Source organism: Hemitrygon akajei, chromosome 14 (genome assembly GCF_048418815.1).
Source record: "Hemitrygon akajei chromosome 14, sHemAka1.3, whole genome shotgun sequence".
Taxonomy (NCBI): Eukaryota; Metazoa; Chordata; class Chondrichthyes; order Myliobatiformes; family Dasyatidae; genus Hemitrygon; species Hemitrygon akajei.
The window spans coordinates 87,618,452-87,678,137 of record NC_133137.1 but is presented as its reverse complement, the minus strand read 5'-3'; the positions used below and the strand labels follow the sequence as shown (position 1 = coordinate 87,678,137).

General features: G+C 40.6%; 2 protein-coding genes across 3 annotated transcripts; one reads left to right on the top strand and one right to left on the bottom strand.

The window, feature by feature from the left end:
- Positions 1–520: 520 nt before the first annotated feature.
- On the bottom strand, positions 521–40,192 carry kin (Kin17 DNA and RNA binding protein). The gene is made up of 13 exons (XM_073066525.1): positions 39,872–40,192; positions 31,377–31,471; positions 25,510–25,553; positions 22,928–23,050; positions 21,074–21,255; positions 20,311–20,359; positions 18,561–18,618; positions 13,549–13,666; positions 12,476–12,526; positions 10,534–10,602; positions 4,202–4,301; positions 4,009–4,109; positions 521–931 (listed from the first exon to the last, which is right to left on the bottom strand). The coding sequence occupies exons 1-13, from the start codon at positions 39,983–39,985 to the stop codon at positions 869–871; spliced, it is 1,167 nt and encodes a 388-aa protein (XP_072922626.1). The 5' UTR covers positions 39,986–40,192; the 3' UTR covers positions 521–868.
- Positions 40,193–40,374: 182 nt separating this feature from the next.
- atp5f1c (ATP synthase F1 subunit gamma) lies at positions 40,375–58,597 on the top strand. Of its 2 annotated transcripts, XM_073066526.1 has the most exons (9): positions 40,375–40,497; positions 43,992–44,026; positions 45,289–45,420; positions 47,699–47,903; positions 48,834–48,977; positions 52,186–52,250; positions 54,157–54,312; positions 56,206–56,302; positions 58,455–58,597. In XM_073066526.1, the coding sequence occupies exons 1-9, from the start codon at positions 40,457–40,459 to the stop codon at positions 58,456–58,458; spliced, it is 879 nt and encodes a 292-aa protein (XP_072922627.1). In that variant the 5' UTR covers positions 40,375–40,456; the 3' UTR covers positions 58,459–58,597. The 2 variants fall into 2 exon arrangements, with proteins under 2 accessions (XP_072922627.1, XP_072922628.1); XM_073066527.1 differs by lacking the exon at positions 58,455–58,597 and having other exon boundaries at positions 56,206–56,306.
- The last annotated feature ends 1,089 nt before the right edge of the window (positions 58,598–59,686 follow it).

Here is a 59,686-nt window from a genome sequence, read left to right as displayed (position 1 = left end):
AGAATGTTTATTCAAGTAATCACTTAACTGACAAAAACACTACTTTTTCCTAAAATTGTCCAAAAACAGAGCAGTCTAGATTTATTTTTTCTTAAGCAGTGGTTTAAAAACTGGTTTGTAGAGAATCTGGAAAAATGCCAGGAACTATTGAGCAATTAACTGTGTTGAGTACACTGTCAATTAACGCTTCAGAAATGTCTTTTAAAAAGCTTGTGTGAATAAGATCTAGAACCAAGTGGATGGTTTTAGCTAAGTAATTATTTCTCGAAGTTCAGGTAAACTTCATTTAGTAAAGGAATTTAGTTCACAGTGATAAGTTCGAAGAGGTTCAGTAAGGTTTATTCTTGAAGTCTGCTTTATATTACATCCTGTATTATTTTTTTCTATAAAAAAAATGCTTTCTGCACCCATTTCATTAATGGATCAATTTAATCAAATTTAGCCTCAGTTGCTTTCAGCAATTATTTCATCAGGAAAAAATCCTCTGTGTTTCATTTTATAACCATAAGGAAAACAATCATTTATTTGAGAATCATATTTTATTTTTATTCTGATTCAAATATGAATTAATGCATTTTGACTGACATTGGGTCTAAAACTCTCAAATAGCTAACTCTTATTTGTTAATTATATTAAGCAAAGTCTTTGCGACAGCTCCCTTAACATAGCAGAGAAAATAATGAAATGCATTATATTAAAGAGTTTGAATTGGGAAGGACAGTAAAGCAGAGATAAAAAAATCAAAAATGGTTAATGAATAAATTCTAGAACTCTGACACAGTAGAGTCTGCACTAGAAAAAAAAAATCATTGGACATCAACATGATGCTTTGAACTGTCAAAATATCAAACCCAGTTTTGATGAGAGTTTAAGCCAATTTTGAAATATCTTCATACTGTACACCTTCAACCTTCCGTCCCTGCAGCGGTCCCTATAAGAAAACAATGGTAGAATTCAGGTTAAATCCTATACAATCTGGAGAATTCATCCATCATTCCAGCAATAACTTTCCAGAACCATAGTGTAGACAATTTCAGGAATTTATATCCCTTCAGCATAATTTGCCGACTATTATTTATTTAGAGATACAGCTTAGAACAGGCCCTCATATCGACAGTGATGAAATGCTTTGACAGTTTGGTTATCACTAGACTGAACTCCTGCTTCAGCAAGGACCTGGACCCCATTTGCCTATCACCACAATAGGTCAACAGCAAACGCAATCTCACATGTCACATTGTATTCATCGACTATAGCTTAGCATTTAATACCATCATTCCCACAATCCTGATTGAGAAGTTGAAGAACCTGGGCCTCTGTACCTCCCTCTGCAATCGGATCCTCAACTTCCTAGCCAGAAGACCACAGTCAGTGTGGATTGCTGATAACATATCCTCCTCGCTGACTATCCACACAGGTGAACCCCAGGGGTGTGTGCTTAGCCCACTGATCAACTCTCTGTATACACATGACTTTGTGGCTAGTCATAGCTCAAATACCATCCACAAATTCCCTGACAATACAACCATTGTTGGTAGAATCTCAGGTGGTGATGGGAGGGCGTACAGGAGTGAGATATGCCAACTAGTGGAATGGTGCCGCAGCAACAAGCTGGCACAACATCAGTAAGACAAAGTAGCTGATTGTGGACTTCAGGAAGGGTAAGACAAAAGGCGGCAAGAATGTAGTCATAAAGAAGGCAAGACAGCGGCTATACTTTATTAGGAGTTTGAAAAGATTTGGCATAGACACAGAAGAAACATAGAAAACCTACAGCACAATACAGGCCCTTTGGCCCACAAAGTTGTGCCAAACATGTCCCTACCTTAGAAATTACTAGACTTCCCTCTATTTTTCTAAGGTCCAAGTACTTACCTAAAAGTCTCTTAAAAGACCCTATCGTATCTGCCTCCACCACCGTTGCCCGCAGCCCATTTCACGCACTTACCACTCTGAGTAAAAAACTTACCCCTGACATCATCTCTGGACCTACTCCCCAGCACCTTAAACCTGTGTCATCTTGTGGCAACCATTTCAGCCCTGGGAAAAAGCCTCTGACTATCCACATGATCAATGCCTCTCATCATCTTATACACCTCTATCACATCACCTCTCATCCTCCGTCGCTCCAAGGAGAAAAGGCTGAGTTCACTCAACCTGTTTTCATGAGGCATACTCCCCAATCCAGGCAACATCCTTGTAAATCTCCTCCGCACCCTTTCGATGTTTTCCACATCCTTCCTGTAATGAGGCGACCAGAACTGAGCACAGTACTCCAAGTGGGGTCTGACCAGGGTCCTATAGAGCTGCAACATTGCCTCTCGGCTCCTAAATTCAATTCCATGATTGATGAAGGCCAATACACCATTTGCCTTCTGAACCACAGAGTCAACCTGTGCAGCTGCTTTGAGTGTCCTATGGATTCGGACCCCAAAATCCCTCTGATCCTCCACGTTGCCAAGAGTCTAACCATTAATACTATATTCTGCCATCATATTTGACCTACCAAAATGAACCACTTCACACTTATCTGGGTTGAACACCACCTGCCACTTCTCAGCCCTATTTTGCATCTTATCAATGTCCCGCTGTAACCTCTGACAGCTCTCCACACTATCCACAACACCTCCAAGTTTGTCATCAGCAAACTTACTAACCCGGTATGGAGGGACTACTGCACTGGATCGAAAGAAGCTTCAGAAGGTTGTAAATCTAGTCAGCTCCATCTTGGGCACTAGCCTACAAAGTACCCAGGACTTCTTTAGGGAGTGGTGTCTCAGAAAGGCAGCATCCATTATTAAGGACATCCAGCACCCAGGGCATGCACTTTTCTCACTGTTACAATCAGGTAGAAGATACAGAAGCCTGAAAGCACACACTCAGTGATTCAGGAACAGCTTCTTCCCCTTTGCCATCTGATTCCTGAATGGACATTGAAGCTTTGGACACTACCTCACTTTTTAAAAAAATATACAGTATTTCTGTATTTGCACATTTTTAAAAAAATTATTAAATCTATGTAATTGATTTATTTATTTCTTATGCTTTATTTTATTTATTATGATTACTTTCCATCTCTGCTAGATTATGTATTGCATTGAACTGCTGCTGCTAAGTTAACAAATTTCACGTCACATGCCGGTGATAATAAACCTGATTCTGGTGCAGTGAGCCGCCCCGCCTAGCAACCCACCTATTAAACGTTAGCCTAAACAAAGGACAATTTACAATGACCAATTAAACTATTAACTGGCATATCTTTGGACTGTGGGAGGAAACTGGAGGGCCTGGAGGAAATCCACAGGTTCACAGGGAGAACATGCAAACTTCTTACAGAATCCACTGAAATTGAAATCCGAACTCTATCGCCCTAAGCTATAGTAGCATCATGCTAACCACTTCGCTCCCATGGCACTCACTGTAGAAAATCCCACAGTAAAATTTTAGTGTGTTTTGTCATACTTTTAGAAGATGTCATAATAACAACTGACATTTTTAACAGTATTAAAAATGGTGGCATGGTAGGCTAGCAGTTAGTGCAGGTAGCTGTAAATTTGGGCTTCGATTCCCACTGCTTCTTGTAAGGAGTTTGTATCTTCACCCCATGACTATGTGGGTTTCTCCTGGCTGCACTGGTTTCCCGCCACATTCCCAAAACGTATGGTTAGGGTTAGTGAGTTGTGGGCATGCTATGTTTGCATCAGAAGCGTGACAACACTCGCAGGCTCCCAGAACAATCCTCACTGATGTGATTTGCCACAAACGACACATTTCAGTGTATGTTTTAATGTACATGTGACAAATAAAAGCTAAGCTTTAAAATAGATCTTTATCTAATATTTCAATCCAACTGTTAATCCTAACTGGTTTAAAACTACAATTTTAAAAAACTTTTCTACAATGTTTTAGCTGTGAGAAACCAATACATTACTGTAATTTTATAAATTATTCAACAGGACAAAAGAGGTGGAATTAATCTTTTCCCATCAAAGGAAAATGTGAACTTACAGAATCTATGATTATTGTAGCACTGAAGCTTTGTTCGTGTATTGAGTCCAGAATGGCCTCATTGCCTCGATAACCACCATTCACAACCAGCAGCTTCTTACCTAAGAAAGCAGGAATGAGTAGATACTTCCAGTAATGTCATTACAGAGAATCACACACAAACAACAATAACACTCAGTGAGTTTAGCTTTACCAGGGGCTGGGATGACCGTCTCCAAATGAGTCTGATCAACTTTTAGTTTATCTCCAGAATCAATCATTTTGATAATTGCTGTGTACTTTTCTTGAACTTCCTGAAAAATGAATCATACTCCATTAACAAAATTTTTCCATTTCACTCCACCCACAAACAATTGCTATTCATAGGGGACCTCTCAGGACTTCACAACATTCCAGAGTGTAGTCACTCTTAAAGTATTTACTATCTAAAAGCCCCCATCCACCCAGCTAGTACGAGTTGTGGGAACTTAAGAGTCATACAGCACTACAACACAGAATCAGGCCATTGATATCATCTAGTCAATGCTGAACTATTACTCTGCCTAGTTCCATCAATCCACACTTGGATCATAGCCTCCCATAACTCTCCCATTCATGTACATCAACATTTTTTTTAAATGATGATATCGAATCTGGATCCAATACTTCCTCTGGCAGCTCATTCTCCACACTCGCACCAACTTCTGAGTGAAGAAGTTCCCTCATCTTAACCTATGACTCCATTTTACTGGAAAATGCCTACTTGCATTTACCCTATCAATACCTCTCAATTTTTTAATGTCTCTATCAAATCTCTTGTCATTATCCTAAAATATAGGGAATAAAGTCCTGAACGGGAAGGGTAAGGGTTAGGGTTAGGGTTAGGGTTAGGGTTAGGGTTAGGGTTAGGGTTAGGGTTAGGGTTAGGGTTAGGGTTAGGGTTAGGGTTAGGGTTAGGGTTAGGGTTAGGGTTAGAACTCAGGTCCTCAAGTCCTGGCATCATCCTTGTAAATTTTCTCTGTACACTTTCAATCTTATTGTATCTTTCCTTGTAAGTAGCTGACCAGAGTTTGTTCTAGATAGAAGTCAACTAAAAATGTGGCCTAGGCCACCAAGAGAAGTCCTGTTCATCTCTGAAAACTGCCACAGGATCTTTACAGCCAAAGAGCAGACAGGGCTTCATTTAATATACTACTACATAGGGAGAACTTCTGAAAGTGTAGTGCTCGAATGTCAGGGAAGAAACTGTGCCCTTTACTTTGAAACTTAAATTTATGGGTACTGAGCCAGGATGCATTCAACTTCAAGCAAGCATTTTAAAAGGTAATAATTTCACGCCTTTATCACTACAAGACTTTTGTAGATGAATGGAAATATTTTATGGGAGCAGTTTAAATCTTGCATATTAAAAGTACAGTGAAAAGAGCTTTAACCGGCAACCAATCAGTGCTTGGGATTCATTAGTAAGAGCAACTTGCCCGACGCCGGCCCCCTAGGTCTAAGTCAACGTAGTAATTGTAACAGCAAAAGGAAGGAAGACATGGGCAAGTGCAACTGCCATCATTGCAGCAGTCATCATCTGAGTGGACATAGAGTGATGATCTTGAGGCTTTAGCTCTTCAAGACTTCCATGAAGTGAGACTTCATTCAGAGAAGGCAAAGAAAAGCTCAAGTTTTCTCATTCTCTTCTTTGTATCTGCTCAGCTAGAACAATGGGGATAACAGGCAAGATAATGAAATGCTCCTCTTGCGGGTTGTGGGAAGACAGGGAGACTTCCAGTGTCCCTGAGAAATGCAATTTCAAGAAGTGCATCCAGCTGCAACTTCTAACAAATCGTGTTAAAGAGTTGGAGCTGGAACTGGGCGAACTCCGGATCATTCAGGAAGCTAAGGAGGTGATAGACAGGTAGACAGGACATCTAGAGAGGCAGTGACACCCAAGATGCAGGTCACAGGAAACTGGATGGCTTTTAGGAAGGGGAAAGGGGTTAAGGAGCCAGTGCAGAGTACCGTTGTGGCTATCCCCTCAACAGCAGGTATATCACTTTGGATGCTGTCAGGTGGGGGGGGGTGACTTAACAGAGGAAAGCCAAAGATGGGAAAAGAGGCACACTGTGCTGATAAGGGATTCATTAGTTATGGGAATGAACAGGAGGTTCTGTGGGCGAGAATGAGATTCCCGGATGGTATGTTGCTTCACTGTTTCGGGATATCTCAGATAGAGTCCTCAGCAGTCTTAACTGGGAGGGTGAACAGCGAGAGGTTGTCCATGTAGCTGACATGGGTAGGATGAGTGACAAGTTTCTGCATAGAGAGTTCAGGAAATTAGGTGTTGTAGTGATGTGCTACACACAGCGCTGAAATAACGACACGCAGTCGGTAAGTCGTTTTGAGACTAGTTTATTCAAACTTCGCGGCGCTGGCATTTAATCATTTAATCCCTAGCGCCCGCCCTCTCCGGGCGGAAATGACATCAGAGGTGCATTACCAAAGTCTCTCCCCGCGCGCTGGCTATTTGTGAGCCGGTTTGCCTGCGCAGAAAGTGGGTCGCCACATAACACCACCCCCCCCCCCCCCCAGAATTGGCAATACACCCCCCCCAACGCCCACAGTCTGGATCAGCCTCTGTTTGGGAGGTCTGCCTCTGCGCCGCGGTGCCTGAACCTCAACCGGCTGCGCCAAGTCCACATGGGCTGGTTTGAATCGGTCCACCGTGAAAACCTCCTCTTTCCCCCCAATGTCCAGAACGTACGTGGACCCGTTGTTGTTGATCACCTTGAACGGCCGCTGTAGCGGTGCCCAGTGTCTGCCCCTTCGTACAAACACAAACTTACAGTTCTGCAGGTCTTTGGGTACATGGGTCGGGGTCCGTCCGTGCTGTGAAGTCGGTACGGGGGCCAGGTTGCCCTGCCTCTCGCTTAGTCTGTCCAGGACTGCTGTGGGTTCTTCCTCTTGCCCCCTTGGGGCTGGTATGAACTCTCCTGGGACGGCCAGGGGTGCGCCATATACCAACTCGGCCGACGAGGCATGCAGACCCTCTTTGGGCGCTGTGCGAATTCCAAGCAGGACCCAAGGAAGCTCGTCCACCCAGTTAGGTCCTCTCAGGCGGGCCATGAGAGCCAACTTCAAGTGACAGTGGAAGCGTTCCACTAGCCCATTCGACTGTGGGTGGTAGGCAGTTATGTGGTGTAACTGTGTTCCCAACAGGCTGGCCACAGCTGACCACAGGCTGGAGGTGAACTGGGCGCCTCTGTTGGAGGTAATGTGGGCCAGTACCCCGAAGCGTGCTACCCAGGTTGCAATCAGTGCTTGGGCGCAGGAATCGGCAGATATGTCAGTGAGCAGGACCGTCTCTGGCCACCTCGTGAACCGGTCTACCATAGTTAGGAGGTACCGCGCTCCTCGGGTCACTGGTAGGGGGCCCACGATATCCACATGAATGTGGTCAAACCTCCGGTGGGTGGGTTCGAACTGCTGCGGCGGGGCTTTAGTGTGCCGCTGCACCTTGGCTGTTTGGAACTGCGCGCACGTTCTGGCCCATTGCTTGCGAAGTCCGTGCCACGCGAACTTGCTGGAGACCAGCCGGACGGTTGTCCTGATAGATGGGTGTGCCAAACCGTGTATGGGGTCGAAAACTCGCCGCCTCCAGGCTGCCAGGACAATGGGGTGAGGTTGGCCGGTAGCCACGTCACACAGGAGGGTCCTCTCACCTGGGCCTACGAGAAAGTCTTGCAGCTGCAAACCCGACACTGCGGTCCTGTAGCTGGGCATCTCGTCGTCTGCCTGCTGCGCCTCCGCCAGTGCTGCACATTCCATCCACAGGGACAGGGCCTGGATAGCTGGTCTGGAGAGTGCATCCGCCACGACGTTGTCCTTTCCCGAGACACGCTGGATGTCTGTCGTGTACTCAGAGACGTAGGACAGATGTTGCTGCTGGCGAGCCGACCAGGGATCGGACACCTTCGTGAACGCGAAGGTCAACGGTTTGTGGTCCATGAACGCGGTGAAATACTTTCTACGAAGTACCTGAAATGCCGAATTGTCAGATACAGTGCCAACAGCTCCCGGTCGAAAGCACTGTACATGAGTTTGGGTGGTCGTAGGTGCTTGCTGAAGAACGCCAGGGGTTGCCAGCGCCCCTCGATGAGTTGCTCCAGCACCCCACTGACTGCTGTGTCGGATGCGTCCACTGTGAAGGCAGTCAGAACGTCCGTTCTGGGGTGCACCAGCATCGCGGCATCTGCCAAGGCTTCCTTGGCTTTAACGAAAGCGGCCGTGGCCTCCTCGTCCCAAGTAATGTCCTTGCTTTACCCGACATCAGGGTGTACAAAGGGCGCATGATACGGGCTGCTGAGGGGAGGAAACGGTGGTAGAAGTTCACCATACCAACAAACTCCTGCAGGCCTTTGACCGTGTTGGGCCGGGCAAAGTGGCGGATCGCGTCTACCTTGGCGGGCAGAGGTGTTGCCCTGTCTTTGGTAATCCTGTGGCCCAGAAAGCAGATGGTATCGAGACCGAACTGGCATTTGGCCGGGTTGATCGTGAGGCCGAAATCACGCAGGCGGGAGTAGAGCTGGCCCAGGTGGGACAGATGTTCCTGACGACTACTGCCGGCTATAAGGATGTCGTCTAAATAGATGAATGCAAAGTCCAGGTCGCGTCCCACCGCATCCATTAGCCGCTGGAACGTCTGTGCGGCATTCTTCAGGCCGAACGGCATTCGGAGGAACTCGAACAGGCCAAACGGGGTGATGAGTGCTGTTTTGGGGATGTCTTCAGGGTGCACCCGGATTTGATGGTACCCCCAGACGAGGTCTACTTTGGAAAAGATTCTTGCCCCATGCAGGTTTGCTGCTAAGTCCTGTATGTGCGGCACGGGGTAGCGGTCTGGAGTGGTAGCCTCGTTCAGTCTGCGGTAGTCACCGCATGGTCTCCAACCCCTAGCTGCTTTTGGCACCATGTGCAGGGGGAAGGCCCATGGGCTGTCAGACCTCAGTACGATCCCCAATTCCTCCATCCTCTTGAATTCCTCCTTCGCCAGGTGGAGCTTTTCTGGGGGGGAGCCTTCGTGCGCTGGCGTGGAGGGGTGGTCCCTGGGTCGGGATGTGGTGCTGTACCCTGTGTCTGGGCATGGCTGCCGTGAACTGCAGTGCCAGAATCGATGGAAAGTCCACTAGGATTCTGGTGAATTCGTTGTCTGACAGTGTGATGGAGTCCAGGTGTGGGGCCGGCAACTTGGCTTCACCCAGGGAGAACATCTGGAAAGTCTTGGCATGCACCAGTCTTTTCCCTTGCAAGTCGACCAGCAGGCTGTGAGCTCGCAAGAAGTCCGCCCCCAGGAGTGGTTGGGCCACCGCAGCCAGTGTGAAGTCCCACGTGAACCGGCTGGCACCGAACTGCAGCTGCACTGTGCGGGTGCCATAGGTCCGTATCGTGCTGCCGTTTGCGGCCCTCAGGGTGGGTCCTGGCTTCATGTTGCGGGTGTCGTACCCCGTCACAGGCGGCGTCCCGACTGTTTGTCCCAAACGTACAAGAGGCTGTTCTGGTGGCCAGCCGCCATAGTCATTAGCGGCAGCTGGCCCTGGCCCTTGCAGGGCGGGCAACAATGACGGGCTTCTGTGCCCCACCGCTGGTGGTAGAAACACCACTGTTCACTGTCCTCCTCACTCCTGCCTCTGTGTTGTGTGCGCCTCCCGCTGGGCCTGGTCTGGTCTGCTGTTGGGCGCGTGGCCTGGTAATCTGACCGATGGACACCACGCTCTCCCTCTTCGCTTTCCACAGCACGTCTGCCTGGGCCGCCACCTTCCAGGGGTCGCTGAAATCTGCGTCGGCCAGCAGCAGATGTATGTCCACAGGCAGTTGCTCTAGGAACGCTTGCTCGAACATGAGGCAGGGCTTGTGTCCGTCAGCCAGGGCCAGCATCTCATTCATCAATGCTGATGGCAGTCTGTCTCCCAAACTGTCCAGGTGAAGCAGGCGGGCACCCCGCTCATGCTGCAAGAGGCCAAAGGTCCCAATGAGCAGCGCTTTGAATGCTTCATATTTGTCTTCTTCCGGGGGCGACTGTATGAAATCCGCAACCTGGGCAGCCTTCTCCTGGTCAAGGGTGCTCACCACGTGATAGTAGCGCGTGGAATCAGAAGATATCTGCCGAATCTGGAACTGGGCTTCTGCTTGGCTAAGCCACACGTGTGGTCGCAGCGTCCAGAAAGTCGGCAGTTGTAGCGAAACTGCGTGAACAGATGAAGAGTCGGTCATCTTTGGTCCAAATCCCGTTTGTCATCAATGTAGCGATGTGCTACACACAGTGCTGAAATAACGACACGCAGTCAGTAAGTCGTTTCGAGACTAGTTTATTCAAACTTCGCGGCGCTGGCATTTAATCCCTAGTGCCCGCCCTCTCCGGGCGGAAATGACATCAGAGGTGCATTACCATAGTCTCTCCCCGCGCGCTGGCTATTTGTGAGCCGGTTCGCCTGCACAGAAAGTGGGTCGCCACAGTGTCACTTTAAAGGGCAAGATACTTAATGTAAAAAAAGATGTTACCTTTATCACTGCTTTCTTCTTATAATATTTTTCCCCAAGTTTCTTAGTTATTAATTTAACGACAATTCCCTAGTAAAACAGAAAAGGAAACTATTATTTATCAAATTAAACAGCTGCTTGGTCACGTAACAATTTTGTTATATAATCAAACCATATACGTAACACATACTTCTTTTTGGAAAAGATCGAACACACATTTAATTCTAATTTCCCAAACACGAATGATTTAATACATCATTTTCTCAATATTTTATACTGTAGATGCTGGAAATCTTTAATTCTACCTCTTTTATTGAAGAGATATTAGGTTTATTTGTCACATGTACATCAGAACATAGAGTAAAGTGCATTAAATCAAATCAGGAAGATTCTGCTGGTCAACTTGCAAGTGTCACCATGATTCTGGCGCCAACATAGCATGACCACAACTTACTAACCCTAATGGCATTTCGTTTTAAACCACTTCAGATTACACTGCATCGTGTTTTTTCATCTCTGTATTTATCATTACCTTGTGTAATACTTATTGTGAACTTCACACAAGCAAGAAGTTCATTGCACCCTGCTGTATATGACAATAAGCTAATTGGAATATAAACAGAAAATGATGTGGAATGATGGTCACATAGTTTGGAGAACAGTTTTGTTGAAAAATCATTTACATGTCTCGCCACAGCTGGTGCCTGCAGACTTATCATTATTTCCTTATTTTTTTGACAGACCACAAGATTAATGATATTTGTTTTCTCCAGAAAGTACTTCTCCAATTAGGTTTAGTATTATTATTTTACAGCGTTATTCAGCATGTTTGAGTTAAAGGCCTTAATCTTGACTGGTTATCATAAATCAGCTCTCATTTATGTGTGTGTGGTACACACTAGGGTTGGAAAGGTGAGATAATTGATGGGAATATGACGAAAACACAGTGTGATTAATGCAAGATTAGTATAAATGGGTGCTCAATGTTCAGCATGGACTTAGTGGACTGAATGTCTTTTTCTGTGCTGCTGCTCAAGGGTCATTCTCAACTCACGTGAAGAGATGGATCAATGATTTCCAATAGCAATTAAAATTCAGGCAAAAACCCATGGATAAATGACCACACACTTCCCTACAGAAGATAAAGCACCTCCAGTAATAGTTCTGTGAAATATAAGTTACTTATTGTTGCATGGAGCTTGGGGGTAAGCTATTACTTCAACCAGTTAGATGAGCAAGTCAAGGAAAAAAAAAATTAATTCTGCCTTAGGCAACTTTCAATAGCAAATGGAAGAACACTCATTAGTGATTCAACTAGGGGCTACTTTTTTTTTATTGTGACTGTGTTAAATTCAATTTTTAAACATGTTCTTGTATTTTTTTGTGAGCATCCCAATCTTTGCACTCCAGGTAGCTGCTCTCAATCTCTCCCGACTCTGAACTTGCAGCACTCTATTCTTCGAGGACCAACTCCAACGCTGCCTTCAAACCTATGCAAGCTCTCTAACACATTCACATACCTCCCTCTGGACGAGGATTCCATCACATAACAGGCCACCGTTTTCCAGGAAATTACTGCCATTAATTTATCTGGAGATCTACATCTTCCAATCTCAGTCCCCCCCATCATATTACAGCTTACTTTATCCCTTCCTCAAGTTGTATAACTAGCATGTTATATAACTCTTCTCTCCATAGATGCTGCATGGCCTGCTACTGACGATTTTAATGATTTCTGTTGTCTCCCCCGCCCCCCCCATTTTAACAGTTGCTAGATTAATCCTAGCTAAGAGGACAAAACTTCACAGCTTTATTCCACCCATTCAGAAAATTCACTGGGCCATAGAAGAAACCAAACTGTCTTACAAGCAATAATACCACACACCAGCCATGGCAAACAAATTATATTATTAGTTGACTAATCAAATCTGTAGCCAGACAGCAAAGAAATTTTTGAACTTACAGTGTGAAGCCAATGATCTCTTCTCAGACTTCGCTTTTTCTGTTCTTCAAACTAAAACACACATATTCAAAATTAAGACTGCTAATTCAAGGTAATCTTATTATGTAGAAGTCACAATATAATAACCAGTACCATAAACCAGTAAGATACTCTTCTTCAGCAGAATCTAATATTAGCATTATAGAGACAGGCAAACAGCATAGACACTGGCCTTTCAAGTACACGCTGAACTTTAAACAGCCATTTACACTCATCCGAGATTTGTCTCTTTTTTAAAAAAAATCATTCCTGATTCATCAATTTCCCTACCATTCACTGACACACCTGATGCAATTGAGGTGTGAATTAAAGGTTTAAGAGCTAAAGATTAGCTATGTTGCATGTATACTTAAACATGCGTTGAAATGTGTTGTGTTGGTCATTGACACAAAGAGTCTGAGGATATGCTAGGAACAACCCCGAGTGCACCATGCTTCTAGTGCCAATGTAGTAGCATGCCCCTAATTAATATCTTTGGGAAGTGGGGGGGGGGGGGGGGAGAAACAGGAGCTCTGGAGGAAATTCACACGGTCATGAGGATAATTTACAAACTCCTTACAGTCAGCAGTGGGAAATGAACCCTAATCACTGGTGCTGCAAAGCGCTACATTAGCCAATATGCTACCATGCCACCCCATAATTAACCCAGCAACCTGCATTTCTCTGGGATGTAGGAGGAAATGCATATAGACTCATGGAGAACACGCTAACTCCACACAGCCGCACCATTCCCCTCACACTTAACCCCACGTTCAAGTTTGGTGTCATTTCCAAATAAGAAATGTCAACCTGCACGCCCATAAGCTAAATGTTAATACCTCAAATAAAGCAGAACTCCTGGTGCTCACCCCAGTGTCATTTCACCTGCTCATCTGCACTTCATAATTCTTTCCTGATCCATAATCCCCAGAAATATTCAAGCCACCATTCTGTGCATTTGCAACTGATAATGACGTGTAACAGAGCCACACAATTTATTCTTTCCGACTACAAAAAATAGCAGGGATAAAGTGAAACTGACTGCAATAGTCTACCTCCATTATTTCATCCAATGCAGATTTTTTCTTCTTGTCTTTTGTTTCTGAAGAAGTGGGACCCGATTCCTTTCGTTTTACTGATGCTATTGTTTGCAATGGATTTGGCGTCAAAACACTGAAAGACATGCAATGCGTGGCTTGGTTATTTTTGTTTCCATTCAGTTAGCTCCACCATAATCCCCTGTGGTCTGGTAATTTGTTTGTAGGCTGCTGAAATTTTAATGCAATATAATGGCAAGAGATCACTCAGCTAACGTTTTCTTAACAGACTGGATTGAACCTTCTGAATAGAGAACATGCAGCTACTGAGAACACAGCCATGCCACTCAGCCTGTGCAGTCAAGTCCACCCTGAAAAACAGGGAGAAGCATGCACAGTCAGTGATAGACAGCAGTCAATACCTACTTTAAAAGAGCTCTTCAACCACAACTCCATTCTAAAGGGAACACCATTGGATCCAACAGTTTAATTCTTAGATTAGACTGTTTAATTGCTATTTTCTTTGCAGTTTGACAATTAAGCATGTGTTTATATAAGTAATTCTTATAGGTATTACAGTTTAATATGCCACCAGTGGCTGTACAAAGTATAATTCTGGAAAGCTCTGGAAGCTTCTTTGTTCTGCATTAAATGAATAAATACTTTCTCATTGATAAATTTGGTACAGCAATACTGAATAAGTGATTTCTAATTGTTTGATTCTTCTCTATTGATTTGATTGGAATTTTTTTCTTATCTCTGTGGTATAAAGTGCTGTTCTATGCTAGGCACTATCTTTGTTCCTTTGTCTCTCCTGTTACGTATTCAGGCAACAATAAATATATGTGAGTTAGGCAAGGGTTTTTATAACAAATAACCCGTTTATTAAACACTGAAAACAAACCCCCAAAAGTAAACAAATCACTAACATAACCGGAAATCAGCTGCTGTTGTTATGCCGTTGGCCCCCTCCTTTGTGAAAATCGCAAGAACTCTAGTTAAGTGGGGTCAACTGACCCAAGAGAGAGAGACGTGCGGAAGACCACGTTCTCCCAAGAAGCAGAATAAAGGTGACTTTGACTATTGTCTCATGGAGACCACGTGAAAAGCCCTCGGGCAAAGTGGGCTGGTTGAGAGAGAGATCGCAATACCTGCAACTTGATTGACACCTGCGATCCCGTGAAGAAGTATAAAGGCGGGTCTGAGGGGAGGACCCTCAGACGCACCCAGTAGACACCAAGGAAACACGACATCGATTCCCGTGGGAGCGGGACGTCATTTTGAAGGAAGCCACGTGCGTTAGATTCCGAATTTGAATCTGTGGCTAAAACCAACGAAAGACTGCTTTTAAATAACTACGGGGAAGTCTGCTCCCCTGATTCCAAGGATTTGTTCTACCAAGACGACGGGCAAGTGTATATCTTTTCTAAATCATCTCTTTCTCTCTACAACGTAAAACAAACCCCAGCAGGTTCCCAGAAGGAAAAGCCTGCAAACTTCTGAGTGACTCTTTATACTTCCGTTGGACTCAGTATTACCCCCTAGACAATTGTAGAGCTTATTTCTGATTGATTATGGTTACACCGGTGTTTTAGATTGAGTTTTGACGACGTGTATGATCTGAATGTTTTGTATTAACCATACGTTTGTGCCCTTGTTGAATAAAACGTTTGAAAATAGTAGCATCCGACTCAGCTGACCCATCTATCTTTGCTGGTAAGTTACCTGGTTACGGGGTTTTCGTAACACTGTGCAGCAGCTTAAACAGTTCTTAAAGCGATGCAGCTCAAACAGTTCTTAAAGCGATGTTGCAAACACAGTTCTTTAAAGTGGTATTGCCAAAAGCTCAAAATGCTCACAGTCCATTTAAGGAGGAGAGACTTTTTAAGACGATTTAAATTCTCTTTCACGTCGTTTTTCTTCAGTCCCCGAAGTCGAACTTTTCCCACGAAGAATTTTATGAAACAAAACGGCTCAAAGGCACTGACCTTTCCTTTACCGCACTATTCTCAATCCCTTCTGGAATCCCAGGGATTAACACAAGAATAGTCAACGAAATCCTTCTGAATAAGGATCAAACAAGTTCGAACCTGTTTCACCGTCGAAATTTGATTCTCCTCGATCTTTAACTCCCGAACTCCGATCTTCACTCTCCATTGATTCTTAACTAGCAGTATTGTAAAGAAACTGCTGGCAATGACCTTTTAAACTTTAGGCATTAGATAAAACTTCATCTTTCAACTAAACTGCGTCATCACATTAAATCACACAGTGGCATGAAGTCAACATGGCAAATCCAGCCACGAACTGCCCCAACTCACAGGGAGGGGTCCTCCTCTTATACCCTGTAAAAAAACCTGTCACATGATCTCTACTGGCGGGAAAATGACGTCACTCCACCATCACAAGACCATTACCTCAAGTCCAGTATAGCTTCAACCCCAGTCACGTGACAAGGGTACCACTGTCACGTGTCACGAGTACGTAACACTCTCATCTCGTAGATTATCACTGAATGTTTAAATTTCTCTTTCTTCTATCAACTCTTAATAAAATGATTGTGAAGCAACACATTTTGTTCCTCCTTCCTAACTTGTAAAAGAACACTGGATTAAAATACCAGAATCCAACAGACTGCATTCCACAAGAACTTAGTTGGTCCAGTCTTGTCACCTACCTTGTTTGACAAGTTGGAAAGTCCATATCCCTACTAAAAACAATAATAAATCCAGGCAAATACAATGCACCCCTGTGCAAGTTGTAAACATTTTTATGATAGGAAGCTTCAGTCACAAATTGAAAACCTTACCATCCAAATCTGGGGAGAGAAGAATAAACTAGAGAACTTCAGAAATGTTAAAAGTATGAACACCTTTAAGAAAGGCTATAAATAAGACTGTGGTAACAACAGAGATACTTCCTCAACCTGTCTCTCTCCATTAGAAGAAGTACTTCTGAATCCATCCACCTGGAGGTTTAGCAGTTATGATTTTCACCACAAGATCACCAAGAGAACTGTAAACAACAGCAAACCATAATACATAGGAGCAGAATTAGGGATTTGGACCACTGAGTGTGCTCTGCTGTTCAATCAGGGCTGATTTATTTTCCCTCTTACTAATCAAGAACCTATCAACCTCCACTTTAAATATATCCAATACCATGGACTCCACAGCTGTCTGTGGCAATGAATTCCACAGATTCACAACCCTCTGACCGAATAAATTCTTCCTCAACTCTATTCTACAGGGATGTCCTTCTATTCTAAGTCTATGTTCTCTGGTCCTCAACTCATCCATTATTGGAAATATATTCTCCACGTTGACTCTATTTGGGCCTTTCAGTATTCTGTAGGTAGTATAATACATAATACATGTTTTTTTTCCCAATTTCACTAGTCTTGGATTCTATTACTTAGGAAGGACTAAGAAACAACCTCTTCTAGTTCAGCTGCCCATAGAAGTTCAACTCCATTTCATATTTGCTTCATCAAAATCTGATGTCAAACAAAGCTGCAACTGCCTTTACTTTTCACCATCTTGCCATAATGTTGCGCCGTTACAGCCTATGTTAATTACACTCCAAAACTAGAGCAACTGTATGCAGATAACGCTTATGTTTACATGCTTGGACACAGGTCTAAGCCACTGATGACCCATTCATGGAAGTGTATGCATGGAAGGGCTTACAATCAATGTGTGCAGGTCAAAACTCTCCACCAAGTTGTGGACCATGATATCTTCTAACAATTAGAATTTACAGTCAGACCATGAAAGGATGAGCAAAGCAACAGTGTTCTTTCACAAGACAAAAACCTTAACATGAGGTCAAACCACAATGGACAGGCCATGTTATTTAAATGCCCAATATCTGACTTCTGAAGCAGTTATATTATTCTGGAATTTACAAGCAGATAAGAGGAAGAGATTCAATAATGCGTCTCCTTGAAGAATGACTTGAAGGAGGTTGAGTCAACTCGGCCTTTTTTCCTTGGAGCGACGGAGGATGAGAGGTGACCTGATAGAGGTGTATAAGATGATGAGAGGCATTGTTCGTGTGAATAGTCAGAGGCTTTTTCCCCAGGGCTGAAATGGTTAGCATGAGAGGGCACAGTTTCAAGGTGCTTGGAAGTTAGGTACAGAGGAAATATCAGGGGTAAGTTGTTTTGTTGTTGTGTTTTTTTTTTTAAAAACGCAGAGTGTGGTGAGTGTGTGGAATGGGCTGCTGGTGATGGTGGTGGAGGCAGATACAATAGGATCTTTTAAGAGACTCCCGGACAAGTACAAGAAGCTCAGAAAAATAGAGGGCTATGGGTAACCCGAGGTAATTTCTCGGGACAGTTTTGTAGGCCGAAGGGCCTAAATTGTGCTGTAGGTTTTCTACGTTTCTATGTTATGTTTCTATTCTAACTACCCTGATGACTATGATTGTCTCATCTCAACCACTTAAAGTAGAGAAATAAGTGTGTGCTGTCAATAAATAGAACTTCCATCTGTGCAGTGATAGAAGGCATCACCTCAAACAACCCACCCTCCTGTTTCATCCAGCATCTCCTGTCCTCAGCATAGAGGAGTCAATGATTCCTGAAATAGCTGCATCAGTCACCAGAGAACCCAGAAAATTGGAGGGGACAGCAGGTTACTCTCGACCGTAACAAAAATGCCCAAAAGAAAATTATGTGCATTAATAGTGCTACTGCAGAGCCCATGGCAGCACATCAGTGCATATTAAAATGCAAAGAGAGCTAATTATGGGAGAAAAGAGTGGTATTTTAACAACAGAAAAGTACACAGAGTGATTAAATAAGGTGAATTTAAAACAAGTAACTCTACATACCGAACCTTTGAAAGTTACTTTTCCTTTTTCAAATGATTTCCATTTTCAGTAACAATGAACTGTTAGCAGCTTACTCACACTCAGCATAGAATTTCATAAAAGTTAATTAGAAAAACGGCACTATTTCCTGTCATATTAGAAGATGCATACTTAAACATTCAAATAAATCATTATTAATAAAGTAGGTTCCTTACCTAGATTTACCTGCTGTTGTTGACGACGCACTTTGTCCTTTGTTTAAATTAAAGGCAACTAATCAAAATAGAAGAAATTGCATTTATATCCATGACTTCAAAATGCTCGTACATTAAATTGTTTTGCGTTTGCTATGGCAAATCCACTGTACTGATTGATCATGCAAGTTGCAGACTTGCATGATCAATTCCACCCATCAAATCACTATCCACATAAATAAAAGCCAAATAATTATCCAAAAATGATCAACTCTCCTGAAGAGAATATCAACACTGCTGACAGACTTCAGGCAAGCAGGACCTTCGAAGTCAAATCCTAATGGTTCAAAATTCCCACTTTAACATGCAAACATAAACTGGGTGGGAATGAAGCAACTGATTTACAGCATATCAATTGAAAAAAAATCATTAAAGTTCAGGGAGTTAAAATATATTTCAGTCCAGGAATAAAGAGAGTTATCACTCAAATAAAATAAATTTTGTGTAACTTAATTGTATGACAAATTGATAATGAGTAAAAGGGAACAATATTACTAAGCAGAAGCTATAATTTCTACTTTATAATCTCAAATTTGACATAAAACTAGCCCTTTTAAAAGCATTTCAACACAAAACATTTATGGATAGGTCACATACCATGACCTTTAATTCCTAACAAGCTAGTCACACAAGAGCACTTTTAACACAGCAACATATCCTCAAGTGCTGGAAAGTATTGTTGTCAAACAAAACATAATTAGCAAGTCTCTGATAAATTAAAATGCTTTTTTGAAACACATCGGATAATAAAGTACCTTTAGCCTCAACTCTATAATACAAAGATTGGAAAAGAACAAATTTAATTCAATTATGGGATTTTCAAACTGACCATATTTCAGAAATAACATCAGGCCACACAAGGAGTTAAGTCAGGTGACCAAAAGGTGATCACCAATCCAAAAGAACAACTTAAAACAAAAACAGGCAAGAGAATTCCAAGGCTTATAGAATATAAAATGCCTTGCTTGAAATGCATACTGCAGAGGATGAGAGGAACCAATTTAGAAATGATGATCTCTAAAGAGATGAGGAGGTATTTCTTTAGGCAGAGGGTGGTGAATCTGTGGTATTCACTGCCACAGACAGCTGTGGAGGCCAAGTCATTCAGTATAACTAAAGCAGGGGTTGATAGGTTCTGGATTAGTAAAGGTGTCAAAGGTTATAGGGAGAAGAGGGTTGAGAGGGATAATAAATCAGCCATGATGGAATGGCAGAGCAGGCCTGGTGGGGCAAATGGCTGAATTCTGCTATTAGGTCTTATCGAAATTCAGTAACTTTTCCAATGGTACGATGAGAGAAGTCACATGTAATTGCTAAAATGTTTATAAAAGTTTCAGATGCAACTTTCACTTCACTAAAACAAAAAGGAAGCGTGAAGAATTCAGAAATGCATTACGAAATCAAAATGCCCTCATGTTTGGTTCATGCAATCAATATAATCTCAATTGCCAAAATAAACCTCAATGAATACCAATGTTGGGTCACACTGATTCAAGTGGCTTGGGTTCTTGCATGAATTTGCATTGGAAAGAGTATGCTCGGTAGAATACAAGCAGAAAACAAAGTTGTCACAAAACTCTTCCCACTCACAGTAATAAAAGGAATTTAAATGTCAAATGGTAAAAATCCAGGATTAGAAAGGTAAGCAGTGATGCCTTAGAGAAGTTATGGAAGTTACAAATATCCTTACAGTACATTCCTCAAAGCATACCTTTCTCTTCCTCGTTTTCTCTCTTCAGTTCTGTAAAAACTGGGATATCCTATACAATTAAAAGAAAATAGATACAGTATTTTTAACAAAAATAGCACACTGACAATGACCAAGACAATTCACAGGAGTGAGGAAGTCAGGAAGGTGTATGAATTGTCATTCAGAGTCAATCCATTCCATTTGGGTCAGAGACAATGGTTCCCACATTATAAACACAGATATTTCACAATACATGCCAGTGATAATAAACCTGATTCTGATTCAATTCTGCAGATCATTGAAATCTAAAGCAACACACAGAAAATGCTGGAGGAATCGTTGATGTTTCTAGTGGAGACTCTTTGTCGTTGAGATTATATTGAATATCCCATTATAAATAGGCTGCATCTTAAAACATACAGAAACCCAGCCTGTGTTCTTGTATTTTTATAAATGGTTGAGGAATGAGATGGAAGGAATCATGGGACACCTTTGAGATGATCGTACTGGGTCAAATGAAGCCATTACAGATAATGTAGAGGGAACTTACACACTTGTAAAATGAGATAGATCACCAACGTAAAAGTAAATAACTACTCTTGCATGTCATAATCTAAGGAGACAAGGAGTAAAAGAAAACCACTGTCGTGTTCTCTTGTGACATTGACCAAATTGGGTAGGGACAGCAATCTGAAAGGTTCCAATGGAGAATGGGGGACATAATTACGAAGGTTTATAACAGTACCAAAAATGCTCTTTTTGTGCAAATTATTAAAATTTTCACCTCTTCTTTTCCTTCCTTTCCTCTTCTAACTAGCTCTTCAATAAACTTGGCGTTTCTTTCCTCATCATCCAACTCTTGCTTCTTCTTTTTCTCCAATTCCTGTTGTCTACAGATGGTTTCTGGATCACGATCAATGTACTGAATGTACCAACCCTTTGGTGTTTCATCCACTTTGCAGTAACCTGAATGAAAGGGTACACAGTGAGCTTCATTTGGTGTATTATTGTCACATGTACCAAAATACAGTGAAAAACTTGTCTTGCAGTCTCTTCATACAAAGGAAGTCATTACACAGCATTCTGGACAATTTGTGAAGGTTCATGAAAATGGAAGAAAACAGGAATAGACCACTCAGCCTGCCTCAGCATTTATGGCAGATCTGTCCTAGGCCTCCTTTCCACTATGTCACTTTTCCATAGGCTTCAATTTGTAGATCTTTCAAAAAAAGGAACTTACTTTTTCTTTAAATACTGCCAATAATCTAGCCTCCATAACCTTCGACGGCAGAGAATTCCAGAGATTCTCCATGCTCTGAAAAATTCATACACACTTCAGTTTTATGTGACTGCTCCTTAGTCTTGTAACTATGTCCCCTCATTCCCACCAGTGAACACATCACAACATCTACCCAGTCGAGCCCCATCAGGACCCTATGTTTCAATAAGATCACCCCTCATTCTTCCTAACTCCAAAGAATATCATTCTAATTTCTTTAGTTGCTCATGATTGTATTAACCTCCCATCCTAGGATTTGGCTCAGCAAATTTTCAGACAGCCTACAATGCTAATAATATTAACAAATAAGAGAAAATCTGCAGAGGCTGGAAATCCAAGCAAAACACGCATGCAAAATGCTGGAGAAACTCAGGTCAGGCAGCATCTATGGAAAGGCATATAGACGACATTTCGGGTCCAAAGCATCGAATATACCCTTTTCCATACATGCTGTCTGGCCTGCTGAGTTCCTCCAGCACTCTGTGTGTGAGTACTAATATATTGCTTCTTTAATAGAGCTACTAAAATTGGTATCTAGGTGTGGTCTCACCAAAACCCTATATTAAAATGACAATTTTTAAACTTCAGCCTCTTACAAAAGAGGCCAATATGTCATTCGTCTTCTCAATCATGTGTTGTACTTGACTGTCAGATCTTTGCATTTCCTGCACAACATCCAGACACCCCCCCCCCATACCTTCCTCACTTCCATTCCTTCTCCACTTAGATAAAAGTCTGCTTTTTCAGTGGATGTCTTCACACTTTCCCACAGTAAACTCTCATTGCCAAGCTGTCACTTGTTCAGTCAACCTGCCTTTATGCAGCAGCCGAGTCCTAATACAGCATCATTCTCTTCCATCTATTTTTGTATGATCAGCAAACTTGGATACCTTGAACTCTGCCCCCTCCTCCAGGTCATTTATATTGTAAATATTTGAGTGACAAGAACTGATCCTTGGTCCACTTAACTAGTTACATGCTTCCAGCCTGCAAAGGAGTGCTTATTCGAACTCTTGTCTTCAATATGATAACCACTCTTCAATCCAAAACAACGCACTGAAGTGTTTGAATTTCAAAATGCTGACCTGATCTGAAGTTTGATGTGAAAATTATAATGTGATACTGACTCATTTTTTACTAAATGCTCAAAAGAATGAATCTGCAAGAAAACATTTTAGACCAGCTTATATGTGTAGCTGTTTGGTGATATTAGAGCTTGGCAACTTTTTATGTCAATGTGGGAGGAAGGAATACCTTAAAATTTCCTCCTTGTTAATCAAAACAAATAGAGTGAACTATTTAAAATAGGAAGATTAAAGAGGAAAAACTAATAACAATAATTGTGCAATAATTACTCACCTTCTCTGCCGAGCCACTTGGTGAAGTCGGTCAACGTTTCCCACATTGTTGCATTCATGTGAACATGTTCTCGGTGGCTGATGTATTCATTGTAGATAACATTGTTATGAACGCGCTTTGTTCCTATAAAAATAAAGCATACGATGGTATATTGCAGTATTAAATTATTTTGATTGATCCTGCTAACATATGTAATAAAAATATAGCAAGCACATTTACATGCTGTGTCCCCCATGATGTCACTGCAGTGGATATTGGATTCCTCAGCTTTCCCAGTTATTCATAAAATGTTGTTACGAAGGATGAACAACTCTGATGGGCAGAAGGGTGCAGAGTTGCCCATGCCGCCGCCCCCCCCCCCCTTTGGAGAATCACAAATCGCTACTATTTCGATGCTGCTACCAAGGAAGTAAGAGAGACAAAGGAAAGCTGCCAGGGCAGTTGTTATTGATAACAGCTCATGAAAGTTAATGAGAGAGAGACACAGCTAAGGTGGAATGTCTCCTACTGACAAAAGCCATTGATTTACTGCTATTGTCTTTTGAAGAAGGATTGTTTACTTGGTACTGTTCTATTCATTGAAACCCCTCAGGGAGCAACCAGAGTGGGCTGGTTTGATGGGTTACATCATCCCAACCTAATTGACACCTGAGACCCCGTGAGTGGGGATAAAAGTGAGGTCTGGGGTAACACCCCTCAGACGCACCAGGAGAAACGCTAGTGAGCATCAGAAACCCACAAGACAGGGTGGGAGATCGGAGACCGAACGAAGGGTCGGTAACTTTTAACTCACAGTGTTTTGTAGCGAGACCGGTGGGGGCTTGTGTGTGTGTCCACCCTTGCCTGGGTGACGAGTCCACCACGGAAGAACGGTCTAGCTAAAGGACGGAGGGGTCATACGTGAATGGCCACAACAACAACGCATTGACGGATCAAAATCATAAAGGAAGGTTGGCAAGATAATAGCTGTTACTGTTCACATGTTTTCTCTCTCTCTCTCTCTCCAACAATTGCAACACAGCAACCAACAACTACCACAGCCTGCATGAACAGAACTGAACTTTATATTTCCATCTGACAATTCATTATCCCCTAGACAACGATAAAGCTTGTTTCATTAGTGATTATTATACCCGCACTTTTAGGTTTAGTATTGCTAATGTATATTCTCTGTATATTCGCATTGATATTATTTTGTATATTTTTACTAATAAATACTGTTGAAAATAGTATCACCAGACTCCAACGGACACTTCTATCTTTGCTGGTAAGACACCCAGTTACGGGTTACGAAACAATGTGAAGAATGCAAACACACTTGAGCAGACAGAGGCAGACGCCAATGGCACCAGCCTTCACCAGAGGGAATCAATCCAGATAACTGTTGATCTTTTACGGTCAACCCAACAAAATAATGTGGTGCAATCTAGGAACACTCAAGACATCATAAATATTATATAGTTGCTTGCATTGTTCTCCAAAGAATTGTACTTCAAAGAATAAAGCATACAATCTGTCACAAATACAATCTTTTACTGAGTACAGGTTCCCCCCCACAATCCGAAGGTAGAGCGTTCCTATGAAACCGTTTGTAAACCGAAATGTCGTAAAGCGAAGAGGCAATTACCATTAATTTATATGGGAAAAATTTTTGAGCGTTCCCAGACCCAAAAAAATAACCTACCAAATCAAACCAAATAACACATAAAACCTAAAATAACACTAACATATAGTAAAAGCAGGAATGATATGATAAATATACACCCTATATAAAGCAGAAATATTGTATGTACGGTGTAGTTTACTTATCAAAATCGGGAAGACAGCAAGCCAAAATCGATTTGGAGAAAAAAATCAGCGTGTACATGCATACGCATGTACACGCATACGCAAACAACTGCCCGCACAAGGTTTCACGGTCACTGTAGTCTTTCTCGGGGTAAACACATGTATAAAGCGGGCGTCTTTTTTTCATAAAAGCGAAAATCCTCTTTAATTAGCGAAAACAGGTACTAATGTAGGTCTTTCGTAACAGCGAGTTGTCATAAAGCAAACGTTCGAAAAACGGGGGACACCTGTATGCTTTTTATGTATTAGTTGGCACCATAGAGTCCAATTCCATAATGATAACAGATCCCTTTCCCTCTAAACTGTTAACCAAGAAAGAAGACCATCAGAAATGCAAAGTGAATGTTTCAGTGTTTCAGTTCAACGTTCCTGTGACTTTATTTGAACTGAAACACTACAACATTCACTTAGCATTTCTGATAGCCATGTTTCTCAGTAAACAGCCTAAAGAGAAAATGAGGGTAAGAAATCTGCTCTCATTGCGGAATGAGGACCAATGGTGCCAATACATAAAAAGCATGCTAAATAAAGGGATGTATTTGTAACAGGCTGTACGCTTTACTCTTGGAAGTGCAATACTTTGAAGAGTAATGCAAGTAACAATATTTCAAAAGAGTTGAGCCAACAGCAAATTGTTTTATACATCAGTAGTTTACATTTTTTTTTAAATTGGAGCTGCTTTGTTCAGCTAGATCTAATGACATTTTGCATTATAAAAGTATACGACAACTTACCAAAACGTCTTCTAAGCAGCTCAAGAAATTCATTGCGAAACTCCCTGAAGAGGGAGACAAAAACAAAATTAAATTGGGCACTTCACAGAAATGTAACTCTTTAGAATATCACCACGGTACCATAAAAAATTAGAATAATTCAAAACAAAAGCCATTAGGGGCATATTGCAAACAAATGTTAAACAATTTATTTTAAAAATCTCAAGTTTTTCTGTATTTAATGCACAATTACTTTCTTTCCACTTTCCCTTCCTCCATTGGAGTTGCCACACTATCTAACAAGCACTCTTTCAAAGAAACATTCTAGATGTGGCATATCAGCACAAACTGATCACACTCGCCACTGACACAAGATGTTTCTGTAATCTTGTGCAATTTCTTTAGGTAGGAATTTGCTGTATTTTTTCTATATCCTGAGTGGTGAGATTACGTGCTCCACAATACAAAGGAATAACATGATGACCTGTTAATGGCAATTCCAGTAAAAAGGAAAGCAAGAGGCTGCAAAGAGTGGAGTCAGGTCCACACAGGCACAGCTATTCATTTGAAAGCATTTACAGTAGCTGCTGTCTCAAGAAGGCAGCATCTTTCAAGGACTCGCACATTCCAGGTCATGTCCTCTTCCTGCTGCTACCATTGGGCAGGAGGTACAGAACCCTGAAGTCCCACACTCACAGCTTCAGGAACAACTACTTTCCCACAACTGTCAGGCACTTGAACTGACCTGCACAACCCTAAACCTACCTCAGTAATAGAAAGCTGTAAGTTACCTCTTCCACTATAATGGACATTTTACTGATTTGTTCTATTGCTTACCTGTTTCTTTCTTCACTGTCTTGCATATATTATGTATAATTAAAGTACAACTTAAGTGCTGTGTTTTATTGTCTCAATCTATGTGCCTGCTGTTGCAAGCACGTTTTTTTTTATTGTACTTTTACCTCACCATACTTGCTCAAATAAACTCGACATGAGATGGAGGGACAAAGGAAAAATGTGCTTATCCGTCTCCATAGATGCTGCCTGACTTGATTGAGTTCCAGCAGCATTTTGTGCATATCCTGTTCATAAAACTGCTGAGAAAGCTGGCTTAGATGTAGGATATTTAGCACCTGGGGTCAAAGGCTTAGTCTTAGAAGCCAGAAGAAACATTTTTACCTAGACGGTGGTGAGTCTTGGGAATACTCTACCCAAGGGTTATGAAAACTCCCCCTGCAGAGGTTATTCAGGGAAAAGATTGATAGATCTTTGGATATTAAGGGAATCAAGGAAATGGGATAAATGCAGGAAGGTGGCACTGAAGTAAAAGATGAAGCAGGATCTCGGCATGGTTGAAGGGCAGTATTGCAATGTTTCACAATGGGATTAAGTGAAGGCATGGCGGGCTAGTTAGCCTCTAACGTTGTAATATTCCTCTAGAATAATAAACACAAATGCAAAAAACACATTATTAACCGAAGTGGTCCTTGCTCCTGTCATGTTTCCATAAGATCATAAGATATAGGAGCAGAATTTGGCCATTTGGCCCAGAGTCTGCTCTGGCTAATCCAATTTTCCTCTCAGCCCCAATTTCCTGCCTTCTCCCTATACCCCTTCAAGCCCTGACCAACCAAGATTCTATCAACTTCTGCCTTGAATATACATAATGACTTGGCCTCCACTGCTGCCTGTGGCCAAGAATTCCACAGATTCACCACTCTCTGGCTAAAGAAATTCTTCATCATCTCTGTTCTAAAAGGTCACCCCTCTGTTCTGAGATTGTGCCCTCTGGTCTTAGACTCTCCCACCATAGGAAACATCCTCTCCACATCCAAGCTATCAAGGCCTTTCACCATTCGATAAGCTTCAACGAGGTCAAACCCCATTTGTCTGAATTCCAGTAAATACAGGCTCAGAGCCATCAAACGCTCTTCACATGTCAAGCCATGCGATCCTGGAATCATTTTCGTGAGCCTCCTTTGAACCCTCTCCAGTTTCAACACATTCTTTTTAAGGGGCACAAAAGTGCTCACAATACTCCAAATGAGGCCTCTCCAATGCTTTATAAAGTCTTAACACTACATCCTTGCTTTTATATTCTATTCCTCTTGAAATGAATGCTAACATTGCATTTGCCTTCCTCACCACAGATTCACTGTCAATTAACCTTTAGGGAATCCTGCACAAGGACTCCCAAGTCCCTTTGCATCTCAGATTTTTGTATTTTCACTCCGTTTAGAAAATAGTCAACCCTTTCATTTCTTCTACCAAAGTGCATGACCGTACACTTCCCAACACTGTATTCCACCTGCCATTTCTTTGCCCATTCTCCTAATCGAAATCATTCTGCAGCCTACTTCCTCAAAACTTCCTCAGAACTACCTGCCCCTACACCTATCTTCACAGGGTCCGAAAACTTTGCAACAAAACCATCAATTCCATTATCCAAATCACTGATATATAATGTAACAACAACTAGTCCCAAAACAGACCCCTGTGGAACACCACTGGTCACTGACAGCCAACTACAAAACACTCCTTTTATCCCACTCTTTACCTCCTGCCAATCAGCCACTGTTTTATACATGCTAGATTCTTTCCTGCAATACCATGTTTGTTAAGCAGCCCCATATATGGCACCTTGTCAAAGGCCTTCTGAAAATCCAAGTACAAAACATCAACTGATTCTCCTTTGTCTATCCAGCTTGTTACTTCTTCAAAGAATTCCAGCAGATTTAGATTCTCCCTTGAGGAAACCATGCTGACTGTGGCCTATTTTATCATTTGCCTCCAAGTACCCTGAGACCTTATCCTTATTAACCAACTCCAACATCTTTCCAACTACTGAGCTTAGACTAACTGGCCTGTAGTTTCCTTTCTTCTGCCTCTCTCCCTTCTTGAAGAGTGGAATAACATTTGCAATTTTCCAGTCTTCCAGAACCATTCCAGAATCTAGTGATTCTTAGAAGATCATTACTAATGCCTCCATAATCTCTTCAACCACCTCTTTCAAAACTCTGGGGTTTACACCATCTGGTCCTGGCGACTTATCGACCTTCAGCCCTTTCAGTTTCCCAAGAACCTTCTCCCTAGTAATGGTAACCTCACACACTTCATGCCCCCCGACACCTGGAACTTCCACCACACTGCTAGTGTCTTCCACAATGAAGACTGATGCAAAATACTTATTCAGTTCATCCGCTATTTCATTGTCCCCCATTACTACCTCTCCAGAATTGTTTTCCAGTGATCCAATATCCACTCTCACCTCTTTTACACTTTAATCATCTGAGGAAACTTTTGGTATCCTCTTTAATATTATTGGCTAGCCTACTTTCATATTCCATCTTTACCTTCTTAATGACCTTTTTAGTTGCCTTCCAGTGGTTTTTAAAAGCTGCCCAATCCTCTAACCCCACAAATTTTTGCTCTGTTATATGCCCTCTCTTCAGCTTTTATGTTGGCATTAACTTCTCTTGTTCGCCACGGTTGTGTCATCTTTCTTTTAGAATAGTTCTTCCTCTTTGACATATCCAGTGCCCACCAAATTGCTTCCAGAAATTCCAGCCATTGCTGCTAGTGTTCTTTTCCAATCAATTCTGGCCAACTCTTCTTTCATGTCTCTGTATTTTCCTTTACTCCACTGTAATACTGATGTATCTGACTTTAGCTCCTTCTCAAATTTCAGGGTGAATTCAATCATATTATGATCACTTGTTCCCAAGGGTTCTTTTACCTGAAGCCCTCTAATCAATTCTGGTTCATTGCACAACAGCCAATCCAGAATAGCTGATCCTCTGGTGGGTTCAACCACGAACTGCTCTAAAAAGCCATTTTGTTGCCATTCTAGAAATTTCCCCTCCTGGAATCCAGCACAAACTTGATTTTCCCTATCTATGTGCATATTGACATCCCTTATGACTTGTCTAGAACACAGAACATTACAGCACAGAAACAGGCCTCTTGGCCGTTCTTGGCTGTGCCGAACCATTTTTCTGCCTAGTCTCACTGACCTGCACCTGGCCCATATCCCTGCATACACTTACGTTTCCATAGCACTCACATCATCCTCCTCTTTTGTTTCCTTTTTCTTCTTTCTAGGATGTGCATCTTGATCCTGGGAAGGTGTCATTGCCCTTTTGGCATGCATTTTCTATCTCCCATTGTAACTTGCTAGCCACATATTTACTACTGTTTGGGGGTCTGTATACAACTCTCAACAGGGTCTTTTTTTTTGCAGTTCCTTAGTTCTATCCACAATGTGTCAAAACCTTCTGACCCTATGTCACCTCTTCCTAATGATTTGATTTCATTTTTTGCCAACAGAACAACGATAGCCCCTCTAGCTTCTTGCCTATCCTTTCGATACATGCATCCTTGGACATTAAGCTCCCAGCTATGATTTTTCAGCCATGATTCAGTGATGCCTACAACATCACATCTGCCAATCTGTAATTGCGCAGCAAGTTCAAGTTTTGCAAGAGCTTTCACAACACTTCATCTTTCAACCCTGCCATGTGTTGTTAGTTCCTACAAATAGCTATTTAGCTTTATTTTAAATACAGCGGCACAAGTTGCTCGGATGAAAGTTTCTCAGAATTAAGCAACCACTATTCTAAACATATGGCTACAGGTTTTGCATTGTTCAAAAAAAAACACACTAACAAAATTAAAATAAAATCAGGTAATTTACTGCTAAATAAAATGTATACTCGCTTTCAAATAATCCTAATGATGTCAGAAAAATCCAATTGATTCCTTTGTTGGATTAACTATTCAGGCAAAATTTGTACATGCAAGAGATTCCGCAGATCCTGGAAATCTTGAGCAACATACATAAAACGTTAGAGGAACTCAGCAAGTCTACTGCTGATGAAGGGTCTTGGTCCCAAAACTTCCAGCTGCTTATTCCTCTCTGTAGATGCTAACTGACTTGCTGAGTCGCTCCAGCATTGTGTATGTTACACAATTAATGTTGCTTTCCTTTAAAAAAATTGTAACTTGATAAACCATTAAACCTTTGAAGACAGCTAATTACTAAAAATTACAAAGGCCAAAAAAAGAGTAATTTTCAGTTGTCCTTTTTAAGAAATGTTAAAGCTTATAGAAAACTGTATGCCTCATCGAAACAAGGGAAATTCGACCCTTGTTAAAAGGAAATTGAGAAACTGGACCGAAAAGAATAAAGGTTGATACTCATACTGTTGAATTTTATCAGCTACATTTTATTTAAAGGGAAGGGCAAAGGAACAAGACAAGAGCTATTTATGGAGCAGATAGCAAGTGACAGGAAGATATTTTGATCTGCTGGAGTTTCCTGGCTTTTTTTTTTAAACTCAAATTGGAAATTATTAGAAGCCTATTTCTTTGGAGCAGGTACATCAGCACAACAAGGCCAACTATAAGGGGTAGGTCATTTAGGACAGAGTTAAGGAAAAACTTCTTCTCCCAGAGAGTTGTGGGGGTCTGGAATGCACTGCCTCGGAAGGTAGTGGAGGCCAATTCTCTGGATGCTTTCAAGAAGGAGCTAGATAGGTATCTTATGGATAGGGGAATCAAGGGATATGGGGACAAGGCAGGAACCGGGTATTGATAGTAATTGATCAGCCATGATCTCAAAATGGCGATGCAGGCTCGAAGGGCCGAATGGTCTACTTCTGCACCTATTGTCTATTGTCTATTACATAATTAATTGATTGTGCTTTTTTTAACATTTGTTTTTTTAATTTTTTTTCACACAAAAAATCTATCAGATAATTAATTCTGAATTAACTATACACATCTTGTAAGCAACTTAAGTTTTAAAATTTTATAGATTGCTAAAAACTTAAAACAACTTTCAACCTTTGTTAGCAAAGTTTACATAAGCATTGAAACAGTGTACATACTCTGAAAAGTAATCCATAAATTGCTGTGGGTTCTCAGATGCCAGCAGAAGCTGTCGTTGGTGGGATTCCGATATGCAGTGACATTTAAAACCATTCTGAAATTCAACACAAATTATATCAGTGTACACAACATATTTTAGAAATATCACTAGCCATCTAACTTAACCCTCATTCTAATGAAGTTTCAGAGCAAAATATTAAAATAGATCATACATGTCTCAGGTTTTCTTTTGAAAGCATTCAACTCTCTGAAATAGTGGCTTGCAATATAGTCACACAAGGTCAATGGAGTTCTGAGGAGAAAATACAAGTCCCCGGTATCAACAATTATTCCCCGTTACTCAGTCCTTTCAAAACCAATATGAATTGTGTAATTCCCAAGTTGAAATATCTTCAGTCATTTGTTATCTTACAAAATGACAATCAAACCCTGAGTCAATTGAGATGTGCAACCTATGTGAGATGCTCATATCATTCTTGATTTATGCTGCACTTTATTTGGATATGTGTGGCAGTGGGTTTACAGTGACAAAAATTTGCCTAACAATATTCTGCGATTGTTTTCCTATGTGGAAAGATCCATTAATTAATCCCTATTAAATCAGTGTTTCACGTCACTGAGCATTTTACAGCATTTAATGTGTCACTTTACATTTATGCAGGTAAGTACTTCTCTATTCCTGCATTTGCGCTTACAATTTGCCACAACATTCAAACTGGATTTTTGATTTAACAAAATCAAAACTGACTCCAGTTTTCAATGCATCACTAATTGAAATGCTGCCTGATCTTCTGAATATTTCTAGAATCCGTGGAAAGAAAAACAGAGTTAAGGCTCCAGTTCAAAGTTCCTTTGCCAGAACTGGACAAGAAAGGAAACAAGTCCATTTATGTTACACAAAAGGTGAAGGAGGGATGATAAAGACAAAAAGGAATATCTCTAAAGACAAGATGAAAAAGAGAAACCACTGCCTGTGTAAAAGATAAAAAAGATAGAGATGGAAATCTTGTCTAAAAAAAAAGAGAAATTCACAAGTCAATATTCCTGGAAGTGACTGAATCGAACAGTAAATGAAAATCAAAGGAATCGGCAGGTGCTGGAAGTCTGAAATAGAAATAATAAATGTTTGAAAAACTTAACAAATCAGCCTATGTGGGAAAGGAATACAGAATAAACTTTTCGGTGGAAAAGCTCAGTGAAAATTAAAAGTGAGTTACTTTCCATAAAATAGCTAGACCCTCATCTGCTGTTTTTTTGCCATTTTCTGGGTGTTAACATCTCAGAGGACCTATCCTGGCCACAATAGATTGATGCAATCATGAAGAAGGTTCTACTTTGTTTGAAAATTTGGTAAAACACTTGCAAATTTCTATAGGTGTATGGTGGACAGCGCTCCAATTGGTTTCATCACTGCCTGGGATGGAGGCTCCAATGCACAGAGCAACAAGAAGCTGCAAAGGCTTTAGGCTCAGCCAGTTCCTTCACAGGCACACCCACCCCCACCAAGGACATCTTCAAAAGGAAGTTACTCAAGAAGGCAGTAACGACCCTCAAAACCAGGACATGTTCTCTTCTTCTTACCAACAGATTTCTGAGCATTCCATGAACGTCGCTTTGCCCTATATACTTCATAATTTATAATAGTTTTTAAAATTTTCGCACTGTACTGCTGCTGCAAAACAGCAAATGATAATAATCCCTAGTTTGATTCAATTAAGGTTTTGGTCAATGATAAACTATGCACCCCCCCCCCCCCCCTTAACCCCAATATGTAGGGGTTGTGAATTTTGTGATAGAAATTACTTCAATTATCAAGGAAAGTGGCTGGTCTCTTGTAACATTGGTATTGGTTTATGATTGTCATATGTACTGAGGTACAATGAAAAGTTTGTTTTGCATATTGTTCCTACAGATCAGTTCAGATGGTCCTACTTGGCTCATGTGGCATGAGCATTAGTTGCCACTTACCAGACCATGCTCAAGTATTACTCAGGTCTTGTTGCATAGACAGCTTCAAATACCAGTCTCATCAAAACAAGTTAAAATTGCACTTGCAAAACAGAAAACAACATTCAAGCAATTAATGGGTGAGTGCTGAGCTGGATGAACAGCTCACTTAAGGAAAGTGAAGCATCTTCAATAACCTCACCTTTCCAGGGTAGTGATCACCACAGGGCCACTTTCTGGTTTGCCATGCAGGAGGACACTTGCATATGGCCTCTCCTACACTACTGTGCCCGTAGCAATGCCTTCAAGTGGCATCCCTGTTTTTATTAACTATGCAACCGAGTGTCCAATAGTATGACTGGGTGGGTAGGCTAGGCTCATCAGCCTTGGCTGGCAGCCAGCCTAGGAAAAGGACAACTCAGATTCCAAACCCAAGTGGATGGGACTCAATAGCCTTGCCAGGCAATCTATCTAGGAGAAAGAAATCTCGGATTCTCAACCTACAGCCTTGCAGCCACCACAATCTTCACAGTTCACTGTGCCATTGTGGAACACTCCCCGGCCTGAAGAGCAGAATGCGTCTGCACGCACCAATCCTCACTATAAACCTATGCAGTGCAGGCAGGAAGAGAAGTCCTACAGGGATGGAGTTTTCCCCACCTGATTTTCGCAAGCAAAGAACCAGCCAACAATTTGAAGTTACTGGGAAGAAATTTGTGAAAACCACAATATTAAATAAATGCACCCAGAATTCCACTACTCAAATTTTGCTCCAATACATTAGAATTTCGTAAGCACAATTCCGCATCTACTTAACAAGCTGTAAAAATGATACAAAATGTCCCATTTTACTGGAGATACTTTTCAACTCTACCAAATGAAATTCCCCTTAACCTAAAAATACTTCTCTTCAACCATTGTGATTACCATCAAGAAATTATACCTCTAGCTGCAAACTGACTAGGTTGCTAACATTCTGAAATGCAGTCTCAAAGTAACAAAGCCTTGCTAAAAATTGCATTACTTAATTCAAGCAACAGAACTCTTAACAGGTTTGTTTCCAATATTAAAACTCACTTCATTATTATTTTCTTCTTTTCTAGTAATTCCTTTTCTGTTCAAGAAAGCTTTGACTCTTGCTGATGTTGGTTGCCCTCTGGTACACCAGAGAGAGAGAAAGTTTCTTCTGAGCTGGCAAACTTAGAACGAACAAAGGACAAACCAGCTCAGAGAATTTACAATCAAAGTCTGTGATAACCTGTCCAAACTCACAATATTTATCAAAATAATTAAGACAACAAGAAGCTGTTTTCTTGTGAAAGGATGCAGAGTAATTGTACTATTCTTTCATATTAGTCAGGGATTAAAAAGAATGCATCCTGGCCTTTTTGAGCTTAAAGTGAAAGGAGATAACAAACAAGCTTGCAGCATTCCAATTACAGCATATGACCGCTTATATTTATCTCTGAAGTTAGCAGATACTCAATGTTAATTAAAACACACAATAGCTAAAACAAATATGAAAGAATATCAGAAGGATTTTTTTCTTACTAAAGAGGTGAACAAAAAAAAAAGCATAAATCAATTTAAAAAACTGCATCTGGATTAATCACATCATGTGTTTCACCATTTAAGTCCGAAATCCTGGAGCAAAACAGACATGCAAGAGGATTAAAATAAAACAAAGCTCTGGAAAACAAAGCTCTCATCTTTGGAAGGAGCTGACATTTCATGACAATCATTGATGTACATATTAAAGGAGATGAAGCTGAAACTTGGAATCTTTTCTGCGTTATCAATTCTTTTAAGCCTAACACCTCTTCCGGAACTTTATGTGTTGCACTAAATTCCAGCATCTGCAGCTCTCACATCTCACTTTAATACTTCACTGCAAAGTTTCACCACGGTATGCTCACTTTGCAAGAAAACTTTTCCCTCCTCTCTTCAATGCAAAGGATCTCAATTCCAAACATCAACTGCTCATGCAGGGGTTCCCAACCTGGGATTCACGGACTCTCCAGTTAATGGTAATGCTTCATGGCATATTAAAAGGTTGGGAACCCCTGCTCTATAGTTACAGCCTGAATGAGTTCCTCCCAGTTAGTTTTTTTTTGTTCCATTATTTCTGAACAATAGTGATCCACAGTAAAATGCTACATGCACCCAGTGCTTCTGCTAAAAGTTAATGGTAAAACTTTTTGATGAAAGTAAACTAAAAATATGAATTCATGGGCACAGGACAGACTGTAGATGCTGGAATTCTGCAGCACTGCATGTAATATGCTGGAGGAAGTCAGTGGATCAGGCAGCATCTATGGAGGAAAATAAACAATTAAAATTTCAGGCCAAGACCTTTCTTCAGGACTGGAAAGAGGACAGAAGTCAGAAAAAAGGGTGGGGAGAGAGGAGGAATATGAGCTGGTAGGTGACAGGTGAATCCAGAAGGATGAAGGCAAGAAAGTGCGGGACGAGAGAAAAAGGAATGGATTGTGTATAAGATGATGAGAAGCATTGATCGTGTGGATAGTCAGAGGCTTTTTCCCAGGGCTGAAATGGTTGTCACTGGAATACACAGGTTTAAGGTGCTGGGGAGTAGGTACAGAGGAAATGTCAGGTTTAAGTTTTTTACTCAGAGAGTGGCGAGTGCATGGAATGCATTGCTGGCAACAGTGGTGGAGGTGGATACGATAGGGTCTTTTAAGAGACTTTTGGATAGGTACATGGACCTTAGAAAAATAGAGGGCTATAGGTAAGCCTAGTAATTTCTAAGGCAGGGACATATTCGGCACAACTTTGTGGGCCGAAGGGCCTGTATTGTGCTGTAGGGTTTCTATGTTGATTTGAGAAACTGGGAAGTGATTGGTGGAAGAGGCAAAGGGCTGCAGAAGGAATCAGAGTGGATGACTGACATAATCAAATACTGCACCCACTCCAAACATTCTCTCTTCCACCTTCTCCCATTGGGCAGAAGATACAAAAGCCTAAAAGCATGCACCACCAGATTCAAGGATGGCTTCTAACCCACTGTTACAAGACTACTGAACAGTTCGATTAATTGGACTCCTGACCTCAATCTACGTCGGTAAGACCTTGCAATTTATTGTCTATTGCATTTTAACTATAGCTCTAACACTTCATTGTTATTATTTTACCTTGTACTATCTCAATGCACTGATGGAATAAGTTGATCTGACAACTGAGATGATTAAAAAAATAGCTATCCAATAATGAGTGGGAATACCACACAAATGATAGGAATGACATCCAGTGTAATCCTGTCTTAGTAATACTGGAGTTTAGGAAAATCTGTGAGCTTCTGGGGGATCAAAGGGCAAGACAAAATCACTAGACTTTGTGGAGAAAAACTTGGTGGTATCCAGCTGTTCAGCAATCTACTACTGCTTTCCATTGTACTACTGGTCCACAATCCCTTATCTGAAATCCTTGGGGCAAGTTGCATTTCGGAATTCAGAATTTTTCAGATTTCAGAAAATTGATAATTATACTGATAATTAACCTGTCTTAGTGCGGATGGACTTTAGGACCCGGGGGAGCTCCGGGCCTACGCACATCCTCCGGTATACTTTAAATCATCTCTAGATTACTTATAATACCTATTACAATGTAAATGCTATGTAAATAGTTGTTATACTGTATTGTTTAGGGAATCATGACAAGAAAAAAAGTCTGTACATGCTCAAATGAGTGCTGGAGAGTGAACTTCCGTGTCTTTCCGATCTGCACTCTTTTACAAATACTATTACAGTTTATTTATACAGTAATATACTGATAAATTAAATAGTGGGATAATTATAGACCATAAATACACTAGTACATTTTATTCCCAACAAAAACATTGAATAAAACATAAAAATATACAGCTTCAAATGAACCGAATCATCATCCATTGTTAATGTTTTTCTAGGAAAGTAGCACCAGTACAAAGCTGTTTCATCAGCATTGTAAATTTGTTCAGGGCTAAGGTTTTCATCAGGTATTATCTTGGCAAATTCGTCAATGTAATTTTCAGCTGCTTCGTGATCAGCAAAAGCTTTTTCACCACAGATTTTCAGATATTTTACACCGTGACGCTTCTTAAATTTCTGCAGCCAACCCTCTGACTATTGACACTCACCTTCAATGCTCAGTTCTTCATGGTATATTCTAGGTTGTTTCATGATCAACATGCCATTCAGTGGCAAATGTTCACTTCTTCGTTGTCTAACCCACTCAATCAACACACAGTCAAGATCTTCATTTTTTGCCATATGCAGTGTTTTCCCATTTTTCCATTAGTTTATGGTCATCACTGTCACTATAAAACTTCAGTAACTTGTCTTTCTAACTTGTCGATCAAGCTTCTGCAATAACTCCACTTTCTGTGTTAATAATGATAGATGCTTCCTTCTCTTTTTCTCATTGTTACCCATAGGGGTATCTGCAGCTCTTTTTGACATTTTCACAGTGAAATTAAACACAAAGTCAACAGTGAACACAAAATAGCAGTGAACAGCAAATGCACGTATAACCAGTATGAACTCTGAGCCACAACTGATGTACGGCGGCCTCTGCTAGTGCTGCCACGTCACACCTGAGTGACGTCGGCTGTTGGTGCGCCAAACAAGCCTTGTTACGACACTCCCCACACTACATGAGAAAAACTTCGGTTTTCGGAGCTTTTCAGATTTCAGAATTTCGGACAAGGGATTGTGGACCTGTACTTCAGTACAGTGTTGTAAAGAAATTATCCATATAGTTGGAACATAAATCAAAGATTTTAACTGTACCTCATACAAAAAGCTGAAGAAACTCAGTAAACCAGCTGTATTTTGAGGCCCTCCAACGGTCGAGGTCAACCATGGATGTTGTGTCCTGGCGATCTATGAGATTCGCAAGCCAGGGCAGTATGATATGGAGAGCAAGCTGTTGCCCATACAGCACCCTCTCCCCTTCCATGCAGCTGATGAATCCAAAGGAACATCAGAGACTGTTAAGAGTTTTCTTTTGGGGGGGGGGGGCAGAAATAAACAGTCAACATTTTGGGCTAAGACCCTTCATCAAGCCCAATTTTTAAGAGCTCCACCAGCATTTTGTGTGAGCTGCTCAAGCTTTCCAGGATCTACAGAATCTCTTGGGTCACCGTACCTCAGTACATGTGACAATATAAACCAATTCCAATGTCAAAGTAAACTCGAAGTACATACAGTATAACTATACAAAATAATGACTGACAAACTAATGCACAAATTGTGCAAGTAAAACAAATATGGGACAACTATAAACCAATTCCAATTCCTCATAACTACCACACCCTGTGTAATACAGTGGATGGGTTGGCTGCCTCTGATCCCCTATGTGACAATAGTAAACCAACTCTTATTATTTATTACATCTATAAACTCGCTGACGATCCAACCATTGTTGGCAGAATCTCAGATGGTGACGAGAGCATACAAGAGCGAGATATACCAGCTAATTGAGTAGCGTCGCAGCAACAACCTTGCAATCAATGTCAGTATGACCAAAGAACTGATTGTGGATCTCAGAAAGAGTAAGATGAGGGATCCGAAGTGGAGAGAGTGAGCAATTCTAGCCTCCTGGGTGTTAATATCTCTGAGGACCTAACTGGTCCCAACATACTGATGCAGCTATAAAGAAGGCCAGACAGCAACTATATTTCATCAGGAGTTTGAAGAGCTTTGGTACACCACACAAAAACAGACAAATTTCTGCATATGTGCCATGGAGAGCATTCTAACTGGTTCCACCACCATATGGCATGGGATGGGGCAACTGCACAGTATCGAAGCAAGCTGTAGAATTGTGAATTTAGCCTACTCCATCATGGACACCAGCCTCCATAGTATCCAGAACATCTTCAAGAATCGGTGCCTCAAAAAGGCAGCATCCATCATTAAAGACCCCCATCACCCAAGACATGCCCTCTTCTCATTGTTACCGTTGGGAAGGAGGTACAGAAGCCTGAAGGCACAAACTCAGTGATTCAGGAACAGCTTCTTCTCCTCTGCCATCCGATTCCTAAATGGACATGGAACCTATGAACACGAACTCACCATGTTTTAATTTTTTTGCGCGTGGATTATATATGATAGTAATTCACATTTCTTGTATTATTATGCATAACATTGTACTGCTGACGCAAAGTTAACAAATTTCACGACATATGCCGGTGATATTAAAATATCACACACAAAATGTTGGTAGAACACAGCAGGCTGCTGTGTTCTACCAGCATTTTGCGTGTGTTGTTTGAATTTCCAGAATCTGCAGATTTCCTCGGGATATTAAAATATATTCGGATTCAAATAACACTGGAGAAATTAAAAACACGAGATTTTACAGACGCTGGCAATCGAGAGTAACACAAATGCTGGAGAATCTCGGCAGGTCAGGCAGCTGCTACAGAAAGGAATAAAGAACCAACTCCTTAATCAGGACTGGAGGGATCGACCGCCTGCGATCCCACGCAGTGCTTCCGTGAGAGCCGCTTCTCCTTCTAGGCCGCCTGGTTTTGTGTAAAACTCACCTCGTCCCGGCACTGCTTTTGACACATTTGGCAATACCAGCGCAGCTTTTGCAGCCCCTTGGATTTGATGCGGTTGGCGATTGCCTTGGGTGTGAGGAACTCGGCCTTGCCCATCCTGTCCGCTTCGATGAAACCACCGGCAGGGCTGGTACACACTCTGAGAGCTACGTCACCACACAGGTTCCGAAAGACGCAAAAACCCGGTGACGCTAGCTATTCATGCCAACAAATGTGTTTACGTCACCACGTTTCTCCTCCTAATGTCTCCGAGACAGACACCTTTACAAACGACACACATTCAGAAATCGCTCCCTCCCCCCAATATTATATCTTCACATCAAGAAAAAACCCTAACAAGTTAACCTTGGCGGTGAGAGAAAGAACATCGCTGAGAGGGGGCTAAAGCTGTTTGGTCGCATTTCTGGGAGTTGTAGTTGACAGCTAATTCAATTGAAGCGCAACAGAATGCGTGGACACTACAATTCCCGGAGGGCATTGCGGCGAGGACGGGTGCCGGGACGTGGGGACGGTGTACGACGCAGGCGCGTTTGCTGCGGGCTGACCTTCAGCGGTGGCGGATTCATCATGTTCACCAGAACAGGCGTCCTGGTTTTTGTGCCCCAATGGTAAATTGCAAAAAGCTAGCTCGGTCTGTCCGTGCAAATCATCGCGTTTTCCATCTCTCTCTTTGCTTCTAAATGGTGTGCTGCTGTGTGTTCATTTTAATTGTGAAGTTAGCTGACCGCAGGCAGGGTGAATCGGGTAACTAGGCCTGTGAGGAAGGATGGTGGAATAGGAGGTCTGCTTGCCGTTTAAGCTCGTTTACTTCAATTTTCCACTCAGATTTTGTTTGCTGCAATCTCCCTTTCCAGTCTTGACTGGGAAGGTCTTCCTTAGGATGTATCTGATTTCCAAAGAAAAGGTAAATAAATATGAAAAGCATCAAAATTAAGTAGTGTTCAGCATATCTGGCGGTGTCTGAAGGAAGAAAGACCTTTTATCTGGGACTCTAATCAATTTATTATGTATTGAGAGAAGGAAAAGACGATATAGCATCTTAAATTATGAGGGGCATAGATAGAATTCCTATTCCCCAAGATGGAAATGGTCTGATATAAGAGGGCATAGGTTTAAGGTGAAAGGAGAGAAGTTTATTTCCAGGACAAGTTTTTTTTTTACAGTGTGGTAGGTGACTGGGCCCTGCTGCCAGGTAGGAGCAGCTATGATGATGTTTATTTATTAGATAGGCACGTAGATAAATAGGGGTTGAAGGGATATTGCTCATGTGCAGGCATGGGGTGAGTCTAAATTGGTTAGCCCAGACATATCAGAAAGGCAGTGTCCATTATTAAGGACCTCCAGCACCCAGAACATGCCCATTTCTCACTGTTACCATCAGGTAGGAGGTACAGAAGCCTGAAGGGACATACTAAGCGATTCAGGAACAGCTTCTTCCCCTCTGTCATCCGATTCCTAAATGAACATTGAAGCTTTGGAAGCTACCTCACTTTTTTTTAATATACAGTATCTCTGTTTTTTGCATTTTTTTAAATCTATTCAATTTCATAATTGATTTACTTGTTTATTTATTATTATGTTTTATTTATTTTTTCTCTCTTTGCTAGATTATGTATTGTCATGTACTACTGCTGCTAAGATAACAAACATCACATGCCGGTGATAATAAACCTGATTCTGATTCTTATTTTGATATGGGCCAAAGGGTTTGTTCCCATCTTATAATATTTTGCATTCTGTTCTTAGAGTTAAGTAGAGTAATATGGGGATTAAGTTGCAAGAACAATCAATGGCCAAAACTAACCAATCAGTGGGCATGAATTCAGATCCCATCGTGAAAGTAGGGGCATTTAAATTCAAGTAATTCAATAAATAAAGAACTAAAAGTGTGTATCAATAATGGTAACTACAAAGCTGCTGAGTTGCTCTTTAGAGAAAGCAACCTGTTGCCCATACCTAGTGTGGAAATTACACAAGTGGTTGAATTATAATTGTCTTCTCAAATGGCCAGGAAACTTCTACATGCAGGGCAATTTGGAAGATTCAAGAAATCTTGATTGGATAAATAAAATGAACATCAGTATATACTATTAGTTAGACTGCATATGTCTTCATATTAAAGCAGTTCTACAGAGATCTTTGCTTCATTTGGGCTGCAGATGTAAACTCTCAAAGAAATTTTTTAAAATCCACTAATTTGATGCAAAATACTGAGGTAAGTGCAATTATAGATAAAACTAGGTGTTATTTTGCAATTCTGCTAGTAGAGAATAATTAGCCAAAATATAATTTTGAAATTGTGTAACATAAATCATTTACTTTTTTGGGAAAAAAATTCAGACCAGCAGAACAGGCTACTTGAGTAATACTTATTTCTTAGAGTAACTCTAAGAGTTGAAAGACTAAGAGCTTGGATGAGAGATCAGGTGGAATGCTTTCTCTGTCAGATAGTATAAACCACAATGATCTTCTATGCTGTAAAATTTTGTTCGTGTAGAAGTAGGTCACTGATGGATCCTTTGTTGCATTTGTTATTCTTTTTAACAAAAAAATCATTCAATATCATTGCAAAAATTGAAAATGTGTCAGAGATCTGCTTTAAAATTGGATAATAGATGACTAACAGTAATTGTTCTCAACAATGATAATGTTTTCACTTTGAAGATCAGTAATAGATATTGGGAGTAAGAGTTCTCATTTACATGCTTTTTCTGTTGAGGCTAAAGATTGCAGTTGTAAAGAAAGTTACTGCAAATATGTTTGGTTGGAAATACCTTGTACTTTAATGTGCACATACTTGTTTTAAAATATCCAAAGAAGCAACTGTCCATCTGGTCAATTTCATATGTAGTAGCCTGGGCTGCTCACCGTGGACTCTTAATCCCTTTATGTTTCCACCACCATCAGGAAGGTTTGCGGGGGGTGGGGGGGGGGGGGCTTCATTTCTTTCTTGAACAGAGGCCTAGCTGCTTCCCTTACTTCTGTGCACTCATTTGATTATCAAACTCATCCTCACACTTCGCTACTTTTCCTTTGACTTAACACTCACTTTCTTCAGGTGAAAAGTTGCTACAGAAGTCCCTTGGGTCCTAACTATGCCTGCTGCCTTATTGGAGTCCTTGCTCCAGACTTTTTTGGGCCCACTCTTTCAATTCTTTCTCCATTACACTGGGCATTTGCATTGGTGGTATATCCTGCACCCAGAAAGAACACAAAAAAAGATCACTTTTGCTGCCAATTTCCATCCTGTTCTCATGTTTCTGTTATCCATCTCTGACACTTTTCTTTCCCGTTCTATATCTTTATCTCAGGACTAGATAGAAACATAATTTACAAGCCCATAAACTTCCCCAACTAGCTAGACTGAACAACTTCTCAACAATGCTTCTGTAAGTTTTTTAGTCACTTCTTTGTCACTATTGTTCCATTGATGCACTTCACAACCTTCTGCCATGAACATCGAATATTTCTACTAAACTTAAACTGCTCACTCATCATTGCCTGTTATCCTCCTGATGACCATTTATTGCCCCCATTTGTAATGCTGTGCTAGTAGTCAGTATCCATGCTCCTTACCAATCTCTGTATGAACTGTTGTCTTGCACCTCACCACCATTGCAAACCAAATGTCCTTCCAGTTTTCCCGGAATTCTTCCACAGTTCTGAGGGAATATTCCTGACTCAAAGCTATAACTGTTTTTTCTTTCCATTCCACAGAGCTGCTTGACAGAATGAATTCTTCCAGCACAGATGTCTCCTCATGTAACTTGCTGGTGCATTTTATACAAAATATACCTATGTCATAATCAATACATTACAGTGCCATTAAACATTATGCCTCTTATTTTACATGGAACCCAACTTTTTTATTGCATCCTCAGAGTCAGGATTGCCAGCAGATAAATTGCTTTCTGTTGGCCTTTTGCTAGATTTTTCAGGTATAAACATGGATCTTTTAGATCTCAATGATCCCCATGAGCACAAGACCAGTTAATCTTATTGCAAAATTACCCTTTTTATCTTACTACATATACCCATATAACTCCAGGCTTGCATGTTTTATTTTAAGTTTTATGCTAATATCTATTCTGTTATGTTACAGGGGTCAAGTCCGAAACATGGCAACTCTGAAGGATAGTAAGTATCATATTTTTCTATGACAGAATATTGCTTTACTAATGATTTGTAAGATGCAGGTGTACATCGGAATAATATACTTGAGCTTTCAAAGATTTTAAGATTCCTGAAATGTAATGCTTAAAGGTTTCTGCATTGACACCTTGCTTGATGGAGCAATGTAACTGGTAAAGTTGGGTGTCAGATTGGAATTTCATACTGAGCGAGATCATGTTGAAAAGGCAAATTTTGTTAAGTAAAAATCTGAAGTACAACAGGTAACATTAGTGATCGAATCAGTTAATATTTCAACAGAGAAGGAATCACCTGATACTTCAGGTTGCTGATCTTCCTTCTGAACTGAAGGTATTAAGTTGCTTTCCCTATTTTTCACCATTTTCTGTCACCTTTTATATCTCCAGCATCCAGGATCATCTTGGTTCTAAAATGATATAAGCATTACTCATGAATCTTGGACATGTAAATTGTGGCTTCAATATATCTCACTGGGCAGCGTGGTAGCATAGGATTAGAGTAAAGCTTTATAGTGCCAGCGATCCTGATTGGGGTTCAATTCTCACCGCTGTCTGTAAGGTGTTTGTACATTCTCCCCATGACCATATGGGTTTCCTTTGGGTGCTCAGGTTTCCTCCCAGATTCCAAAGATATTTAGGTTAGGGTTATTAAATTGTGGCCATGCTATGTTGGCACTGGAAGCATGGCGACACTTGTGGGCTGCGCCCAGCAAAATCCTCGGACTATTGGTCTAAGGATTGTGCTGGAGGCAGCCCACAGGTGTTGTCATTTGTTAGTCATTGACGCAAATGGCACACTTCACTGTATATTTTGATCCACGTGTGACAAATACGTTTATCTTTTATCTTTATCTGCAATTTTTAAGCTTTACAATACGCTTAAAGATATTAATGACATGGTTGGCTCTCTTCTAATAAATTTTACCAAAAATAAATGAACATATCTTACATTCAAAACAAATATTTTGTATTGGGACGTGAATGAGGTTATTTTCTATTTTTAAAAAGAATGTAGGTTTCTGGTATATCAGTGGTATACTACATACTTTTCGTTACAAAAGCATAATCTGATTGCAGATCTCAAGTTTGCTCAGTTTAAATACATTTTCACTGCGGGCTAGTTGTGTAGTTTTGTGAGTCAGACAAAAGAAATTTCTGGCAAAATTTCATTAAAAAAGCTATTACAGTTAATATTGCATAGTAGTGTCAATATAAAAACTATCTGGTAATATATTTGTCTGTTTTCAGTTACCAGGCGCTTGAAGTCTATCAAGAATATCCAAAAGATCACCCAGTCCATGAAAATGGTGGCTGCAGCAAAATATGCAAGAGCTGAGAGGGAACTGAAGCCAGCAAGAGTTTATGGAACAGGAGCTCTTGGTATGATAACTGCAGCATGCAATTTCACTTTAGAGTTGTGGAAGAGATTGTCTTCAGAGTCATGGATTTAACCTCTGTGGCAGATAACATTCAGCTGAATATTTTTTGCAGAATTGCCATGTATGTAGTATTTTGAGGGGCAGGAGACAAGCACAAATCTGTGGTCTTATTCACTGCACGCTTTTTCCACTGAGGTTGAGTAAGACTAGAACTGAACGCCATAGGTTTAGGGTGAAAGGTGAAATGTTTAAGGGGAACCCGAGGAAGAACTTCTTTGCTCAGGGTGGTACAAGTGTGGAACAAGCTGCAAGCTGAAGTGGTGGATGTGGGTTCGGTTGCAACATTTGAGAGAATTTTGGATTAGTACATGGATGGGAGTGGTATAGAGTGCTATGTCCAGGTGCAGGTCAATAGGACTAGTCAGAATAACAATTTGGCATGGACTAGATGAGCCAAAAGGCCCCTTTCTGTGCTGCTGTGCTCCTTGATTCTATGAACATAAAAGCAGCAAACCCAAAATGCTGGAGGAACTCAGCACATTGACAAGATCTATGGAGATGAATAAATGGTCAACTTTTTCAGGCTGGGGCTCTTCATTAGAGCTGGAAAGGAAGGGAGAAGAATCCAGATTCAATTATGCCTTTTTGCTGTCAGAACTAAAATAAATTGGTTTGCTAATGTAACACCTTAAATAATTTCATTAATTTGAAAGCGACTATTAATTTCTCATTAGTCCAATAGGGAAGGGGTAGATTATATAAGCGGATAATTATAGGCCATTCTATGGTTATGACAGGTTTTCTTTACTGAAAGCTGTTCACAACTCAGACAGTTCACATTGGAAATCCAGTTGCCTGGCAATATATTTAAACAAAAACATGGACAAGCCATGGTCAAAACGAAGTTAAACTGGAGTGTCTAGCTCAACTATTAAGACATTGCCACAAATTGAATTTCCACATGGCAGAAGGTGCATGCAGCAGGTGGCAAATCCATCCCCCAAGTCTCCTAAATTGTTGTTCATGTGTATCAGCTGTATAAAACAGGTGATTATAACTTGGGCAGCTCCTGTAAACAGTGACTCGTAATACAAATGAAGTTCTTTTGCTGCACAATCCAGTCTGCATCATTTGGGAGATTCTCACTGCCTTTTTTGTGATTTCTAGCACATTTTGTGCTCCAGGTATGTTATATAATAATAATATATAATGGATCTGAATAAAGCAGAGATATCAAGCATGCCAGCACAATCAGGAAACTAGCAGTCAAATGGGCAAAGATGTTTTGGATAATAGTTCCATTCATTTAAAACTTTCTCTCAAACCTACTCATGTTAAGTTCAGTCAAGAGTATTGTCATTGCTCTCCATGCCTTTGTGGCAAATCAGGCAGCAGCCTTAGCATTTGTCTGTTTTTTATGAGGCCATTACTCACTCAATGCTTAACCCAGCACAGATCAGATGAAAAGCTTGCAAGGAGCCGGCCGGATTTGAACCCGGGACCACTCACCTCGAAGTCCAGTGTGAGTGTAAGTGGGATCCATGTCACAGAAAGCAAGCAGGAAAAGATTCTGCTGCTGAGAGTAAACAAAGCACTTGGGCAGCAATGTGAGATGCGCATATGATTGAATGGATTGTTATCTAGTAGGATGTGGCTATAACATAGGCAATGCCTACTGTTCATCCTTAATTGCCCTTGAGAAGGATGTGGTGACAGCTGAATGGGTTGCTGAGCTATTTCAGAGGGAACTAAATATCAACCACATAAAGGCTGGGTAGGAAAGCTAACAGATTTCCACCTCTAAGAGCATCATTGAGAAGTGTAGTATTCCAGTGCCATTCCATTGGGAGTAGTGTCATTGTAAGTGGTTTGGCAGTTATTGAAGGACATTCAGAGCATTGAAACTGATGATCAAACAAAGTTATCCTGGCTGGATTTTTTTTAATTTAATTATGTGTCTCAGTCTTGGTAAGCTAATCCCTGCAAGCATTGAGAGATTTGTTTTGTGGCATGTATATGCATCTTGAGAAATACCTTGTAGCTGTGTGTGCTTGCTATTTCTCTTACTACAAGACTTGAAACTGGAGTCTATAGCTGGTAGGTCTTCAGCTTACCCAATATCTGTTTTTTTCCCCATTATAGAGCAATTTATAGGATCTTACTGGCTTGCAAGCTTGATGTTTTAAATAATTGATCTTATCACCAGAAGCAACTTACAACTGTTTTTATACAGCACTGCATAGATGCAACCTTTTAACACTGGCTCTATTTCTCCCAAGCTCTGTATGAGAAAGCAGAAATTCAACCTCCTGAAAACCAAGCCAGACACCTGATTATTGGAGTATCCTCTGACCGTGGTCTATGTGGTGGGATCCACAGTAATGTTGCTAAAAACATAAGGAATCAAATACAGGAATTGACTTCTGCAGGTAAAGAGATCAAGGTGGCTACTGTTGGGGACAAGCTAAGAGCACTGCTGTATAGGTAAGTATATCGTGGCTTTGTGAAAATACATCCTTAAAAAATATGAAGTTGGTAGTGTTTTAGCCAAAAGCACATTATGCTGGTCTTTTGGTATAAATGTTTATTAAATTTGATTTCAGTGTTATTTTAGTAGAGGTGTTAGTTTGTCATCCTAAGTGCTTTACTGTACTCTTTAACAAAGTAATAAAATGCGAATAGTTTAAATATTTATTTTCCAGAGTATCACTTTAAGACCTGTGTTAGGTTTCTTTGATTTCTGCCCTGATATATAGTGCAGAAACAGGATCTTCAGCCCAACTGATTGATGGCAATCAAGATGCCAACCTGAGCTACACCTATTTGTCTGCATTTGGCCCATGCAAGTTCCTGTGTTGGACAGATATTACTTGTTGGATCGATATTCAGTACATTACGCTCCCCAAATTTAAACTGAAGATTGAGTATTCATATTTTCAGAGTGAAGAATTGGGACGATCTTTAAGATTTCTTACAAAACATTAATTATATATTTGAATGGGCATTGTCATTATTGAAACAAACAAGGACTACCTGCAAAATAATTTTGAGTTCATTTACTCTTTTTTGTAAGGTACAGTTCCACTGATTTATAGCGGTAACAATCTTCAATTACAATAGGCTAAAGATTTATATAAGTTGTAAAATCAAATTCAAAAAGTATTGAGAAGTTAGCATATAATTGTATGAGCTGCCAGACTTCTAACTTTCCCATCCACCTGGTTTCACCTATTACCTTCCAGCTCATCCTCCTTTCTCTCCCTCCACCTTTTCATTCTGCTGTCTGCTTCCTTCCTTTCCAGTTCTGAAGAAAGGTCTTGGCCTGAAACATTAACTGTTTATTAATTTCCATAGATACTGTCTGACCTGTTGAGTTCTGTGTGTGTATGACCTGGATTTTGTTTTAAATTGCAGAAATTATGGAGACAACCTCCTGTTGATGTTTAAGGAAGTGGGCCGGAAACCACCAACATTTGGTGATGCTTCATTCATTGCCATTGAGCTCCTCAACTCGGGCTTTGAGTTTGATAAAGGCTCTATTATTTTCAACAGATTTAAGTAAGTTTCTCAGAGTGAATGTATAAATGCTATTTTAAAATTTCTGCCTCAAAACCTGTACCTTGCTTGTAGAACAGTACAGAACAGAGGCAGGCCATTTGGCCCACAATGTTTTGCCAAACTAGCTATAAAGCAAATCAAAAACAACCAGACATTAATTCTCCTATCTACACCATGTTCTTATCCCTCCACCTTCCTTACCTCCATGCTAAGCTTCTACTAATGTTATGTATCCCGTAACTGGATCACTTACCAGCAAAGATAGAGAGGTCCGCTGAAGTCTGATGGTACCATTTTCAAACGTTTTTATTTATAAAGGGGCACAAAAGTAAGGTTAATAAACATTCAGATACCATAAGTCGTCAATACTCAATCTAAAGCGCAGGTATAGTAATAACCAATAAGAAATAAACTCTATCGTTGTCTAGGGGTAATGTATATATTGTCCGCTGTATATCTGAAAGTCTCTTGCGGTCACTGCAGTTCCACCAGCTGCCGTCTTTTGTGGTGTCGCATTGGTGCACTTTTGTTAGAAAGAGAGAGAGAGAGATTGAATGAAACAGTTACCCGCCGGGTTTTTCCAACCTTTTTGGAGTTAAATTCTGTCTTTTGTCTCGTTGGGGAATGGACACTCACTTGTGGCCTCCCCTGTAGCTAAGCCGTTCTCTCGTGGTGAGGTCGCCAATCCCAGGCAAGGAAAAGACGCACACGAACCCCACCACCGGCTGTCGCAGGATTTCTAGCGTGTCTTCTGGTGCGTCTGGGGGGCCGTCTTTACAACCCCTCTTTTATCTGAACTCACGGGGTCTCGGATGTCAATCAGGTTGGGATGCTGCAATCTCTCTCCATCTCTCCACCCACGTTGCCCTGAGGGTATACACGTAGTACAGTTCCCAATTCACAAAGGTGTCTCCACGAGACAATGACCACCGGCACCAGCTTTGCCTCGCCGTGAAACGAGGAACACCGCACGTATCTCTCTGTTCTCTTGGGTCATTGACCCCCCCCCCTTCACTAGGGCTCTGGTGATTCTCACAAAGGAGGGGGCTGGGATCATAACACTAACATATTTGCTTCCATCTCCGTATCAGGTAGCACATTCCAGGCATCTACAACACGGAGTAAAAGAACGTCCCTCATATCCCCCTCGAACCTATCCTCTCTCACCTTCTATGCATGCCCTCTGGTATTAGGTATTTCAATCCAGGGAAACAGATACTCCCTGTCCACTCTATCTATGCCTTTCATAATCTTGTAGACCTCTAGCAGTAGTACCACTGCCTCAGCATCTATCATCAAAGATCCCCACCTCTCTAAACATTCAAGCTACTTTCATCTTTCCATCCCCATCCTTCCTTCTAATAGGAACATGCCTTTCCTATACTCTGTGCCATTGATCTTTAAACACCCTCCACATGTCTAATGTGGACTTGCCAGAGAAAAGTTGTTCCCAATTAAAACTTCGTGGTTCCTGCCTAATGCCTGCATAATTTGCCCTACTCCAATTTAAAACTCTTCTCACGAGGACCATGCCTGCCCTTGTTATAGCTATCCTGAAAGTTAAGGAGTTGTGGTCATTGTTGCTTAACTGTTCATCCACTGAAAGGTCAGTCATCTGGCCAGGCTCATTACCCAACACCAGGTCCAGTATGGCTCCTCCACTCATTCGACTGTCCATACAGTATATTGATTTATGAAATGTTCCAGAATACACTTAACAAAATCATGTTTTTATTTTTTAATTCTCCCTGCATTCTCATCAATCTCCTTACTTTCTGCCATTCACCTACACACTAAGGAAGTCCCAGTTTATATTAGGGAAGTTGAAGTGCCCCCATGACAACAGCCCTATTATTTTTGCACATTTCCTTAATCTGATTACATGTGTGTCTCAGATGTCCCCGTGGCTCTGTAGTACAGTCCCCTCGGTGTGATCGCACCTTTCTTGTTACTGAGTTCCACCCATATGGATTTCGACCCTTACATTGTCTCTCCTAAATGCAGCTGTGATATTATCCCTAATTACTAGTGTAACCTTACCACCATCTCCTATCTTTTCTAAAACTTCTAAGACCAGAGCCTTAGAATAAAGGGGTGTCCTTTTAGAATGGAGATGAGGAATTTCTTTAGCCAGTGAGCAGTGAATCTGTGGAATTCATTGCCACAGGCAGCTGTGGAGGCCAAGTCTTTATGTATACTTAAGGCAGAGGTTGATAGATTCTTGATTGATCAGGGCATGAAGGGATATGGGGGCAGCAGGGGGGAAAGCCAGGAGATTGGGGCTGAGAGAAAAAATGGATCAGCCATGATGAAATGTCAGTAGAGACTTGATGGGTCAAATGGCCTAATTCTGCTCCTGTATCATATGGCCTAATGGAAAACCTGGTGCATTAATCACCCATTCCTGCCCCTCTCTCAACTAAATTTCAGACTCTGTGAAATTTTACTTCATTGTAACTCAATGCAGCTATCCAATTAGCTTCATAATCACTATCAGAGCTCTCCAAGGACTTGCCTTGCTGATAATATTTGCAGGCACATGGCTTGCTTCAATTATATTCAAGAAAAATTCTAACTCACTGTCTCCTTCAGCATCTGAGCAATGGGATAATTGGTTTATTATTGTTACAGTGAAAGTCATTTGTTTTTGCATGCTAGCCATTCAGATCCTTTCACAAGTAGAAGGGAAAAGCAATAACAGAAACTAGTGCATTCCAGTCCTGATGAAAGGTCTTGGCTCGAAACATGGACTGTTTACTCTTCCATAGATGCTGCCTGGCCAGCTGGGTTCCTTCATTTTATGTGTGTCGCTCTAGATTTCCAGCATCCACAGAATCTCGTGTTTGTGGAACAGAAACTGATGTTACAGCGAAAGTGCAGTGCAGGCATGACAAAGTAGGTTGTGAGGTCAAGAATCAATCTTATATATGGGGTCCGTCATATTGTACAAAGTGTCTGAATGTAAAACAAAAACATTCAGCTCTAACAAGAGAAAGCATTAACATGAAAGCAACATGAAGTTACTCATTCTTATGTACTATTCAAAACTGACTCGTAAGACAGACTATGGTGCTGAACTTGGCCATTGAAGAACCTTTACGTACTTTCAGGAACAGGCAATGTCAATGCACTTAGCTAAGCAATCCTCTAAAGATTGCCCATTATCCTTACCTTGAATATTGTCACGATTGAATTATTTTGTTTTTAGATCTGTGATTGCATACAGGACTGAAGCACAGCCAGTGTTCTCCTTTGACGCTCTGTCAGGTTCTGGTGAGTAAATGTGCTGTCTACAAAATAATTAAATGAATTTACTATTACAAGTTTATAAAAAAAATAATTGAAGCGGAGAGAAGAGGCATGATATCTCAATTTGTACTGCATTAAAAAGTCATAGAGTATACAACATTATTGCATGGAACGGTCCCCACAATATAGGATCTTTTAACTTACTCTAAGCTCAATCTAACCCTTCTCTCCATTTTTCTATTATCATGTGCCTTTCTAACAGTTTATGTGTATTTGCCTCTTCTACTTCCCCTGGCAGGGCATTCCACACACCCACCACTCTGTAAAGAACTTAACCATGACATCCCACATACCTTAAGAAATTACGTCCCCTTGTATTAGCAATTTTCATCCTGGCAAAAGGTCTCTAGCTATCCACTTGATCTATGCCTAGCCATTTGAGTTTCATATTTATTACTTTGGTGCAAGTTTGTGGGCAGATTCTGTTGACAAAGCATGTACCATTCTTCCTGTTTAAATTTCAAACTGTTCAGGTCTTGTGTCTCCCATTCTGAATGATTTGTGCTGTGTGACTCAGTTTACAGTGAGTAGGTACACATTTATTCCTTTGATTGGTGGAAGCTGACAGTGTGATACCCATAACACGGTCTGTTCATAGGAGTTCTAGAATTGTTGAGTATTGGAAGAATCGGTAAATACAGGTTTCCCCCGCTATTTGAAGGTATAACACTCCTATGAAACTGTTTGTAAGCCGAAATGTCGTAAAGCGAAGAAGCAATTACCAATAATTTATATGGAAAAGGTTTTTGAGCGTTCCCAGACCCAAAAAATAACCTACCAAATCATAACAAATAACACACAAAACCTAAAATAACACGAACATGTAGTAAAAGCAGGAATGATATAATTATACAGCCTATATAAAGTAGAAATATTGTATGTATGGTGTAGTTTCACTTATCAAATTTGGGAAGACAGCGAGCCAAAATCGATATGGAGAAAAAAAATCGGCGTGTACGCTCATATATGCATGCGCACACAACTGTCTGCACAAGGCTTCACGGTCATGCTAGTCTTTTCAGGGTAAACACACGTATAAAGTGGGCGTCTTTTTTTCATAAAAGCGAAAATCCTCTGGTTAGCGAAAACAGGTACTAATGTAGGTCTTTCGTAACAGTGAGTTGTCGTAAAGCGAACGTTCGAAAAACGGGAGCCACCTGTATCTATTAGGCTCCTCATTGGGTGATTGATAATATGTTGGAAATTGTAATCTTTTATGATCCTGTGTACTAAGTTGAGATCCCATTAAAAATTGTTGGAATACTGGGTTATCATCTAGGCCCAAGGAAGCATAGGTTATAAGCTATTAAGAGAGCTAGTCACTCTTTCATGAATCTTCCATGCACCAAGTTTCTTGATGCTGAATGTAAGATGCAGTTCTTTTGAATATCTTTCACAATTTAGAGAAAGTTTACTTTTTATGATAAATAGTGACCAGTTCATTTGGTAATTATTTCCTTTAAATTTATTAATTTTGAATTATGTATGTTTATGCATAGTGGAACTGATTTCTGAATTTCATAATAAAAAGTATTTACAAGAATTAACTATATAATGCCTTTTTATTCTTACATTTATAGCAGTGCATTTCATGTTAAATTACATTTATTAAATCAATAGCACTGTGTCCCCCTGAAGTGGTACATTACTACAACAAATGAGGGGCTTCCTCACCCAGCCATGACAAACACATGATCATAAAGCCTAAATGTGTTTAATTATACTTAAATTTTGTGTGTTGGGATCCATGAGAGATATATTACACAAAATGTGGAATATGATGGAAATTTTTTCAGATGATGGAGTGTTATTTTACTTGTACACGGTGGAAATAACCTGGCTATTAACCATATTTTAATTACATTTCTAGAGAACATGAGTGTTTATGATGACATTGATGCTGACGTTCTGCGGAACTACCAAGAGTTCTCTCTGGTGAACATCATTTACTTCGGGTTAAAGGAGTCCACTACAAGTGAGCAGAGTGCCAGGATGACTGCCATGGATAGTGCCAGCAAGAATGCCGGTATGAAAGTTGCATCAATTTAGATGGTTTAGTTTAACATACTTATCTACTGAAAAGATGAGCTGTTATGGCAAATGAAGATTCACATTCCGGGTACCTGGTGCGCAGCATATTAACCGTTCTGGACAGGTGACATAAGGAGCATTACAATTCATCCTGAGGTTCCTGGATTTAAAAAGAAGAAACTTTTTGATTCAGTAATTTGTGAACATTCTGAGAGGGCATGGGTTAGGGCGGGCCATGATTGACTAGTGATTTGTGCAGTCTGAATGCCTGCATGACCTTTGTATGACACAAAAAAGCAGGCAGTGCCAACACAGACATATCCAAGAAAAAAAAAGAATCTGTACCTTCAGAAGCATTTAAAGTTAATTCTGGTGAAGAGGGAGAGTATCTTTCTGACCTTGCCGTGTTCATACTGTTTTGTGACAAGAAAGACTTGTATCTCCTCGGTAGAATGGAGTTTCTGAAGAAGCAGGTTGGAGGGAGGATGATTCTAGTCTTGCATCTCATGGTTGTTTGGATTGCTTTTCTTTTGTTCCACATGTTGACTGTGTTGTGTTAAGGTAGATATTCATTTTGTTTCTAAACTTTTCTAAATTGTGCATTTAAATTTGAGAAGCCCTTATCAGGGTAATATCATAAGTCCAAAATATTCCTGTACTACTTATTCTCATTGGGCATCTCTAACTGCGCCCAAGCATTGCTGTCCAATGTAATCCTGCATCCACGTTCAGCATTGCATTCATTCTTTAACACCAGAGTGCCGTGGTAGCGTAGCAGTTAGTGCGACGCTATTACAGCTCAGGACATCAGAGTTTCAAGTTCAATCCCAGCATTCTTGGTAAGGAGTCTGTATATCCTCTCCATGGAATGCATGGGTTTTCTCTGGAAGCTCCGGTTTCCTCCCACAGTCCAAAGATGTACCGGTAGGTTAATTGATCATTGTAAGTTCTGTGATTAGGTTGGGTTTAATCAGAGGCTGCTGGGTATCACAGCTCGAAGGGCCAGAAGGGCCTATTCAATGCTGTAGCTCTAAATAAAAATGTATGATGTTATATTTCAAAATAGGCTGGTTCAGCTGTCAAAACTCTGGTACCCTGGGTTATATCTTTGAAGATTGTTATCCCTTGAGCCCACCTTACTCTACAATTACTCCTCTCCTCCCTGCCCCCTCCACATGCTTTGCCTCTGTAATTCTGAGTAGAGGAGAGGTGCTTGCCACCAGGATGGGAAACTTGGAGGAATGAAATGCCATCTATTCAACTCTTAGAACCCTTGCACTTTTAGTCTGCCTCACCGCCTTCACGCAGTAGTTTAATCTGGCATTTTATGTATCTCCTTGTCCTGCAGCTTGGATGAGATGTGTTTGCAATTGATCATTTGTCTCAAATGTTGACTTTCCAGAGAGGGGTAATGTTTGAACAGATTTAATGTGAAAGCAAATAGTTTCAGGTAACTTGTCACTGTTGGTTGATAAGTGTTTTTTTTAATATAAAATGCAGAATATGAGGCAGCATGTAGCAGTTGGTGCATTGCTATACGTGCCAGCAATCACCAATCAGGGTACAAGTTCATGCTAATGTTTGTAAGTTTGTACAGTCAGCCCATGATCCCATGGGTTTCTACCATATTCTAAAGTGTACATTTAGGGTTAGTAAGTATGGAAGTATGACAACACTTGTGGACTACCTGCACAATCCTCCCTGATTTGATTTGACATCAACGATACATTTCACTGTATGTTTCAATGTACATGTGACAAAGTTAATCTTTTAATTTTATCTTTGAATATTATTTATTGTAAAAAAAAAAGCAGAGTTCCAAATGTTGGATAATGAATTGATAAAGGGATAAAGGAAATAATGTGACCTATTATATTCTTTATTTTAGCTGAAATCATTGACAAGCTAACATTGACATACAACCGCACTCGCCAGGCTGTCATTACCAAGGAACTTATTGAGATTATCTCTGGTGCTGCTGCTCTGTAAGTATTGTGCTGAACATGGTTGTGAATTATTGTATAGTGGAAAAAAATAATAAACTAAAGAACCAAGAAGAAATATATACTGAAAAATCAAATCAAGGCTGTAGGTCAAATCTAGATCCTAGAATGTAAAGGTTTTATTTCAGAATAATTAAATTAAATTTTAGGCCACAAACTTTGTTAGACCTTGATTGTCTTGAATACCTCAGGCCTTGCAAAATAATTATTGTCGTATAAGTCAGATAGTCTTAGCCACTTCATTAGCCAGTTAGGTCATTAAAAAAAAATCAAACTTACGTTGCATTACAGTAAAATAATGGCAACTATTTTTGGTCCAAAATGAGTGTATTTTGACTCTTCCATAAGATTACAGAAATTTACGATAAAAATGTACAGCCAGAAATTTCACTTGATGGAATTTGTGTTTTTCTTGCAAGAACCAAGAACCACCATTGTGCCACTACCTGCAGGAAGTCAGCAGGTCAGGCAGCATCAATGGAAAAGAATAACCAGTTGACGATTTGGGCCAAGATTCTTGGTCAGGACTGGAAAGGAAGAGCAAATACATCAAAATAAAAAGCTCTTCTTGCCCCTCCTCCACCTTTTTATTCTGGCATGTTCTCCCTTCCTTTCCAGTATTGGCGAAGGATCTCGACCAGAATCATCGACTGTTCATTTATTTTCATAGATGTTGCCTGATCTGTTGAATTCCTCCAGCACCTTGTGCGTATTGCTCTGGATTTTCAGCATTTGCAGAATCTCTTGTGTTTATATTTAATACTCCTTTTCAAATGCCTATTTTCTTTGAAACAAGAATTTGCAACTTAAGATTGTTTTGTGCCTGGGATTCCATGCACAAAATAATTTCTACAATGTTCTTTTTGTGGCTGATTTCTCTCTCTCTCTTTTCACATTCTCTTGTGTTCTTCGGAAGAAACGTTCTTAGAACACCTTTCATAATCTTGAATGTTTTGATCATGTAGGAATTCTGCTTCTCACTCTATTTAAATTTTACCAATTAAGTTGCTTTCCCTTTCCTCGTCTCAGATATATTCACATATATACAATTAATTGAATCCGGCATCTAACTTTCTATTTTACATCGTTCTTAGTAGTTTACCTTGGTGTGTGTCTACTTATTATGTGCCCCCATCTGGTTATGTTAACTCTATATGTTAATTCATCACTTGAGATTTGTGTGGCATTAAATTATATTCAGTTAGAGGTTATTTGTACCTTATTATAGTTATACTGAATGAACACTGCTGCGATTAAATTACACACCTAGATATAATGCCCTAATTAAATTGCTTATCATGAACCTTGCATTGTCTGTCATCTATCGCAATGGACTGGTTCATTTGATGACAGTGTGTTTTAAGTGAGCACTCTCACTCCTGGGCCCTGGTGCCTGCTGCTAGACTCTCGACTACCCTATTCCAGATCTACTTGTTTCTGCGGCAGACCCCCCAAACCAAACTAATCAATTCCTATAGAAATTGAAACAACCAATTGCAGTGCACCAAGAGATGCACTGAAGAAAAGGTAGTTATTGTGAGTAACGCAATGTAAATATTATTTTTGAGCTGTTTTGTCTGCATCTGCAATTTTCGTAGAGCTTTGCACACCGCTTTTAGTATCTGCTACTTTGAGCTTAATTTAGCTATTGTCACAACTGCATTGCATGTATAACTTCATGAATCATTACTGTTTTTTTGTTTCTATGATTTCAAGGAGTTTTTAAACTTGTAGCAACATATAATCCATAGAGGTAATGGTTTATTCTTGCTAATTGTTATTTTTAGTACACATGGAAAAAAGAAAAAAACCTGCTGTGTTAATTAAAAAATTGGTAGTAATGTGTGTGATAGTTATGCTTCTAGGAATTCAAGCTTTGGTAGATAGAAAAAGAATAATCAAACTTTATTACAATTGTAGTTGTAAATTTAATTAGCAATGCAATTAGAAGTGCTAAGGCACAAAAGGCAGATCACATTTTGGATGTGTAAAATAAATACTTATTTTAAATGGTATTGAAGTGATTAAATTTTTGATCTGCCTAGACTGGGGGGGGAAAGCTATAAGGTTTGAAAACACATTTTGTCTTCAGGCAGGAAATAATCTTATGAGGTTTGCATTGTTGAATTTTCAGGTAACAATGACGATCCAGAAAGACCTAAATGAAAAAGAATGAAAGCCCCCCTGTTGGAAGATTATGATATGGAATTTCTACTGAATTTGTGGAAATCTAAAGTTTGTAAATTATGATACAATAAAACCTGACAGTGAATGACTCATTTTTGTATTATATCTTTCATTGCTAACAGGTAGATAGTTTTCTTTGAGAGTAGCATTATATAAATCATTACCAAGAGTCTTACTGAGATTAGCCCACTGATATTTCATGAAACGTAATTGTTGATATCTCAATAAACTGCATTTTTCTTAACACTCATGGTCACTTACTCAGTGAATCCGTATTTTACAAGCATGTGCTCAGGGAATACTTGCTTCAAGGAAAATCAAAAGGAAGGATCATTTACCCGCATGGTATTCAGGTTGTACGATACCGGTGGAGGGTTCAAAAGAAGTTTTACACTGGTTCTTGGACTCAGTTGTTTAATTATTTTCACCCATGCTGGAGGTAGTTACAGTACATCCTTTTGGTTAAAACTGATTTTTTCAAGGACTATTTGTGGCACACATATGGGTGCTCCACAGAGAGCGGGAGTAAGGAAAAGGGGAAACCGGGAGTATGCAATAATCCGCAGGGAATCAACTGGAGGAAGTCTTAACGTGGGCAGTGAAGTGTGACAGTGGAATCAACTAGAGGAGTCTGCAGCAAATCAGAAGCAGTTTTATTATCACTGATATGTCGTGAAATTTGTTTTATAGCAGTAGTACAGTGCAATACATTTTTAAAAATTACATAAATATTCTAAAAATTAGTGCAAAAAGAAGTAAAAAAGTGAGATAGTGTTCATGGATTGGTTCATTGTATCAAAAATATGATGGCATAGGAGAAGAAGCTGCTTCTAAAATAGTAAATGTGTGTTTTCAGGCTCCTGGGCATGTCCCAGTTGGTGAGAGGTCCTAATGATGGATGCTGCCCTTTTGAGGCATCGCCTTTTGAAGATGTCCTTGATGGTGGGGAGGCTACAATCTATAGGACAATGGGGATATAATCAATATCAGTAAGACAAAGGAGCTGATTGTGGACTTCAGGAAGGGTAAAACGAAGGAACACAGAGGGATCAGAAGTGGAGAGAGTGAGCAGCTTCAGGTTCCTGGGCATCAAGATCTCTGGAATCTAACCTGGTCCTGACATCTTGATGTAGTCATAAAGAAGGCAAGACAGCGGCTATACTTTATTAGGCGTTTGAA

Bases quoted from the DNA above. Each gene is read 5' to 3' on its own strand.
- atp5f1c (XM_073066526.1), top strand. From the start codon at position 40,457: ATGTTCACCAGAACAGGCGTCCTGGTTTTTGTGCCCCAATG. The intron at 40,498-43,991 runs GTAAATTGCAAA...GTTATGTTACAG, and splicing joins CTGGTTTTTGTGCCCCAATG to GGGTCAAGTCCGAAACATGG. The intron at 44,027-45,288 runs GTAAGTATCATA...GTCTGTTTTCAG, and splicing joins CATGGCAACTCTGAAGGATA to TTACCAGGCGCTTGAAGTCT.
- kin (XM_073066525.1), bottom strand. From the start codon at position 39,985: ATGGGCAAGGCCGAGTTCCTCACACCCAAGGCAATCGCCAACCGCATC. The intron at 25,554-31,376 runs GTATGTACACTG...CTCCCTCTTCAG, and splicing joins TTTATGGATTACTTTTCAGA to GGAGTTTCGCAATGAATTTC. The intron at 10,603-12,475 runs GTAAGTTCAAAA...CTGTTTTACTAG, and splicing joins GAGATCATTGGCTTCACACT to GGAATTGTCGTTAAATTAAT.